Source organism: Schistocerca serialis, chromosome 11, assembly GCF_023864345.2.
Source record: "Schistocerca serialis cubense isolate TAMUIC-IGC-003099 chromosome 11, iqSchSeri2.2, whole genome shotgun sequence".
NCBI classification, from domain to species: Eukaryota; Metazoa; Arthropoda; class Insecta; order Orthoptera; family Acrididae; genus Schistocerca; species Schistocerca serialis.
Window position 1 is genome coordinate 199,414,209 of NC_064648.1, and position 72,089 is coordinate 199,486,297.

Genomic DNA, 72,089 nt, shown 5'->3' on the forward strand with positions numbered 1-72,089 from the left:
GTTAGCTGTTGGCTTTACAGCCATCAAACAAACATCATTTAAAGTTTTATATAGTTCGATCTGTGCAGTTAATAATAACAAATTTGATTAAATACTGTATATTTTAACATATTGTTATAAGTAAAGGTTTGAATTACATTTTTTTTGCGTAAGACACTGTGAGTTTGAATAGCAGCAAGTTTACAGTAGGTAGGTTGTCACAGACTTTTTAAAGTTTTGTAGATCAGTTGGCAATCTGTTGTGCAATTTTGTTATTACATGATGTACACAATTTTGGTCTTACAATTGCTAACATGTATGTCAGTGTCTGACCTGGTACCGTATTCTATGATTCTAATGGTTTCTTTTTGTATTGTGAAAACTTGTTCAGCTATGGGCAAATTATCCCAGAATATGACCCCATATTTAAGGTGAGAAAGTAATTAGGCACAGCAAGTATTCATTATTTTTTCACACGACATCTATATTTTCAAAAACATTGAAGCTGGTGCTCTTTACATTTTGCATCACAAACTCAGTGACGAAGTTAATAAGTATGCTCTTATCAGAGGGCTGGATCTCAAACTGACATGTTAGGCATGCATTCAGCAGTTATATAACATGCTATTAAAAATGGTTTTACCATTAACAAATTAGAAACAACTGTAAGTGAAAAACAGTTGCTTACATGTGTACATTTTCTTCTGTTAGAATTTTCTTCTTTGTATTAATTTCTGTGGAAATATACTGTAGACTAACAGTATTCTCATGGGAAAAGAGAACAATCAGAGCTATCAAAGAAATATTAAATACGTGACTGAATGATACAGGCCACCCTTCTCAGTGATTTACAACATTAATTGTATTACTATTGTATGCTAAAAAAAAGTCTTCTTCCAGAAACAAACGGAAGTTGAGTGAGTCGTTTCCACAAAGGTGTGATGTACATTGACATGACCCTACATATGGCAGTAATCTAGATTACGCTTTTAGACTGAATAAATCTCAGTATTTTTAACTTCACTGGTTGTGAGATATCAAAGAACTATCTTTGCCAGTTATACAGCTGCCTAGAAAAATATGATTGTTTCCTGTCATACATCAGGCACTAACAAAGAAATGTATATGAAATTTCAAGATTTTTACTTGTTTTAGACAAACAGCTATACAGTGTTAAGTGGCCGGCCGCGGTGGTCTAGTGGTTCTAGGCGCTCAGTCAGGAACCGCGTGACTGCTACGGTCGCAGGTTCGAATCCTGCCACAGGCATGGATGTGTGTGATGTCCTTAGGTTAGTTAGGTTTAAGTAGTTCTAAGTTCTAGGGGACTTATGACCACAGATGTTGAGTCCCATAGTGCTCAGAGCCATTTGAACAGTGTTAAGTAGTTTATTGGTATAGGTGATAATATCTCAATAACTCTATTTAAAGTAATTTCTAATGGGCCAGTAATGTACGGTATTAGCTTGTATTAATTTTGGGAGAAAAGCTTCAATACCATAATACACTTCTCAATGTTTAATGCACAATGATAGTTAACTTACCCATTTAGTTTGCAGCAGATGTTGCCTACTGTTTAACGTTGACTCTACTTCTACAACTGGGTCAGACACGTGTTACAAAAATAGCAATCATGCTCTTTCTTTCTTAAGCACTACTGAAATGTAATTAGTAGAGACTGGATTATATGCTTCTACACATTGCATACGCATTTGCATATTTGGCTATTTTTCACAGGTTATTGCGTATTTTAACTACAAACTAGTAACGGTGCATATTTTCGCTCCGTTTTAAACATTTAGATGGGCGGACTCTAGCTCGATCTAGTTTAGATATCTCACAAATTGACCGCGACCTAGAACTGCGTGCAATCGCTAACCGAGACCCCACTGCCTAGCGAAATCATTATGGAAAAGGAACAGGAACAGGCAGACAGAGTCAATGCTCGTGCCAAAGACCTTGTAAAAGATAACTAGACTCACTTATGGCGCTGCAGTCGCGGGATACCTTGAACCTTCGGCTGGGTGCCATTATAGTGGTTGTAGTCTGGTATGCTGTGTAGTATTGTTGTTTATGAAGACCCTGATTCAACGTTGTATATTTGTTGGGGCGTACATACAGTACTTGTTACTCGGAATTCTACTGTCTGTTCATTCCAATCAAAAGAAGTACAATGGTGAAGAGTTGTGCAGCGATTAATTGTACAAATAAATTCGAGAAAGGAACGAATATTACATTTCACATATATGTGGATATTTTAAGTTGTTTTGTATGTCAGTGCACTTGCTTAATAAATGTTTTTGTAACACGGTATTAGCATAATGTCCGTGCGTCTATTTGCAGGTTTCCTTTCTCAAAACCACAGCTGTTACAAGAATGGTTACACGCAGTCAGAAGGCAAGATTTACGACCGACAGAATACCATTTTATATGTTCCGATCATTTTGAAGAAAGTTGTTTCCTTGCAAATTACGTAAATTGTACTTGTGCAAATGTTTATTTATTTCACATGTTCCATTCTGTGGGGCTATGAAGTTGCTCAGAAACTGATGAAAAGACCACACATACAAACTGAGGTGTACATCTTCCAAAGTAAAAATTGTGACTAGTGCAATACTGGGTGCCAGCCTGAAGTCGTGTTTATTGTAGCTGGCTTATCGGTAGTGTTTCCATGGTCTATGTTAGGTTGAAACTCGATAATATGGTCGTGAGTTGACAAAGCAGTACGCCATATACACTCCTGGAAATGGAAAAAAAGAACACATTGACACCGGTGTGTCAGACCCACCATACTTGCTCCGGACACTGCAAGAGGGCTGTACAAGCAATGATCACACGCACGGCACAGCGGACACACCAGGAACCGCGGTGTTGGCCGTCGAATGGCGCTAGCTGCGCAGCATTTGTGCACCGCCGCCGTCAGTGTCAGCCAGTTTGCCGTGGCATACGGAGCTCCATCGCAGTCTTTAACACTGGTAGCATGCCGCGACAGCGTGGACGTGAACCGTATGTGCAGTTGACGGACTTTGAGCGAGGGCGTATAGTGGGCATGCGGGAGGCCGGGTGGACGTACCGCCGAATTGCTCAACACGTGGGGCGTGAGGTCTCATCAGTACATCGATGTTGTCGCCAGTGGTCGGCGGAAGGTGCACGTGCCCGTCGACCTGGGACCGGACCGCAGCGACGCACGGATGCACGCCAAGACCGTAGGATCCTACGCAGTGCCGTAGGGGACCGCACCGCCACTTCCCAGCAAATTAGGGACACTGTTGCTCCTGGGGTATCGGCGAGGACCATTCGCAACCGTCTCCATGAAGCTGAGCTACGGCCCCGCACACCGTTAGGCCGTCTTCCGCTCACGCCCCAACATCGTGCAGCCCGCCTCCAGTGGTGTCGCGACAGGCGTGAATGGAGGGACGAATGGAGACGTGTCGTCTTCAGCGATGAGAGTCGCTTCTGCCTTGGTGCCAATGATGGTCGTATGCGTGTTTGGCGCCGTGCAGGTGAGCGCCACAATCAGGACTGCATACGACCGAGGCACACAGGGCCAACACCAGGCATCATGGTGTGGGGAGCGATCTCCTACACTGGCCGTACACCACTGGTGATTGTCGAGGGGACACTGAATAGTGCACGGTACATCCAAACCGTCATCAAACCCATCGTTCTACCATTCCTAGACCGGCAAGGGAACTTGCTGTTCCAATGCACGTCCGCATGTATCCCGTGCCACCCAACGTGCTCTAGAAGGTGTAAGTCAACTACCCTGGCCAGCAAGATCTCTGGATCTGTCCCCCATTGAGCATGTTTGGGACTGGATGAAGCGTCGTCTCACGCGGTCTGCACGTCCAGCACGAACGCTGGTCCAACTGAGGCGTCAGGTGGAAATGGCATGGCAAGCCGTTCCACAGGACTACATCCAGCATCTCTACGATCGTCTCCATGGGAGAATAGCAGCCTGCATTGCTGCGAAAGGTGGATATACACTGTACTAGTGCCGACATTGTGCATGCTCTGTTGCCTGTGTCTATGTGCCTGTGGTTCTGTCAGTGTGATCATGTGATGTATCTGACCCCTGGAATGTGTCAATAAAGTTTCCCCTTCCCGGGACAATGAATTCACGGTGTTCTTATTTCAATTTCCAGGAGTGTATAACGCACTTCTCGTCATAAAGCAAGGTAGAGTCGGAAAATATCTATTAACATAGTGGGCAAACCTTCCAGTATTGTGATGCATTTTGTGTACATCCATCGTAAATGAACTACGAAAAATGCTAGGGGTCCAGTATATAACATTTAGCTACGGCAGACTCCATGTACGAGGTGCATTCAAGTTCTAAGGCCTCCGATTTTTTTTCTCCAGACTGGAAAGAGATAGAAACATGCGCATTTTTTAAAAAATAAGGCCGCGTTCATTGTCAATACGTCCCAGAGATGGCAGCACCGTATGGCAGATGCAATTTTACTGCCAGCGGCGAGAATGAGAACTGTTTTAAATACTTAAAATGGCGACGTTTTCCTTACTTGATCAGCGTGCAGTCATTCGTTTTCTGAATTTGCGTGGTGTGAAACCAATTGAAATTCATCGACAGTTGAAGGAGACATGTGGTGATGGAGTTATGGATGTGTCGAAAGTGCGTTCGTAGATGCGACAGTTTAATGAAGGCAGAACATCATGTGACAACAAACCGAAACAACCTCAGGCTCGCACAAGCCGGTCTGACGACAGGATCGGGAAAGTGGAGAGAATTGTTTTGCGGGATCGCCAAATGACTGTCGAACACATCGCCTCCAGAGTTGGCATTTCTGTGGGTTCTGTGCACACAATCCTGCATGACGACCTGAAAATGCGAAAAGTGTCATCCAGGTGGGTGCCACGAATGCTGACGGACGACCACACGGCTGCCCGTGTGGCACGTTGCCGAGCAATGTTGACGCGCAACGACAGCACGGATGGGACTTTCTTTTCATCGGTTGTGACAATGGATGAGACGTGGATGCCATTTTTCAATCCAGAAACAAAGCGCCAGTCAGCTCAATGGAAGCACACAGATTCATCGCCACCAAAAAAATTTCGGGTAACCGCCAGTGCTGAAAAAATGATGGTGTCCATGTTCTGGGACAGCGGGGGCGTAATCCTTACCCATTGCGCTCCAAAGGGCACTACGGTAACAGGTGCATCATACGAAAATGTTTTGAAGAACAAATTCCTTCCTGCACTGCAACAAAAACGTCCGGGAAGGGCTGCGCGTGTGCTGTTTCACCGAGACAACGCACCCGCACATCGAACTGACGTTACGCAACAGTTTCTTCGTGATAACAACTTTGAAGTGATTCCTCATGCTCCCTACTCACCTGACCTGGCTCCTAGTGACTTTTGGCTTTTTCCAACAACGAAAGACACTCTCCGTGGCCGCACATTCACCAGCTGTGGTGCTATTGCCTCAGCGATTTTCCAGTGGTCAAAACAGACTCCTAAAGATGCCTTCGCCGCTGCCATAGAATCATGGCGTCAGCGATTTGAAAAATGTGTACGTCTGCAGGGCGATTACGTCGAGAAGTAACGGCAGTTTCATCGATTTCGGGTGAGTAGTTAATTAGAAAAAAAATCGGAGGCCTTAGAACTTGAATGCACCTCGTAGTACGTAAGATAAATGCATAAACAGTAACTAGTTGCTGTTTGTTCATAAATTAAAAAGTATGTTGTAGTAACGTATTGAAATGAGGCATTATGTTTGTGGCCTACCTCATTTTATGACCAAAAGCGATATATAAATATTCGAACTCCGCGCGTCAGTTTACCACTCTAATGGCCGCCGGCCAGCTATTCAGTTTGTCCGCTCTTCACAGTCGACCACTCGTGCGGTAATGGGGGCCTGGGTCGTGGGCCCGCACCCCTAGTTAATCCCCTCCACTGTCACACCGTACGCGTCGGCAACAATTCAACTCAACTACGCAAGCCTTTATTCGCATGTCCATCCTTTCAGCTTAGCCTTCTGTTTACTTGTTCACAGTTGAACGTGTTTACGATGTATAGTGTGTAACGTGTTGTGCGCCATGCCGCCCGAAAAAAGAAACGTAGTTTCGTGGATAGCTGACCATCTTGAACATTTACACAAGACGGAATTGTTTTTTATTGTAGAGTTTGCGAGAAAAATGTTTCGTGCAAAAAATAAGTTTCAGATAGACCAACACGTCAAGGAATGCAGAAGAAAGGACCACGACAACGACTTCTGACAACAGCAAGTTGCAGCTGCAGCGATTCGTCCAAAGGTAACCAAAAAGATCGATTTAACGTGGACCTATGTGAAGGATTCATTGCCAGCAATATTCCTCTTCACAAACTTACAAACCTCATCCTCAAAGGCTTTCTGCGCAAATATTGCTTGAATCGAAACATACCAGATGCATTAACATTGCGTTAAAATTACATACCGACACTTTACGTAAATGTTTTGGAAGAAAGACGCAATGAACTCAAGGACAGCATTATCTGGAATTCAGTTGACGAAACTACAGGAACTTGTGGCCGTTACATTGCAAATTTAATTGTTGGTGCTTTAAAAGAAGAGCCTTCTTCTTCCTATTTAGATACCTGCAAAGAACTTGAAAAAGTAAATCATTCTAGGATCGCCAGATTTTTGAATATGGTATTAGAAAAATATTTCAAGAATCTTCTGCAGATGAAAGGATGTTTGTCTTTATTTCAGATGCTGCTCCCTATATGATCAAAGCAGGAAAAACCCTCAGAGTACTTTATCCCAATTTGATTCATGTGACGTGCTTTGCTCATGGAGTACATAACCTTGCTGAATAAGTACTGATTTCATCCAGAAAGAAAGTGTTTCTAAAGGCTCCTGCTCGCAACAAGACGTACAAAGAAGAAATACCAAACGTGCCTTTACCTCCCGAACCAGTGGGAACCCATTGGGGTACGTGGGTCGAAGCTGTGTTGTTTTACAATGAACATTCTGAGGCCATTAGTGGGGTAGTAGCCTAAACGACTTCGATAGTATGGAGGCTTTGATTGTTTGCCAATGCAAGGAAGCTTTTAATGAGTCCGATATTAAAAAAGACATTGCTGTGATCAGCTCTCATTTTTCCCACATACCTGCAAGTATTTAAAAAGCTTGAAACTCAAGGTTTGACGTTGAATGAATTAGTTCATTTAATGAATAAAATTATTCTAGTGACCTTCTCGTTGCCAGAGGTTTCCCAAGAAAACTTAAAGAAAAGCTTGAAAACATTTTAAACAATAACCCATGCTTTGAACTCTTGTGCCAAATTGGTAGTTTTATTAATGGGGTGGGTGAACGTTTACGCGAAACAATAAGCGCCAACATAGCACCCAAATTCAAACACTGTTCAGTTAACTCAGTTGACGTAGAATGTTCCTTTTCTGCTTATAAAAATGTTTTGAGTGATCGAAGACACAATTTTACTACTGAACATCGTTTATGTTTAGAGTAGTAGAAACGCCTAAAATAAATTGTAAATGATGCTTTGGTCCAATAGTATTAATTAAAAATTCATACTGTTCAAACAATTCTAGATTGTGTGTTGTTTTTTTTAAATAAAATATTGCGTAGTTTTTGAACGTGCCCTCTCTGCTTGTGATATATTTAGAAGTTGGTCTTGTACATATCGATTGTTTCACTGCGACTCATTCTCATCGCATCCACTTGTTACCGACAACAATGGCACAGAAGGAACAATTCTTGAGACACAGTATGCGTCCCCATTTTTGAAATTTTTAGAAAAGAATCCCTGAAAGGCCCCCTTCCTAACCTCTACCAGAAAGTATTCAGAAAATGATATCAGCGTTCTAAATGTACTGACCGGCGCTCTGCGTCGTAACTGAAATGCACAGGTTCGACTTTGAGATATAATGCACGCATTAACTACCATGTTTTTTTATTATTTGATCTTGCATATTTCGACACTTTCCACGCATTTTTCATGCATATTTTAAGGTTTTTATGACACATATAATCCGGTCTCTAGTAATTAGCATCATATTTTCCCTTTAAAAACCGTCAGCTATTTTAGTATACTTGCTAATTGTTTTAGTGCATATAGATAACTGAGGGATCAAAATGAAGAAAAGTAGCCACGAGTATACAATCATATTCCACTCGAGCATAGAGTTCCGCGTCAGCCATTCAACTGTCTTTGCAACCATGCGTATACAGCAGCTAGTCACAAGATGCCGGTTTCCGGTCTGAAACGTAATTGCAGCCGCTCGTTTTATTGGCGCGACGGGACACTCCCGTAGATGTAGATGTATTGACAATTTATCCTTGCCAGTCTCTCGCCTATTGTAGACTGTGGACGTAACTATGTTCGTTTTGTTGTGGCTTTGAAAACGAGTTCAAAACAATACAAAAGAGCGTTAATATTGGAATGCAGTGAAATGTATAAATAATTGCTGGAATAGTGGGACGTTAGCGCCGACGAGTACAAAAATAGAAGTGTTACGAATGAATAGTATGGTTCCTTGCTCGAAGACGTTTTAAAAAATTAGTTACCACAAAATTATGAATAAAAGTATTTATAGATATTTATGTGCGTGTATACATACTAACCCGAATATAATCGTTCAGTATATGTATTATTGCATGATGTTTCCATCACTATGTCTCAAGCATTATAACTCCAGATTACTAAACCCTCATAAAATTTACGATTCCAGTTGGTACCAATTTACAGTTCCCACTAACCTGGTATAGTCAGTTGTTGTTGTTGTTGTTGTTGTGGTCTTCAGTCCTGAGACTGGTTTGATGTAGCTCTCCATGCTACTCTATCCTGTACAAGCTTCTTCATCTCCCAGTACCTACTGCAACCTACATCCTTCTGAATCTGCTTATAGTGTATTCATATCTTGGTCTCCCTCTACGATTTTTACCCTCCACGCTGCCCTCCTTGATGTCTCAACACATGTCCTACCAACCGATCCATTCTCCTAGTCAAATTGTACAACAAGCTCCATACAAATACTTTCAGAAATGACTTCCTGACACTTAAATCTATACTCGATGTTAAATAATTTCTCTTCTTCAGAAACGCTTTCCTTGCCATTGCCAGTCTACATTTTATATCTTCTCTCCTTCGACCATCATCAGTTATTTTGCTCCCCAAATAGCAAAATTCCTTTACTACTTTAAGTGTCTCATTTCCTAATCTAATTCCCTCAGCATCACCCGACTTAATATAGTCAGTATATGATGTAAAATAGGACATTTTGTGATAGAAACAGAGACAGCCAAGAGCTGCAAATAAAATGGATGTTTATTTAATCGGTGACCGGTTCGGGCTACGCCCAGTTCTCAAAGCCTCCAATGTTGGGATGAAACACCCTCTCTTTCCTGCTATATTGACGGATATTTTGATTGGCAAACATTAGTCGATTTGAGAGTGGGTGTGGCCTGAGAACAGTCACTGACTAAATAAACATCCATTATAGTTACAACTCTGACTGTTTGTTTTTGCATCACAAGCTAAGAATAAGCTGCTACCCCATTATAGCCTCCATGCACGAGCTATACAAGAACATTTTGTACCCACACTTTATGATCACCTACCTAATAGCCAGAGTGTCCACCTTTGGCACGGATACAGTGGCAAAGCGTCGTGGCATAGAAGCACGGGGACATAGGAGACAGTTGGCAACATTTCTGCCCACACAAGTCGCCTAATCCCCGGAAGGGGGCGATGAGCTCTAATACCAGATCTGATCACATCCTGAATGTGTTCGATCAGGTTCAGATCTGGCGAGTTGGGGGCCAGCACATGAATTGGAGCTGGCCACCATGTTTCTCAAACCACTCCATCACACTCCCGGCCTTGGAACAAGACGCATTATCCTGCTGAAGAATGCCTCTGCAACTGGTGTATAATACTCGTTGGCTGTCACAGTGCCTTGCATAAGCTGCACTGGACCCGTGGACGCCCACATGAGTGATCCCCAAAGTACACTACTGGGCATTAAAATTGCTACACCACGAAGATGACGTGCTACAGACTCGAAATTTAACAGACAGGAAGAAGATGCAGTGAGACGCAAATGATTAGCTTTTCAGAGCATTCACACAAGGCTGGCGCCGGTGGCAACACCTACAACGTGCTGACATGAGGAAAGTTTACAACCGATTTCTCATACACAAACAGCAGTTGACCGGCGTTGCCTGGTGAAACGTTTTTGTGCTGCCTCGTGTAAGGAAGAGATATGCGCACCATCATGTTTCCGACTTTGATAAAGGTTGGATTGTAGTATATTGCAATTACAGTTTATCGTATCACGACATTGGTCGAGATCCAATGACTGTTAGCAGAATATGGAATCAGTGGGTTCAGGAGGGTAATACATAACGCCGTGCTGGATCCCAACGGCCTCGTATCACTAGCAGTCGAGATGACAGGCATCTTATCCGCATGGCTGTAACGGATCGTGCAGCCACGTCTCGATCCATGAGTCAACAGAGGCGGACGTTTGCAAGACAACAACCATCTACACGAACAGTTCGACGATGTTTGCAGCAGCACGGACTATCAGCTCGGAGACCGTGGCTGCGGTTACCCTTGACGCTGCATCACAGACAGGAGTGCCTGCAATGGTGTACTCGACGACGAACCTGGGTGCACGAATGGCATAACGTCATTTTCTCGGATGAATCCAGGTTCTGTTTACAGCATCATGATGGTCGCATCCGTGTTTGGCGACATCGCAGTGAACGCACATTGGAAGCATGTATTCGTCATCGCCATACTGGCGTATCACCCGGCGTGATGGTATGGGGTGCCATCGGTTACACGTCTCGGTCACCTCTTGTTCGCATTGACGGCAGTTTGAACAGTCGACGTTACATTTAAGATGTGTTACGAGCCGTGGTTCTACCCTTTCTTTTGATCCCTGTGAAACCCTAAGTTTCAGCAGAATAATGCTTGACTTCATGTTGTAGGTGTTGTATGGCCCTTTCTGGATACAGAAAATGTTCGACTGCTGCCCTGGCCAGCACATTTGTAAGTAGGCTGTTTAGGTTTTTTTATTGGTAACGCCACCTCTGTATGAAAATCACTGGCTGTGCTGTGTGCAGTCTGTCGCTGCTTTGCATTGTTGTAATACTCGCCATTGTAGTGTTAGGCAGCTGGCTGTGAACAGCGCGTAGCGTTGCGCAGTTGGAGGTGAGCCGCCAGCAGTGGTGGATGTGGGGAGAGAGATGGCGGAGTTTTGAAATTTGTCATGAACTGCTATATTTATATATGATGATATCAAGGTAAATACATTGTTTGTTCTCTATTAATATCTTTCATTTGCTAACTATCCCTATCAGTAGTTAGTGCCTTCCATAGTTTGAATCTTTTATTTAGCTGGCAGTAGTGGCGCTCGCTGTATTGCAGTAGCTTGAGCAGCGAAGATTTTTGTGAGGTAAGTGATTTGTGAAACGTATAGGTTAATGTTAGTCAGGGCCATTCTTTCGTAGGGATTTTTTTGAAAGTCAGATTGCGTTGCGCTAAAAAATATTGTGTGTCAGGTAAAGGACAGTCGTGTATTATTGTTTAAAGGGGACATTTCATATGGCGACCCTGCCAGGATTCTTAAATGTTTTGAATTTACGTGTAGTAATGAACAGCTTATAGTCAAAATCATCATGTCGTCGAGTCGCATATCGGTCATTGTTAGGTCGTGTCGGCCGTTCCATCTCAAAATTCGGTGTACCTTGCCAATTTCTTTCATAATTACCGAAATGCCCTGTGTTATTATTTTGTGGCTGTTCCGTATTTCTATGTCCCTCTTCCCTTATTGGGGCGCGAGTGTCCTCTGAAATACGTAATTCTTGTATTACCTGTGTCAGCTGATCTTGTACTTCCCGCATTTCTTTTGTATTGCGTATTAATTTGATTCTGATTTTGTTTGAATTTTCTTATTTGTTCATACTCTTCTGTGTCAGTGAAGGCTACGGGTCTTGTGTCATTCAGATCATCATCTACCTTTGTAGATAAGTTAGTGACCTGATCCGAAAGTTCGGCTACTTTCTCCGATAGTGAACACATTTCCTCAGTGTGTTTTTCTGAACCAAGTTTCAGAGTGTCCATTTGTGTTGAAATCGAATCTACTGTGTTCTTTAAGTTTTCGTGAGTTTTTGCCAGTTGCGTAACCGAATCGGTAGATGCAACTGAGTCAATTTTAGCCCACAAGGTTTCATGATTTTCATGAACAATGGTTTGCAGCTCTTTTATGGCTGCTTCGTGATTCTGTAATGCATTCTCATGACGCGAAAAAATAGGTTGGAAATGCTCACAAATTTGTGTTTTTACGTCATTACAGACTTTTTGACATTTCGATTCAATGTTATGTAACTCAGTAGTTAAATCTTCACGTGTTTGTTCAAGTGTGGTGTCTAACTTCCGAAGATTTTGTTCCATTGTGTCTAACTTCTGAAGCTTTTGCTGTGTTTGTCCCTGATTTTGTTCCATTGTGTCTAACTTTTGCAGCTTTTGCTGTGTTTGTCTCTGATTTTGTTCCATTTGTTGCATTAGTTGTAATAACAATGCATTAGTGTCTGGAATCTGTTCCTCTACTCTTTTCGGCAGTGCATTTGCACCGGCAACATTCACATTTTGACAAGCTGAAAATGTGTCTTGACTTATTTGAGAAAACGGTGAGGACGCAAAACCTGAATCTACAGTATTTGCAAAATTGTGTCCTATCATTTCGGCTTCCTGAGGCGAGCTATTGCCGACCGATCGATCGATAATGCTTCCCTCTTCACTAATTGTTTCACTGTCCACGCCATTGTTTGACGCCCGCTCCATTTCCCTATGCACAATTACCAAATTACTACTTTGAACATCAGTTAATTCATTACTCGATGGCGCTAACACACTGCTTTCATTTGCACTGTCATTTCTCAGTTTACTTTGGAGCCTAGTATTACGTTTTTCACACGCCATTATTGTCACAGTATTTCACACGACAACACAGAAAAACACAATTTGAAGATCAAAAATAAGAGAATACATTAACATAGCACTGAAAATAATATCTAGTTAATTGCAGCTGCGAAATACTTGGTGCAAATCTACATGCATGCCACAACTGTTTTACAGTACGACAATGAAAGACTGCAACTACAAAGGAGATTTTCTCTATGATTACGCGCTATCAATAAACAAAATCTACACTAAATACACAAACTACAAGAAAAAAAAATCAGAAGATTCCAGTGAGGTATCCTCGGCTAAGGGTCGACATATGAAACGTCCCCTTTAAACAATAATACACGACTGTCCTTTACCTGACACACAATATTTTTTAGCGCAACGCAATCTGACTTTCAAAAAAATCCCTACGAAAGAATGGCCCTGACTAACATTAACCTATACGTTTCACAAATCACTTACCTCACAAAAATCTTCGCTGCTCAAGCTACTGCAATACAGCGAGCGCCACTACTGCCAGCTAAATAAAAGATTCAAACTATGGAAGGCACTAACTACTGATAGGGATAGTTAGCAAATGAAAGATATTAATAGAGAACAAACAATGTATTTACCTTGATATCATCATATATAAATATAGCAGTTCATGACAAATTTCAAAACTCCGCCATCTCTCTCCCCACATCCACCACTGCTGGCGGCTCACCTCCAACTGCGCAACGCTACGCGCTGTTCACAGCCAGCTGCCTAACACTACAATGGCGAGTATTACAACAATGCAAAGCAGCGACAGACTGCACACAGCACAGCCAGTGATTTTCATACAGAGGTGGCGTTACCAATAAAAAAACCTAAACAGCCTACTTACACATTCTCCAGATCTGGTCAATGGTGGCCGAGCAACTGGCTCGTCACAATACGCCAGTCACTACTCTTGATGCACTGTGGTACCGTGTTGAAGCTGCATGGGCAGCTGTACCTGTACACGCCATCCAAGCTCTGTTTGACTCAATGGCCAGGCGTATCAAGGCCGTTACGGCCAGAGGTGGTTGTTCTGGGTACTGATTTCTCAGGATCTATGCACCCAAATTGCGTGAAAATGTAATCACATGTCAGTTCTAGTATAATATATTTGTCCAATGAATACCCGTTAATCATCTGCATTTCTTCTTGGTGTAGCAATTTTAATGGCCAGTAGTGTAATAAATCGGCGGGCCGGCCCGTGTGGCCGAGCGGTTCTAGGCGCTTCAGTCTGGAACCGCGCGACCGCCACGGTCGCAGGTTGTAATCCTGCCTCAGGCATGGGTGTGTGTGATGTCCTTAGGTTAGTTAGGTTTAAGTAATTCTAAGTTCTAGAGGACTGATGACCTCAGAAATTAAGTCCCATATGCTCAGAGCCATTAGAACCATTTGAATAAATCGGCTATAATCGTAAATAAAAATAAGTTAATGTGTTGTTAAGAGATGGATACTGTGTATGTTTCTTGTCACTTCTGGTAACTTTAAAATCATTTGTGCTCATAATTTGAATTATACCTTTGCCTGATAATAAGGCTTTCGACTGCTGTTTCCTTTGCAACTGATTCGTATCCTGTACTATGTAGATCAACTGAACTACCACCGAAAGCAAAAAAGCATGCATAACACTGGCATTTGTACTTCAGATCGTATCCTACGTATTCTTCAGTGACTTATATAGGTCAAGTGAAGTACAGGATACAAATTTTACGTATGTCGCTTTTTTCGTCTTCGCTAATACTAGTGTCCTATTCTTCAATTGAAATATGTACGTCAACTGAAGTATGGGATACAAATTTTACGTTTCTCGCTTTTTTTGGCTTCGCATCCTATTCTCCAGTTGATACCAGTACTAGCCAAAACATCGACATACATTAAAATTGTATCTTGTACTTCAGTTCACATATGAAGGGCTTATTTCAATAGTGGTACAAGTCCATTACCTCCACTTTTCGGTCTATAACGCTTCTGAAATTAATGAGCCAAACAAACAGAAAGGAAGGTTCATCTCCAGCAAGAAGCCATACGCTTGAATATTTCTGGTATCTCAACTGCAGATTTTTCAGCGCTCATTTAACTTTAGGGCTCTGTATCTCAATTTGAACAAAAATGGACTTGTACCACTATTGAAATAAGCCCTTCATATATAGGTCAACTGAAGTACAGGAAACAACGTATACATACAGGGTGATTCACGAATATATGCAAATATTTTAATACGTAATTCTACAAGTAAAATTAAAGAAAAAAGTTCATATAAACATAGGTCTGCAAACGTTTAGATACAGAGTTGGGCCAGTAAAAGATTTTTCCTGAAATTTAGGAACTTCGCTAATATGAAGCCATCGCAAAACAGTACGATGTTGAAGTAAAATACGATTTCTACTTAATTTGTTGTTATTGGTCTGGAGAATCTAATAAAACATATCCTAGACGTGTATCTGCAGTAGTTTCCAGAACGTCCAGAGAAGCAAGGATTATTATATAAGTACACTACCGGCCATTAAAATTGCTACGAAGATGACGTGCTACAGATGCGAAATTTAACTGACAGGAAGAAGATGCTGTGATATGCAAATGATTAGCTTTTCACAGCATTCACACAAGGTTGGCGCCGGTGGCGACACCTACAACGTGCTGACATGAGCAAAGTTTCCAACCGATTTCTCATACACAAACAGCAGTTGACCGGCGTTGCCTGGTGAAACGTTGTTGTGATGCCTCGTGTAAGGAGGACTTTGCTAAAGGTCGGATTGCAGCCTATCGCGATTGCGGTTTATCGAATCGCGACATTGCTGCTCGTGTTGGTCGAGATCCAATGACTGTTAGCAGAATATGGAATCGGTGGGTTCAGGAGGGTAATACGGAACGCCGTGCTGGATCCTAACGGCCTCGTGTCACTAGCAGTCGAGATGACATGCATCTTATCCGCACAGCTGTAACGGATCGTGCAGCCACGTCTCGATCCCTGAGTCAAGAGATGGGGACGTTTGCAAGACAACAACCATCTGCACGAACAGTTCGACGACGTTTGCAGCAGCGTAGACTATCAGCTCGTAGACCACGGCTGCGGTTAGCCTTGACGCTGCATCAGACAGGAGCGCCGGCGATAGTGTACTCGATGACGAACCTAGATGCACGAATGGCAAAACGTCATTTTTTCGGATGGATCCAGGTTCTGTTTACAGCATCACGATGGTCGCATCTATGATTGGCGACATCGCGGAGAACGCACATTGCAAGCCTGTATTCGTCATCGCCATACTGGCGTATCACCCGGCGTGATGGTATGGGGTGCCATCGGTTACACGTCTCGGTCACCTCTTGTTCGCATTGACGGCAATTTGAACAGTGGACGTTACATTTCAGATGTGTTACGACCCGTGGCTCTACCTTTCATTCGATCCCTGCGACACCCTACATTTCGGCAGGTTAATGCCCGACCGCGTGTTGCAGGTCCTGTACGGGCCTTTCTGGATACAGAAAATGTTCGACTGCTGCCCTGGCCAGCACATTCTCTAGATCTCTCACGAACTGAAAATGTCTGGTCAATGGTGGCCGCGCAACTGGCTCGTCACAATACGCCAGTCACTACTCTTGATGAACTGTGGTATCGTGTTGAAGCTGCATGGGCAGCTGTACCTGTACACGCCATCCAAGCTCTGTTTGACTCAATGCCCAGGCGTATCGAGGCCGTAATTACGGTCAGAGGTGGTTGTTCTGGGTACTGATTTCTCAGGATCTATGCACCCAAATTGTGTGAATATGTAATCATATGTCAGTTCAAGTATAAGATATTTGTCCAATGAATACCTGTTTATCATCTGCATGTCTTCTTGGTGTAGCAATTTTAATGGCCAGTAGTGTAAATTTGTTTACTTTCTATTAAGAACATAGAAATTTTATGTCATTAAATCTGTTTATACACGTGCAGCTAAATGCATTGAACTCGGTGGAGACATTTTTGAACATTTATTGTGAATGTATTGTGAAATTGTATGTACACTGTACAACTTCCTTAACCTTGAACTTTGTTTTCTCAGTTTAACATGTATTCACGTGAGCTATGGTATTAATAAAAGCAGATTATCTGACACAATAGTACAGTTTCAGTTAGCGTTATTACCATAATTTTTCCAAAATTAAATTCACTACAACTTCTATTGAAAACTTGTGTTTAGTGAAGCAGGGGATACAACCCGTCGGCTTTGACCAATTACGTCATAGATAATAAAACAGTTCTGTGTTCCGGATAAGCGCTATCATTGTACATTAAAATAATTGAATGTGATTTTAAAAGAGATCGCTACATGTTGCTGAAAATATTCTTCGTATGCAGTTATTAAATTTATTGGTTGTTTCCAATTCATTCGGTACTTAATAACATTCTTAACGATATTGAGGTAATCTGGACTATTAGTTTCTTATTTTAGAACAACTGTTAGTACCTCATTTTCGTTTGTAGGTATGGATTTATCTGTTCCGATGAACCTGTGGCGAAGACACGATTTGTTTTTTGCAAATGTGTGGTCTCGTTGCTAACTATGTTCGATGTCGTGAGTGCGGCGAAGATATGAGCCTCACAAGTGTATCTCGTCGCCGTACTCACGACTTATTCTTACGGCGCTGCAGCAAGAGATAGGTTGTGGCGACCCATTAGAAGAGGGACGTGGTTCGAAAAATCTAAGCTCGCCTTGAGAGACATTTAAAAATCACTTACTGTTGATGTTTGAGATATCCCGTCTGGCTGTGTGTGCATGAATGTCGTGTGAGTAAGCGTACAGTTGTGGATTGGTATTCTTTTTGTAAGGAAGTGTGTGAGGAGTACATGAAATATAGGGGGGAGGTGGAGGTGTTATGGTCGAAACTGATGGGTCGCATTTTGGCAAAAGGAAGTACAATAGGGAGTAACCTCCGGTGGGATTATGTGTAAAGGGGGGGGGGGGATTTGGTTTAAGGTCAAGAGTGTGAGGATGTAGTGTTTAAAGTAGTACCCAATCGAAAGACGGGAGTTTTGGTCAGCTTAACTGAAGATCGCGTTGCAGAGGGTTCCATTGTAATTTCAGACGGGTTTTCTTCATATAGGATTTAGGGGAAAGGGGTTATCAGCATCTCATAGTTAATCAAAATATTGAGTTCAGATCATTATCCACAAGCATAGGGGCTTGCACAAATAGCAAAGAGGATTACTGGTCAGCTGTGAAACCTCTTGTATGGAAGGGGAAACGCCGAATTTCCACACTTCAAAGTCACCTAGACGAATTTTCATGGAGACACAGTATTCCCCAAACATATTGCCCGTTTAAATGAGTTATTAAACATGCTGGTCAAATGTACCGTCTGAAATATGTTAGCTAATTTCACATTAGGATGGTGGGTGGGAGTGAATGTGTTGGCATGTATGCGTGTGTGTGTGTGTGTTTTCGTAATGTTGTGTTTGTTGTCTATGTGGGTATGTGATTTTTGTTGATGTCTTTCTAGGCGAGCTTCGGTTCTTTTAGGAAGTTCCTGTCTGGTAAGTTCACTTTTCCATTTTCTTCTTTTACTGCATTTGTCTATTTTTACATATTTCATTATTATATTACACCAATACGTATGTTTTCGTGTAGTCCAGTACGTAACAGAAATTTCGCAGCTGTCGTTCTTATTTCGTTTCTCAGCACTAGTATCAATACGATTTTTTCGTATCTGTACTAGCAATATTGAAGGCGAAACGGCCGACACAACTAAAATTTGTATCCCGTCCTTCAGCTGACCTTCACACTGACACTACGTATTCTAAAAGAACGACATATGTAAAATTGATGAGATATGTTTACCAATATATGTCAACTGGAGAGCAGGATACAAATGTTGTGTATGGCTATATAGCTCAGGTACAGAATGGGATACTATTAGCATCGAAGACAAAAAAAAAAAAAAGAAAAAGAAAATGTACCCCATAGTGCAGTACGGGATACAAATTGTATATGTGTCGTCTTATTGCCTCTTCGCGTAGTTCAACTGAGGTACAGGTTGCAAATGTAACGTACGTACCATTTCCACGTTTCCGTTAGCAGTGTACAAATATAAAGGTCAGCGGAAGTATGGGATACAAATATTATGTACGTAGCTCGTTCGTCCATCGATAGTACTAATATCTACGTAAGAACAGGGTTTAGTGAAGCACGGGATACATAGTGCAACTGAACAACAGGACACCAATGCTAGTGAAAACGAATAAATCGACGTACGCGAATCTTGTATCCCGTTGTACTTAAGTAATACAGTTCGAATGAATATATATGTGACGTGATGTACTCTATGCTACCAATATTTTCCATCAATTTTTCCCCTTTCATTTTCCAGAGAAATAATACGATACAACCACGCGATATCCTTAACGTGAAAATACTACTAGCCTTTATGTATGTCAACTATATTTTTCGTCTCTTGTATTCCTTTGTTTCTGAACATTCTTGTCAGCTCCTTCATCTGTGTAATAAATTCTCTCTGGCCAATTCTGACGTCATTGGTCAAAGCCGACGTGTTGTATCCCCCTGTATCACTAGACCCGAGAACTTTGTGCAATTGGCTGGAATTTAAAAAACAAATTGGGCCAAATAGTTAATAAATTAAAAATTTTACGAAATTATTTCTTTGCTTCTCTGGATGTTCTGGAAAACTACTGCATGTACATGTCTGGGACATGTTTTATTAGATTCACTAGATCAATAACAACAAAATAAATGGAAATCGTGCTTTGCTTTAACCTCGTATAGTTTTGCGATGGATTCACATTAGCTAAGTTGCTAAATTTCAGGCAAAATCTTTTATTAGCTGTAACTGTGTGTCTAAACATTTGCGGACCTATGTTTATAGGAACTGTTCTCCTTAGTCTTACTTGTAGAATAACATATTGAAATATTTGCATTTCTTCGTGAATCACCCAGTACATCACCTGAAGTATTCCCATGCCAATTTTACGTATGTTTTTTGCTACACTAATGTCCCATCCATCAGTTTACCTACTTTGACCAACTGAAAAATAGGGTACTAGGACTTTCTACTGCGAAAAAAGCATTCGAAAAATAGATATAGGTGGTGTATGTCCACGATCTGTTTTCTATGTGCTACATCACTTTTGTTTCTCAACTTTCGTCCATGTCTTTGAAATGCATCATCTGTTGCAGCTTTGACGTCATTTCGCAAAGCTGAGGGTTCGCATCCCATTATTCAGTATCCCATCATATATTTCTTTTCTTTTTTTTTTTTCGTTGAACCACAATATTATTGGGCGGTCTAGGGAGACCGTCCTGTATTATTGATCGTGTAAGGGCCGCTGAAGCTTTCGATGTCTGCCGCCGGGAAGCGCTAGGACCTGCAAACCCGAGATACGCAGAGCGCAACGTACCGGGAGGATTTGCTGTCTGTAGACATATGTTACTCTATGTATATGTACCCTAAAGTGCATGATTTTCAGTAAATGGGCACTGTCATTAAGTGTTTATCGGAAGGCATCACTCGTGAATTAGACGTAATCTAATGTTTATGAAGTGAAGCATTCGAAACAGAAATGTTTTGCAATCGTCTTGTGGTTGATAAAGTAAAGGTAGGGGAAGCAATGTACATTTCAAATATACTCTGCTAATAATGTTTGTCGTATCATTTGTAAGAGCCTTGTGATACAAACATTTTAAGATTGTTTGGGTTCTAAATGCTGATATTCCAGATTTCCGTGGACCTTACAGCAGAGGTAGTTGTTCATTGTGATGTTTCTGAGTTTCCGTTCCATCCTATGATAGAATATTAAATAAAATCCATATTCCCTATAGAGCCTAATGCAATCCGTAATTACTTTCACCTTTTACGAATGATTCATCCAGAAATCGTACATATGTTCATGGAATACGATATGGAAGTTAATCTTTGGCTCTCTCCTGAGAAACATTTGTTACCTTAATAAGATGAAAAATCTGTTTATTGCATGTAGCAGTTTGGTCGAGACTGGTTTTCTCCCCAGGAGCATATACGTTCGAATCTCCCACACAGATACAAGTTTTCTTTAATTAACGAATTTCCTTTCTGTTGGTTTCAAATTATCGTTTACCGTCGTATGCCAAATTGTTATAACATGCTCGGGTTGAAACTTAACTTCTTAGTCAGAATTTGTCTGTAAACTACCTTTAATGAATAATATTGCAAAAGTAGAGTCAGTAAGTAGAGACAGTAAAAAAAAAAAAAAAAAAAACTCTATTGCGCGGAGCAAATGTATACAGAAATGAAAATTGTGTAAATTGCAAGTATAGAGTACGTTCAGTGCCAGGAATTATTTTGCCCAAGGATCATTTTACAATATTACAGGATACGACAGCTTAATATAATAAAGTCAACCATATAAATACCGCAGGCGTTAGAGAACGTTACAGTTAATCCAACGCGATTTTAATGAGGAGAAGATAGTATAGGTGTGTGACCTTGTTGAAGGGTCCGTTCCGGCCTAATTAGATGGCGGAGTCGTCGTAACCACGATTAAATAATGTTTGAGAACTAACAGGCTTGCAATAAATTCACTGCATGGAAAATCCTCCTTGCATTAATAGAAAAACTTTTTATGCACATACATATTCAGGGAAACCTGAAATGACAGATGAACTAAATAATGTAAATAAAAATTTAAATACATTCACATTTGCTTTAAGAATCCTCATGCAATACCTTATTAAATTATTTGTCCATATAAATCTCTTTTTCAGTACATATATTGTACACAGTATGTTGGACAGAAAACCTTTTTTAGCTATTGGTTTTTCAAACGTTAAACATACATGATTAAAATTTTTATGACAAATTGGATCTATACAGTTAATAATTACAAATTTCTGAAATACCGTATATTTATAACTTTTTTCTACAATTAAAGATACAAATTACATTTTTTTCTTGCATAAGATACTGTGAGATTTAATAGTAGCAGTTTTTCAGAAGGTAGGCTGTCACAGACTTTTTAAAGCTTTGTAGTTCAGGAAGAAATTTTATATGGCTTGGTTATCAGTTGTAAAGTTTTGTTCCAGCATGATATACACCTTTTTGGCATAATGTGGTGTTACAATGATTAACATGTATGTCACTGTCTGACCTGGTACTGTAATCATGGACACTTTTGTTTTGAGGAAAAAGGTTTTCTTTTCTCAGTATGCGTTTTTTGACATGCATGACTACTTCCAGTATATAAATGGAGGGAAAGGGTAGGATCTTTAAAGAAAGGTTTGCATGGTTTTCTGCTGCTCACTCGTTTTATTATTCTTATAATAGCCTTTTGTTTCCTGAAAACTGTTATGGCCTGGTGTACATTTCCCCAGAAAATGATACCCTACTTCAGTATTGTTGCAGAGAATTCTTACTACATAGCTCATTTTTGCTAGTTTTGAATTTAGGGATGTGATATGAGTGCTCCATTTAAGATTCTCTTGGATATGAATCCCAAGAAATTTAGTTTCATTGACAGCACTAATGTTTTGGTTACCTATACATATTACAGGTTGTGCCGGATTTTTATTTTGATCAGTGTGGAAATTCATGAGTACCGTTTTTTGGGGATTAACTATTAGCCTGTTTCTGGTAAACTATTCAGACACACTTTTTGTAGTATCTTTTGCAGATGCGGTAAGATTTTCTTATTTATTCCCATCAATCAATTTACTGGTGTCATCTGCAAACAGTACTGGTTCAGAATCCCTAATGTGTGATGGGAAATCATTAATGTAGAACAAAAGAAGAAAGGGACCTAAAATGGAGCCCTGTGGAACAACATGACTTAGTCCACATGGTTCTGGAAGGTGTACCTGGAGTTCATTTCCTTCCATGTACTTAATTTCAGTTACCTGAGAGTGATATTCCAAATATGATTCAATCCACTGATTTGGCACACTCTTACACCATACCATTCAAGTTTCCTCAGGAGTATAGAATGATCAATCACATCAAAAGCTTTTGTTAGATCCAAGAATAAACCTGAGATATTTCTGTGGTGCATTTAAGACATGGTTTATCAGATTGAAAGTGTCTGTTTCAATTGATTGCTGTGGTCAGAAGCCATGTTGACATCCAGAAATAATATTATTCTTGTCGAAGAGTGTAATTAGTTTTGAAAGGAACACTGTTTCAATAATTTTCGAAAACCCTGGCGATAGAGACACAGGCCTATAGTTACCCATACATTGATGACCACCTTTTTATATAGGGGTATTACTTTTGCCATTTTCAGTTGCTGAGGGAAGACACCACAAGATTGTTCACTGATTAGGTACTGGAAGTATTCAATATTTTCCCTACTATAAATTCTTTTATGGGTGACGTTTTCTATACTGGTCGAAATGTGTTTTGCAGGTACAGTCAGTAATGAACAAAGTAAGAGCGTATGGACTATCAGACCAATTGTGTGATTGGATTGAGGAGTTCCTAGGTAACAGAACGCAGCATGTCATTCTCAATGGAGAGAAGTCTTCCGAAGTAAGAGTGATTTCTGGTGTGCCACAGGGGAGTGTCATGGGACCGTTGCTGTTCACAATATACATAAATGACCTGGTGGCTGACATCGGAAGTTCACTGAGGCTTTTTGCAGATGATGCTGTGCTATATTGAGAGGTTGTAACAATGGAAAATTGTACTGAAATGCAGGAGTATCTGCACCGAATTGACGCATGGTGCAGGGAATGGCAATTGAATCTCAATGTAGACAAGTGTAATGTGCTGCGAATACATAGGAAGATAGATCCCTTATCATTTAGCTACAAAATAGCAGGTCAGCAACTGGAAGCAGTTAATTCCATAAATTATCTGGGAGTAGGCATTAGGAGTGATTTAAAATGGAATTATCATATAAAGTTAATCGTTGGTAAAGCAGATGCCACACTGAGATTCATTGGAAGAATCCTAAGGAAATGCAGTCCGAAAACAAAGGAAGTAGTTTACAGCACACTCGTTCGCCCACTGCTCGAATACTGCTCAGCGGTGTGGGATCCGTACCAGATAGGGTTGATAGAAGAGATAGAGAAGATCCAACGCAGGGCAGCACTCTTTGTTACAGGATTATTTAGTAATCGCGAAAGCATTACGGAGATGATAGATAAACTCCAGTGGAAGACTTTGCAGGGGAGATGCTCAGTAGCTCGGTACGGGCTTTTGTTAAAGTTTCGAGAACATACCTTCACCGAAGAGTCCAGCAGTATATTGCTCCCTCCTACATGTATCTCGCGAAGAGACCGTGAGGATGAAATCAAGAGAGATTAGAGCCCACACAGAAGCATACAGACAATCCTTCTTTCCACGAACAATATGAGACTGGAATAGAAGGCAGAACCGATAGAGGTACTCAGGGTACCCTCCGCCACACACCGTCAGGTGGCTTGCAGAGTATGGATGTAGATAAGGATGAATTGCATATGTCCAATAAAGGCGAATGTATTTGTCGGGCTGTTATTTTTATAATATAATCTGGAATATCATCAGTACCAGCTGAATACTTACTCTTCAGTGAATTAATGGTATTTAGGAGCTCTGTTGGGCTTATTGGACTGAGGAACATGGATATATTATTTATTTGTATAGATGAAAGTTCTTTACATGTTGTATTAGGTGGATTTCCAAATTTTTCCTTCACTAATTTTCCAGCAACAGTTGCATAATAAGAATTGAAACTGTTTGCAACTGCCCTAGGGTTAGTGACATTCTTGCCATCATATATCACAATATTTTTGTGAGCTGTCTTCTTCCCTGTAAGATCCTGCACAGCTTTCCACATGGACTTAGTTTTATTGGATGACTTCATAATATATTTGTCATTTTCCTGAATTTTTGCCTTTTTTATGACCCGTTTAAAAACTAACTTTTATTTTTTGAAATAATTAATAAATTCTGGATTGCTGTGAGTTTTTGACTGCAGAAATAGTTCCCGCTTCCTTTTACGAGGTGCTCTAATGCCTGATGTAATCCAGTTTTTGAATCTGTCTGTGCTTTTGGAAATCACTTTCCTTTGTGGAAAGGCTATGTCAAAGTTATACTTGAAAATGTTCAAAAAATTTTCCATCTTTTCGTTGGTACTACAGGTATCATATACTTCTCTCCAAGATTGTTCGCTGATTAGGTACTGGAAGTGTTCAATATTTTCCCTACTATAAATTCTTTTATGGGTGACGTTTTCTATACTGGTCGAAATGTGATTTACAGGTATGATTAGTAATTGCGAAAGGTGGTCACTATAGCCGGTATCAAAGTTTTCTGATGTACACTTGTCCATGTTTACACATACCTGATCAAGGAGAGTGAGAAAAATAATTATGCACTGCCCATTTAGTATTTTCACTGCACAGAACTTCGAATGGGAAAAGAGAGGGAAGGAAAAAGATCTGGTCAAGGATAAGGACCCTAGAACTAATGGAAAGGGGCAGAGCAGTACGAATGGAATATGAAGGCTATCGGAAACAGAGTACTTCTGTCACTTGATTGTGTTTGTATCTGCATGCGGTTTCTTATTAGAAACATTGTCGTTCACGGAAATGTTATGAAAAGGATAGATTGCTACTTTCCATATAGCGAAGATGCTGATTCGCAGAGTGGCACAAGAAGTAGACTGTCAAACAAGTAAGCTTTTTTTTTTTAAAAAAGCTTTCATCAGTTTCGGTTATTAACCATTATCCTGGATGTATGGCACAACAGACTAGTTGAAAGCTTCCCATATTTCTTTCAAGTTAAACGGTATCAACATTATCAAGTGAAATTGTACAAACACCTGACATAATTTGTCCTACAATACTGACAGTCATATCTCATATCAGACAGACAGGCATCACAGGTTTTTTCCTAATAAACAGCTGATGGTTAAAATCCACTGTATAAAACACTTACGGCTGTTGTACCTCACATTACGGAACCTTTACGATGGCCTTTTTGGTCGAAAGCTTACTTTCTGACAGTCGTTTTGTTGTGCCTGTCTGCAATTCATCATCTCTGCTGTATGGTTAGTAGCAATCTATCCATTTCATAATATTGTCATTATTCCATGTTGGATTTTCCATTGTTTGTTGTAAACATTTTCATTAATTTTATATGTATTCTTTGAAAATTTCAGTGTTGCGCACTGTAACTCTAACAGGTGCCACAAATTTACACCATTTCAGTGACACCCGATGTGCACATCTCGCGCATTAATTTGATTCTTGTAAGGTGACACAAAGACGAGTGGGAGAATTTCTCCATGCAGCTTGTGTAAATTCTGTGTACAGAATGGGCTTTTGGGTGAGTAATTCCAGCTTATGCTTGAAAGACTTGAGGAATGTTCTTCTGTACAGTCCATATTTGAAGAATGAATTCAGAAAGGAGTATTTGCACAAGTAACTTTTCACATTAGGTCATCAGTGAGTAATCTTTAAAACTGCAGTGTATAATTTTCAGGGGTGGCTTTTGACAAAGTTCGATGCACTGAAGGAGAAATTTCATTTCATTCCTCCTTGGGCATGGAGAATAGTTCTTAACTGTCATTTAGCATATTGGTCTTCAATTTTTGAAACAGCTCTTATTTTGGGGAGGAAACGTTGTGGACATATTGAAGAAATGGTGATTGATGTGGTAACACAATTGAGATAGCAATAAAGGTTTTTTGTATTTGACTCCTTTTGATAATGTAATGGATGTTACATGTTGCCTTCAGTGATTACTGTAGCAGAATATTGTCAAATGATCTTTCACAGAACCCAAAAAATTCTGGCCATAAGTTACTGCTGTTAGTGGCACCAAAGTTAGTGTCCAGTCCATAGTGAGTGAGACAGAAACTGAAATTGAGGATAACAAAACAAAAGCTGAATTGCTTAACTACATTTTCAAATGTTCCTTTACAAAGGAAACACAAGTGAATTTCCCTGAATTTAATCCTCGTACCACTGAAAACGTGAATGAAATAAGTATTAGTGTCAGGGATGTTGAGAAATAGCTGAAATTGTTAAAATTGAACAAAGGTGCAGGCCCCAATGGAATCGCTGTCTGATTCTACACTGAATTTGGGGCTGAGTAGGCCCCCCTTCTAACTATAATCTATCGTCAATCTCTCGAATAAAAAACTGGAAAAAAGCTCAGATCGAGCCTGTCTACAAGAAGGGTGGTAGAAGTGACACACAAAACTACTGTCAAATGTCCTTGACATTGATTTGTTACAGAATCTCAGAACGTATTATGAGCTCAAACATAATGAGGTATCTTGAACAGAATGACCACCTCAATGCTAAGCAGTATGGATTTTGAAAATATTGACCACATGAAAGCCAGTTCACACTTTCTCACACGACATATTGAAAGCCTTAGATCAAAGCAACCAGGCAGATGAAATGCTGCTTGATTTCCAAAAAGCATTTGACTCAGTGCCGAACCTGCACTTATTGTCAAAAGTACAATCATATGAGGTATCAAGTGACATTTGTGACTGGATTGAGGACTTTTGGTAGGGAGAACACAGCATGTTATCTTGGATGGAGAGTAATCATCAGATGTAGAAGTAACTTTTGGTGTGTCCCAGGCAAGTGTGTTAGGACCCTTGCCGTTCACATTGTATATTAATGACCTCGCAGATGATACTATTAGTAACCTCAGATTTGCTTGCAGATGATGCAAGTACTTTCCGAAAGAAGCTGCATAAATGTTCAGTCAGATCTTGGTAAGATTTCAAAGTGGTGCAAAGATTTGGCAGTTTTCTTTTATGATCAAAAATATAAAATTGTGTACTTCACAAAACAAAAACTATACTATAAGTGAGTGGAATTGGCCAACTCGTACAAAACACCTGGGTGCAACACTTTGTAGGGATATGAAATGGAATGATCACATAGGATCAGTTGTGGGCAAAGCAGGTGGGAGACTTTGGTTTATTGGTAAAATATGGGTAAATGTAATCAGTCTGCAAAGGAGATTGCTTAAAAGATAACTTGTGTGACCAGTTCTAGAATACTGCTCAAGTGTGTAGGATCCATACCAGATAGGACTAACTGGGGATATTGAACGTATACAGAGAAAGGCAACACGAATTGTCACAGGTTTGTTTAATCCATGGAACAGTGTCACAGAGATACTGTAGGAACTGAACTCGAAGGCTCTTGAAGACAGACATAAACTATCCTGAGAAACCAAAATATCCACGGGTGTACTGCCGGTCTACAGTGTCCAACGGGCACAATATTTCGGCGATCATACATGTCGCCATCATCAGGTGAACTGACGGACTGAGCTCCTGTGAACGTGCCGGCACGGAGAGCCGTACACTATGGCGGCTCTGGGGGAGATTTCACAATTGGTAGGCCTGCGTATTCTTTTTATCTCGATTTCATTTACTGCTTCCCTAGGCTCCATGTTTCACACCCAAAATGTTCTGTGCCCCGGATGAAGTTTTTTAATAAGTTAATCACTTTAATAACTGTTCCCCCTGAGCAGCCATAGTGTACGGATCTCCGTGCCGGCACGTTCACAGGAGCTCAGTCCGTCAGTTCACCTGATGATGGCGACATGTATGATCGCCGAAATATTGTGCCCATTGGACACTGTAGACCGGCAGTACACCCGTGGATATTTTGACTATCAAATACGCCGGGAGAAACTCGAGAATCATATCCCGAGAAAGTCCGTTAACAAACTTTCCTACGTATCACTCACATTGCGATCGGGAAGATAAGATTAGAATGATTACTGCATGCACAGAGGCATTCAAATCATTCTTTCTTCCTGCCCTCTGTATGTGAATGGAACAGCAAGAAACACTAAAACTGGCACAATGGTGATGTACTTACCCCTGCCATGCACCTCTCTGTGGTTTGCAGAGTATAGATGGAGATGTAGATTATTAATAAATAGCAGAAAGTCTTTGCTTGTTAATTTGTGTATTTTCTATTTGTAACCTCAAAATTAAAAAAATATTACAATCTTTTGAAACTCACTGTACTAAATGTGCGTGCCAAAGTATGTGCACTTTTTCCATTTGTGATGAACAGTATGGCTGCAAATGCCAGGAAACTTTTCCCGTAGAGAAGCTCTGCTTGCACTGCACTCGGACAGGGACACACCCGCCAGGGGGCAGATGTCGTTTCCACCACTCTCCTTGCTTGTGGCTGAGCTAATTAACTGCAATATCCCTTCTGCCAGGAGTGCTAATGCCCAAGGTATTTTGGAGGTAGGAGATAAGGTACTGTCAGGAAAAAAGCTGTGAGGGCAGATCGTGAGTCATGCTCAGATAGCTTAGTCGGTGGCGCAAAAGGCAAAAGCTCTGGGTTCGAGTCCATGTCTGGCACACAGTTTTAATCAAAATGGTTCAAATGGCTCTAAGCACTATGGGACTTAACATCTGAGGTCATCAGCCCCATAGACTTAGAACTACTTGAACCTAACTTAACCTAAGGACATCACACAAATCCACCCACGAGGCAGGATTCGAACCTGCGACCGCAGCAGCAGCGCGGTTCCCGACTGAAGCGCCTAGAACCACTCGGCCACTATGGCCGGCTGTTTTAATCCTCCAGGAAGTTTCATATTGGAACTCGCTCTTTGCTGTACTGAGAGATTTATTCGGGACAATACCTTCTTCCTCTTTTAATATACGTATGAAGGTAAGTGGTATTGCTACTTCCGTTCTTCCAGTTTCTAGGCTGGTTGCTTTCAGTCGTGTTAGCAGATCTCAATCTAGACTTGTTACAAGCCGACTCCATTTCAGCATACTTACTGACTCCTGTATCATATCGCAGTATACCACCCTAGACCGGAACAAATCAACCACATCCTTCGCCAGGGCTTCAAATACATGTCATCATGTCCTCACTGAGGAACAACTGGGCCAAATTCTTCCCACCCTCCTAAAATGATGTTCTGTCACCAATCTGACCTCCACAACATCCTAGTTCATCACTTTGCCGCTCCACACGTCACTTCCTACTCCAATCCTGTCACAGGTTTATTGTACCCCATCAGGGGCTGTGCCACCTATGAAAGCAGCCACGTCATTTGCCAGCTCTGCTTTTTATATCGGTACGGCTACGACCAGCTGTACACCGTGATGAACAGCCACTGCCAATCTGTGGCAGAGATGAAAGCTGACACCCTGTGGACAACAAGCATCTGCACATAACATCCTCAATTTCAGTGGCTGCTTCATTACCCGAGCCTTGTGGATTCTCCCTTCAGACATCAGCTCACCTGAACTGCGCAGATGGAAGTTATTCTTGCAGCACATTCTCCGCTCCCGTAATTATCCCGGCCTCAACCTACAGTAACCTACTGTCTCCACACACTCCGTCCAACAGTTTCCATCCCCCCTAATCTCTCATCTCCTCCCCATTCTTGTCTCTCGCCCTGTCGGTGTGCTGCCCTCTGTGAATACACCCACCCATCTTCTGCCACTCCTCTCCTCTTTCACATTTTTTTCCTCACATTCCTGCTTCAGAACTTCCTGACACTGCACCTGTTCCTCTGTCCTCACACCCATGCACAACTATAACTTCACCTTCCCCGCCCCCTCCAGGCTGCTGTTTCCACCCCACGTGATAGTTGCATTCAGGTCCGAGCTGACAGAATTGGCAGTCGTGGGTGCGTGAGGTGTGCTTGCTTATGAAAATGAATGGTGTGTGTTTCTATTTTGCTTATGAACACTGTGGCCATAAGCTTTTCTAAGTGTCTTATAATTGTGCCTGTCTGAAACTTATCATGTCATATTTACAGTAAGTAACAGTGTATATTTCCCTACATTGTTAATAATCCTACAGAGAGTTTCTATTCTTTTATTTATGGTCTGTTTTAAAAATGCTGATTGGAGTCTTGCTTGCCATTTCTGTGTCTTTTTTTGGCTCCTTTTAGAATGTTTGTGACATGTTACGTGACAGCTACCCTTATGTCATTTTTTTCTCTGTTGTTTTCCACAGTGTTGTCTCATCGCCACTTCTTTGGGAGATTTCACGATTGGTAGGCCTGTGTATTCTTTTTATCTTGATTTCATTTACTTCTTCCCTAGGCTCCATGTTTCACACCCAAAATGTTCTGTGCCCCGGATGAAGTTTTTTAATAAGTTAATCACTTTAATAATTGTTTTTTTTAGGGGGGGGGGCATTTTCCTTATATACATAATCGTACAGACACAAATGATATGCTACAGTCATTAACTGTGAGACTAAATCTCAGTGTGATTAAAGTTGCAATAAATTAATTTAGCCTAAATTTAAATTAAATTATTGCTTGTATGACTGTTTTGCATAATAAGGATCAAAGCTGAACAATTCATTACAGTTAAACATTTGATAAATACCTCATACAAATTTCTAAGTTGTTCTCATGTTGTGTTCTCAAATATCCCCGCTATAAAATAATGATATTATGCTACCCACGTGTGTGCTTTTAAAGTATAATGACACTGGTAGACTTCTGTTTATTACAGTTAAGAATGGTGAAGTTAATAGTAATTAAAAAACATTTGTTGTTTCACTGCCTGTGGAAAGCCATCGTTTCTGATGTCGATCACATCAATGTAGTGTTTCTTGGTCTGCCACATTACAGTATATGGTTTGAATATAAACAACCAGGAATTTTATGCTGCTCCCAACACTAAAACACTTTGCTGAAATATTAGATACTCCATTGATAGTGTATTTTCTTTATGAATTTATTTTACCTGGCAAGATTAGGATATACTTTTACAGAGTTTGGGAAATGGTTTCTTACACCAAGACAAAATTTTTTGTATAAACATATGTCCAAAAATCCTTTATTTTCAAGTTATTAATGAAAGTTATTTGACCCAAATCTATTTGTGAAATTAATTTGAAAACATAAATTTTTCAGTGAAGGCGCTACGAGGATGAAAGTGTCGATACATATGGCACTAGCAATTTGGAATAAAAAGTCGACAGAAAAGTGCGAAATGTGAGCACGTCAAACCAGAATTCTTGCGGAATTTAACTGTGTCTCTTAATACTTTCTGGAAACATGGCATCAGGTAAGTTTAATCGCAAATATTAATTTCTTATGATTTATTTCTGGAGGGTCATCACTAATTGACCCTTCCATTCACTCTTTCATCTGTATCTACATTTTCCACTAGCCATTGTATGGTGCACTGCGTTTCCGTAATACTCGTGTGTGGATTGAACCTACCTGCAAAGAATATAGCAGTACGTGTCCACATCTTCTTTTGACCCGTTAACTTAACAGTTGTTTCCTCAAATCATGTTCCAGAAAATATTTTTTAATTAATGAAAAACCTCCTATAATGAATGATATTGCATATAAACATTTAAAGACAGGTTTTAAAGCTCAAAATATTGAGTTACAAAATTTTGAACATCACCAATAATAAAATCCCAAGTATACTCGTGCACTGGGCTTTGAGCAAAATATCAGGTAACTTGAAGTCATTTTTAGTTTCTGTGTAGCTATGAAGTCCAATCATGTATTTCAAAATTGTTTCCTATGAACATAAATCTCGGAAGAGATAGCTGTAGTTCAGTGGAAGTATTTATCTCATACAGCTGGCGAGTACTTATCACTCGACTGACGAACTGTCATCAGTTACAGTCTCCGATGAAGTGACATGACATTCTTATTCGTTTTCTGAGCTGTTAAATTCATTATCAACTCAGGATCACTATTGTGATTCTTTTCTGAAAGCACTGTGTAAACAATAATACAGGAGAGAGGTTGAAAGGATATGTTTTGTTTTCGAGTATCCACAGCTGCATGCAGTAAAGACGACATCTAGCGGTGAGCACCTCAACTGAAACGCGACGGCCGGGCTACAAATGCAGGACCGGATGCTCTCTAGTGGCCAAACACTTAACTATCAGTGCTGAAATGGATACTAGCAGGATTTTATGTTTTCAGAGGTCTACTCTTAAGTTTCCCGAGTATACTCCGAATTGTAAGTTTCTGTCAAAATAATGAAAACAAGATAACTCGGAATTTTATGGTAAGGCATTAATATGAACTGCTGCTACTGATCCCAAACACTTGAGCAGTACTGGAGAATGAGTCCCACAATTGTTCTCTACACGGTCTCTTTTATACACGAGCTACACTTTCCCAGAATTATTTCCATAAATCCAAGTCGACCATACACCAGAACCACAACCGAGCTTATGCGCCCATTCCACTTCGTGTCCCTTTGCAGTGTTACGGATTGATAGTTGATGTGATTGTGGCAAGCAGAACAACAACAGACCTCAAAATGCTTTTTTCAACTGCCAGTAGTAGATCTATCTATCCGTCTATATACGAATCCCGCTCCAGTTACTGCCGGGTCTGGGTGCTGATGAGTCCTCTCCATTTGGCTCGGTCCTCCCACCACTTTTCTTCCTCCTCTTGCTGCCAGGTCACACCTCTCCTTTCTACAGATATTCTCACTCCCATTTTCCACCGTGTTCTTGGGCACCCTCTAGGTCTTTTCCCATCCATCTTTAGTTCTTCCATAATTTTGGGGAGAGTCTGCCCATGCATCCTTTTAACATGCCCATACCATCTTAATCTCTTTTTTTCAATTTCTTCTCTCATACTTTCTTGTTTAAGGTCCTTTCTAATCTCTGCATTCCTTACTCTGTCCATTTTTGTTTTTCCCTTAACTGCTCTAAGAAATTTCATTTCCCCTGCCTGCTGTCTGCTCCAGTTCCTTTCTGTCATTGTCCATGTTTCCCCACCATAGGTGACAATAGGGAAGTAATAATTCTTATACATAAGGAGTTTTGCTTTTTCTGAAACTTCCGTATTCCAAATCAGGTGTTTTATTGTTTGGTAGAAATTGCCTCCCTTCTGTAACCTCCTATTAATTTCGTTAGTTATTCTTCCATCCCTGGATATTTCACTCCTTATATAAGTGAAACTTTCTACCACTTTGAGGGGTTCTCCATTCAAGGTAATATTTCCGTTGATCCCTTTCTCTCTTCCAAATACCATTATTTCACTCTTATCTTTATTTATTTTTAATCCATACCTTTTCATTATTTCCTTCCACGCATCAAGCTGTAACTGTACATCTACCTCTTTATCACCCCATATACCATATCATCTGCAAAAATCATCTTTTTGTCTTTTTCTTTTACTATATCTTTAACTGCCCTGTTCATTCCCTCCATCACAACATTAAAAAATGCAGGAGATAGAATACTTCATTGCTTAAGTCCTTGTCTTATTTCAAAGCATTCAGAGTTCCCCGTAGTGTCCTAATTCTACAATTATGTCCTCCATACATTGTCTTTATTACATTAATGTAACCATCTTCTATATCTATCTTCTTCGTTTCTTCCCCCGAGTCTTTCCCTGTTAACTGAGTCATATGCCTTTTCTATGTCTATAAAAACCATTATCACCCTTTTGTTACACTCCCAACTTTTTTCCATCAGTTGACGGATAGAAAATATCAGGTCGATCGTGCTTCTTCCTTTCCTAAACCCATGCTGTTCTTCACTCTGCTCCTTTTCTATCTTTTCACTTATTCGATTCAGTAAAATTCTTTCAAAAATCTTGGCTGTATGACTCATAAGGGTTATTGCTCTGTAGTTTTTACAAAGTCTTTTTTTGCTTTTCTTGAAGATGGGAACAATGTCTCCTGTTCTGCAATCGTAGAAGATCACCTTAAAAAATGACTGTTTGCAGTTGGTTTGTAGAGTTTTCTTCACAGTCGTGCTTCCACCAGTAATAATATTTTGAATGTCAGTGAAAATTGGTAGTTACTACAAAAGGGTGGATGCTGTCAATAAAAAAATTTACGGGAATTGCCGAGTGGTAAGCATCCTTAAGCATATCAGAGACTGAAATACCTTTTGCGTGGACAATTAGGTGAGAAAAAGATTTGTTCCATATTGCAAGATACTCAAAAACTTGGAGTAAGAAAATGCTCCAAACGTGTGGCGGAGAAAATGCAAACTCGATACGGAACTGCTAAACGGGAGACAAAATGTGAGTCAGAGATTGAGCACCGATTGTGATTGAAGAACAGTGCCAAAAGGTACACAACAGTTTGTTTGCCACAGGCCAGCAATGAAATCAGGTGAAACAGCTGACACGTTGCATCATTCTTGACAATGAGAGTGCCAGCTGTCCCACAGCATGTCAAACGGCTGACTATATGGCAGAGGGAAATATCGAATTACTGTCCCGTTGCCACGATTTATCACCTAACGGCTTTGTGTTGCCCTCCTATTAAATGAGGAATGCACACGGATGGAGATTTTCGTCATTAAAAGAACACTGTTGCACCCTTCTGAAAGCACATTTTTGAGGTATCAGCATCAGAGTGAACAAAACATTTCCTTTGCTAATTTGGACGCATACAGAAGAGTGTAACTTTGAAAAGCAAATATTTTGAGAAATGATGATATGCATAAAATTTTTTGATTTTTTTTTTTCTGTGAAAACTTTTAAAAATTGGCTTCTGACTGATAAATGGAGGCAAGGAAAAAAATGAAAAAAAAAATTGCACTCCCCCCGTGCCCCTCCATCAAAAACACAAACAAAACTGCATGTATACATGCAGTAAAATGCTGTGCTTGGATCTCCAGAAATTTTATTTGTGTACTATGGCCATGCTTGGAACAGTAACATTCCTACGGAATGCAGGTTGCACTAATTCTCTTGGTTTGAAATAATTAAAAAAATATATTACATCAACTACTTTTGCAGTATAATTACATCATTTGCAGAATAAAGAGGATCCAGTTCTGTCTTATTGATTTTATTTTACTCTTTGATAATGTGTTTTTACAATTTTGCAGGGATTGTCCTTGAGACTTTTATACATTGGTTCTGAAAGTTTTCTTTTTAATGTAATTTACCATCACTCTTTTGTTTCTCCTAAGGTTTGAAACATTCCTTTCATTCATTCTTCGGAGTTTGCACGCTGCTGCACAAAAAACACATTAGTTGTGGAGGCTGAAATCGACATGCGATGTGCTTTGTGAGAGACAAAATATGTGTGGTGCTACTATGTGGACTTAGTCAAAAACATTCATAGTAACACCCAATTAATTCCCTGCATTGCTACACATGTAAAAATAAAGATTGCTAGCCTTGCTTTGCCCAACATTACGGGATTAAAATTCCGGCAACTCAAAAGTCAATAATTAAAAGCCCTGTAGCTGTCTGACTACTTTCAAGAAAGATACTCAGGTCCTATCAATGTAGTGGGATACGTACACTGTTACAGTTCAACACATCACCTCCGACTGGACACTAGCAAACTCCCACCATTAATCCCCACAATGACCAAAAAGGAATACACTTCAAAGAGTCAATAGGGAAAGAGTCACACAAAGACTCCGCTCTCAAATATATAGGAAAGGCGATGAAATTTATTGCAGTGAATTAACACTAGCCAACACCATTTTGTCCACTGAAATAGTACTACCCAGCTAGTTACTGGCTCCATGCTATTCTCCGAGGTCTTCCTTTCTGCCAGTGAATCCACACTCACCAACATTGAACACTCACTGAGAAAAACAGGATACCCGTACCCAGGAACATACAGGGTGTTACAAAAAGGTACAGCCAAACTTTCAGGAAACATTCCTCACACACAAATAAAGAAAAGATGTTATGTGGACATGTGTCCGGAAACGCTTGATTTCCATGTTAGAGCTCATTATAGTTTCGTCAGTATGTACTGTACTTCCTCGATTCACCGCCAGTTGGCCCCATTGAAGGAAGGTTATGTTGACTTCGGTGCGTGTGTTGACATGCGACTCATTGCTCTACAGTACTAGCATCGAGCACATCTGTACGTAGCATCAACAGGTTAGTGTACATCACGAATGTGGTTTTGCAGTCAGTGCAATGTTTACAAATGCGGAGTTGGCAGATGCCCATTTGACGTACGGATTAGCACGGGGCAATAGCTGTGGCGCGGTACAATTGTATCGAGACAGATTTCCAGAACGAAGGTGTCCCGACAGGAAGACGTTCGAAGCAATCGATCGGCGTCTTAGGGAGCACGGAACATTCCAGCCTATGACTCGCGACTGGGGAAGACCTAGAACGACGAGGACACCTGCAATGGACGAGGCAATTCTTCGTGCAGTTGGCGATAACCCTAATGTCGGCGTCAGAGAAGTTGCTGCTGTACAAGGTAACGTTGACCACGTCACTGTATGGAGAGTGCTACGGGAGAACCAGTTGTTTCCGTACCGCTTACAACGTGTGCAGGCACTATCGGCAGCTGATTGGCCTCCACGGGTACACTTCTGCGAACGGTTCATCCGACAATGTGTCAATCCTCATTTCAGTGCAAATGTTCTCTTTACGGATGAGGCTTCATTCCGACGTGATCAAATTGTAAATTTTCACAATCAACATGTGTGGGCTGACGTGAATCCGCACGCAATCGTGCAATCACGTCATCGACACAGATTTTCTGTAAACGTTTGGGCAAGCATTGTTGGTGATGTCTCGATTGGGCCCAACGTTCTTCCACCTACGCTCAATGGAGCACGTTATCACGATTTCTTACGGGATACTCTACCTGTGCTGCTTGAACATGTGCCTTTACAAGTACGACACAACATGTGGTTCGTGCACGATGGAGCTCCTGCACATGTCAGTCGAAGTGTTCGTACACTTCTCAACAACAGATTTGGTGACAGACGGATTGGTAGAGGCGGACCAATTCCGTGGCCTCCACGCTCTCCTGACCTCAACCCTCTTGACTTTCATTTATGGGGTCATTTGAAAGCTCTCGTCTACGCAACCCCGGTACCAAATGTAGAGACTCTTCGTGCTCGTATTGTGGACGGCTGTGATACAATACGCCATTCTCCAGGGCTGCATCAGCGCATCAGGGATTCCAGGCGACGGAGGGCGGATGCACGTATCCTCGCTAACGGAGGACATTTTGAACATTTCCTGTAACAAAGTGTTTGAAGTCACGCTGGTACGTTCTGTTGCTGTGTGTTTCCATTCCACGATTAATGTTATTTGAAGATAAGTAATAAAATGAGCCCTAACATGGAAAGTAAGCGTTTCCGGACACATGTCCACATAACATATTTTCTTTCTTTGTGTGTGAGGAATGTTTCCTGAAAGTTTGGCCGTACCTTTTTGTAACACCCTGTGTATTCGGTTATTACAGTTTTTTGTACGGCAATCATACACTTGGTCGATCACAAATGACTTCCTCTTTGTGACTTCCGAAATACTCTCCGTGAACACTTGTGTTATACCAGACTGTTGAATGCGGACATGCATTAACTGTGGTGTACAGTTACCGGATATCAGTTTGTGGGATGGCGGTCCGTGACTGTCGCACTCGATCGGTCAATACAGGGACGGTTAATGCTGTTTGTGGATGCAGCTGGAGTTTTTTCTTTTCTGTTGCCCTTGTTCACTTTCACTGCAAACTTTCTTCTTGCAGTGAGTGTGGTGGGGCCTAATGCAGGACCAGATTATGATCCCAATTCCTAACTTAAGACACTGTTGTTGTTGTTGTTGTTGTTGTTGTTGTCTTCAGTCCTGAGACTGGTTTGATGCAGCTCTCCATGCTACTCTATCCTGTGCAAGCTTCTTCATCTCCCAGTACCTACTGCAGCCTACATCCTTCTGAATCTGCTTAGTGTATTCATCTCTTGGTCTCCCTCTACGATTTTTACCCTCCACTCTGCCCTCCAATACTAAACTGGTGATCCCTCGATGCCTCAGAACATGTCCTACCAACCGATCCCTTCTTCTAGTCAAGTTGTGCCACAAACTCCTTTTCTCCCCAATTCTGTTCAGTACCACCTCATTATTTATGTGATCTACCCATCTAATCTTCAGCATTGTTCTGTAGCACCACATTTCGAAAGCTTCTATTCTCTTCTTGTCTAAACTATTTATCGTCCATGTTTCACTTCCATACATGGCTACACTCCATACAAATACTTTCAGAAACGACTTCCTGACCCTTAAATCTATACTCGATGTTAACAAATTTCTCTTCTTCAGAAATCCTTTCCTTGCCATTGCCAGTCTATATTTTATATCCTCTCTACTTAGACCATCATCAGTTATTTTGCTCCCCAAATAGCAAAACTCCTTTACTACTTTAGGAAATGAGAAACTTAATCTAATTCCCTCAGCATCACCCGACTTAATTCGACTACATTCCATTATCCTCGTTTTGCTTTTGTTGATGTTCATCTTATATCCTCCTTTCGAGACACTGTCCATTCCGTTCAACTGCTCTTCCTAGTCCTTTGCCGTCTCTGACAGAATTACAATGTCATCGGTGAACCTTAAAGTTTTTATTTCTTCTCATGGATTTTAATACCTACTCCGAATTTTTCTTTTGTTTCTTTTACTGCTTGCTCAATATACAGATTGAATATCAGGGACAGGCTACAACCCTGTCTCACTCCCTTCCCAACCACTGCTTCCCTTTCATGTCCCTCGACTCTTATAACTGCCATCTGGTTTCTGTACAAATTGTAAATAGCGTTTTGCTCCCTGTATTTTACCCCTGCCACCTTTAGGATTTGAAACAGAGTATTGCAGTCAACATTGTCAAAAGATTTCTCTAAGTCTACAAATGCTAGAAATGTAGGTTTGCCTTTCCTTAATCTTTCTTCTAAAATAAGTCGTAAGGTCAGTATTGCCTCACGTGTTCCAGTGTTTCTACGGAATCCAAACTGATCTTTCCCGAGGTCCGCTTCTACCAGTTTTTCCATTTGTCTGTAAAGAATTCGCGTTAGTATTTTGCAGCTGTGACTTATTAAACTGATAGTTCGGTAATTTTCACATCTGTCAACGCCTGCTTTCTTTGAGATTGGAATTATTATATTCTTCTTGAAGTCTGAGGGTATTTCGCCTGTCTCATAAATTTTGCTCACCAGATGGTAGAGTTTTGTCAGGACTGGCTCTCCCAAGGCCGTCAGTAGTTCTAATGGAATGTTGTCTACTCCCGGGGCCTTGTTTCGACTTAGGTCTTTCAGTGCCCTGTCAAACTCTTCACACAGTATGATATCTCCCATTTTATCTTCATCTACATCCTCTTCCATTTCTATAACATTGCCCTCAAGTACATCGCCCTTGTATAGACCCTCTATATACTCCTTCCACCTTTCTGCTTTCCCTTGTTTGCTTAGAACTGGGTTTCCATCTGAGCTCTTGATATTCATACACTACTGTTATGCAACAGACACCACCTGTGGAACATCACTCATAATTTTGTATTTACGTAGTCAGTCATTCTTCCGCACCTATCAGCTGTTTAAAGTTATCTGTCATATGAGAAGCATTTGTCTTTATTTTGAGATAGTCAAACATCTCTCTGCTCATCTACCTATATTCGAAGAATTTGTCTGGTGATATTTGTAGTTGATGATATAAATTATGAAATTCTCCATGAACATTTCTTCCTTCATAAATTTCATGAACAGTTCTCCTTTATCACCTTATTTTCCTAAGTGAAGCTAATTTAGTTGCCTTACTCTTGAGCTACAATATTCTGTGGTGCCTTTTTGTAGAAACAGCTGGTCAGCTCTAGTAGCAGTCTTGTAACGAGAGGTGGTTGCTCGCACGCAGGGGACCAGAGTGGATCACCCGATGCTGCCGCTTGTTGCCTGAATGTCGCATATCCGGAAGTCACTCACTGTCAGACACTTCTGACCGCTACTGCCTTAATGTGACAGGTGCGAACTTTTGAACAGGCGTCATCTTTCAGATGTTGAAACACACTCGTGTGAGCTTCCATTTATGTTGCACAACTCTTTCTTGGTGTTGAGATTTTTTTTTTTTCCATCAGTGTCTATTGCATTACCACTAACTCCTCTCGCCTGTAATTGCTTAGATGAGAAGTACAGCAGTGTGCAAGCTTCATTGTCTTGCCACCGTAGATCACGACACAGACCTTTGTATGTACAATGTGTAACAGAAGATATGCTGTGTAATAATGGGAGTTGTCAGCTACTCAAATGATGATGTAAGTGACAGCTAGGTTGCTACAAGAATATGAAAGGACGTTTTAATTCTCCTCTGTTACAATGCTACGCGAGCAAATGTTTTCTGTGGCTAGAAGAAAGATTAAGGAAAGGCAAACCTACGTTCCTAGCATTTGTAGACTTAGAGAAAGCTTTTGACAAAGTTGACTGGAATACTCTCTTTCAAATTCTAAAGGTGGCAGGGGTAAAATACAGGGAGTGAGACTGGGTTGTAGCCTATCCCCAATGTTATTCAATCTGTATATTGAGCAAGCAGTAAAGGAAACAAGAGAAAAATTCGGAGTAGGTATTAAAATCCATGGAGAAGAAATAAAAACTTTGGGGTTCACCGATGACATTGTAATTCTGTCAGAGACAGCAAAGGACTTGGAAGAGCAGTTGAACAGAATGGACAGTGTCTTGAAAGGAGGATATGAGATGAACATCAACTAAAGCCAAACGAGGATAATGGAATGTAGTCGAATTAAATCGGGTGATGCTGAGGGAATTAGATTAGGAAATGAGACACTTAAAGTAGTAAAGGAGTTTTGCTATTTGGGGAGCAAAATAACTGATGATGGTCAAAGTAGAGAGGATATAAAATGTAGACTGGCAATGGCAAGGAAAGTGTTTCTGAACAAGAGAAATTTGTTAACATCGAGTATAGATTTAAGTGTCAGGAAGTCTTTTCTGAAAGTATTTGTATGGAGTGTAGCCATGTATGGAAGTGAAATGTGGATGATAAATAGTTTAGACAAGAAGAGGATAGAAGATTTCGAAATGTGGTGCTACAGAACAATGCTGAAGATTAGATGGGTAGATCACATAACTAATGAGGAGGTATTGAATAGAATTGGGGAGAATAGGAGTTTGTGGCACAACTTGATTAGAAGAAGGGACCGGTTGATAGGACATGTTCTGAGGCATCAGGGGATCACAAATTTAGCCTTGGAGGGCAGTGTGGATGGTAAAAATCATAGAGGGAGACCAAGAGATGAATACACTAAGCAGATTCAGAAGGATGTAGGTTGCAGTAGGTACTGGGAGATGAAGAAACTTGCACAGGATAGAGTAGCATGGAGGGCTGCATCAAACCAGTCTCAGGACTGAAGACCACAACAACATGTGTTCTCTGTAATTGTGGAGGTGTCTTTTACTGATTCAGTTGCAAATAAGGAGACAGGTAGTGCTATTTTTATTTGTAAGATGGTGACCCCAGCCAATATTTTATTTTTCAGTTAAGCAGAAAGGATTCTGAATGTGCAGCAACATTTTCAGGGATGTGATTAATGGTTTTTGATTGTTGAATTGGATTAATTTATTCCTAGCAGTGAAAGAACTACACAGCTCTTAGTTCTACAGGAAAAGCATTTTCCACAAAAGTATGGTGGACTAAATGAACAACTTTTATGTTGTAGAAACACTGGGTCCTATTGTATGGTGGATGAATTGGTTTCTGCAGAAGTGGCACTGTTTGGTGACTACCGTATTTACTCGAATGTAAGCCGCACTCTAATCTAAGCCGCACCTGAAAAATGAGAGTCTAAATGAAGGAAAAAAAAATTTCCCGATTCTAAGCCGCACCTGGAATTTGAGACTCGAAATTCAAGGGGAGAGAACAGTTTTAGACCACACCTCCAAATCGGAACAAAGATGTCCATTGTAACACGAGACACAATTTAGGTTGAATGGATGAAGATACAGCTACAGTAGTTTGGTTCGAGTCGTAAGCTTAACAGTTAAGATTTACCAAGTAGCCATTGCTATGTGTCAGGCGCTCCGTCCGTATTTATACGGGTACCCTTCTTTTGCATTCTGATAATGAGTGTTTACGACCTGTAGCCACTCGCGGCATAGCTCGCTTTTGTGCGCGCTACCGCCGTTTACAATATAAAAAAAAAAAAGAGAGGAATTGTCTTACAAGTGAAACAATGGCAAGAGACTGCTATTTGTTGTTACTTACACTGCTGCTTTCTTTGATAATGATCAACAAGAACCAAATAATAGACTGCGTATGATAGATGATGTTCTGAACGAGAGTTTAGCGAAAAATTTTCTCTGTTTCAAAATCTTTGCAGATGTCTCTTTAGTACATTACATTATGCACAGAAATTAGTCATAGTAGATATAAAAATCTAGTCAGTTGCCGTGCTTCATTTCTGACTGTATCACTGTTCAGCATAAGAATAATACAAATATAAACATGACATATGATGTATATTCTTCCGTGGTTGCTGTTGTCTCACTCTAGCTTCGTAGTTTATTACGCAGACAGGATTTAAATGAGATAGCAGCAAACACGAAAGAATACATGGCATAATGTTTACATTCTTCTACCTTTTCTTTTAATTTATTTGCTGACACAGAGGTTTTGCTGCCAGTATTTATCTTTGTGCCTGCAAAGCATGCCTGTGTAGCGCTACATATATTCGACGGCAGAAGTTAGTGTGGCGGCACCTACCAACATTTTTCAGAACTTCTGCTTCCTTCTCACTCGATTCTAATCCGCAGGCGGTTTTTTGGATTACAAAAACCGGAAAAAAAGTGCGGCTTATATTCTAGTAAATACAGAAGGTACCCGCTCTCACTTCGTGCGGTTAGCTATAATTATCTATTGTTGGATAACTTATACAGAGGAGCGAGGTAATGCATGATGCTCTCAATCAGTTACAACACACTTCGCTTTCAGGACGAGTTTCCAAAGAATGAGTTAAAGCCTGGTGTTCTCAAGCTGCAACATGACATGCCACATGATCTTCATCAGATTCTTGGTCTCCAAGCCATTCTAGGTTACTAAGAAAGATTCAACCGTTTGCTGGATGTTCTATTTGGAAACAAAACAGTCAAAACGTAATAAGTAGGCACACAAATGATGCAGCAAACTCAATAAATTCATTTTCCTAGTCAAGAAGTCAAATATAAATAAACCTGTTGCAAAGATCAACTCTATTTCATTAAGTTCTTAACATGCAAAGTGAAATCAGAAGATTAGTATATTCTTACAAAGTAAATTCAATGTTAGTGTGTATTTGTAGAGATAAGATTGCAGATCTTAATTCTGTCTCTGATGTAAACCTCTGAAAAATGGTTATTTTGTGTACCATGCCGTGATGATCGTGTCACTTAGGTAAGCATCTGAACTACTAAACTGAACAGGCTCCCTTCTTTTTCCCATGGTAGGATTTTGATGAAATAAAGCCAAAATTTTGCCCCAACCTATGCTCAAGTTACCTGTGAAAATTTGTATCATATCAGTAAACTCTTCCAGGCTAAGTTGCCGTGGTCGATCTGTAGAACTTCTTCTCCCTGACGTTTCGTTCTCAACTACGGAGAACATCTTTCGACTCACCTCGGAAGATGTTCTCCGTAGTTGAGAACGAAACGTCAGGGAGAAGAAGTTCTACAGATCGACCACGGCAACTTAGCCCGGAAGAGTTTACTGATAAAGACGCCGGCCGTGAAAGCCTACATGGAATGATTTGTATCATAGTTTTTGGGTTTAGCATGTTTAAAAATAGTCTTATCGTATTCTGTTAAACCCCACACCTCACATGCAACCAGGTTTTGGGAAATATTTTCAGTATACAGACACACCACTTTTTCAGTTTTATTATAAGTATATTCGATAATGAAGTTGCCAGTTGGTTTAATTTTTACATGAAATACACAAAGTATGTTTGCCGTCGGTTGTAATTTTCGTATGGGCCATAGGACGTGGTCCAAGCTACAATTCTCTGCCTAAGTTTTCATCTATCAGTGCTGGTGATTTCTCCAGAGTCTTTATTGACTCTGAGTGCAGTTACAATCAAACAATTCCAACAGATAAGCTATCAGAATTCAGACGATTCTGGAGGGAGTCGCATTTCCAGTGGTTGTCGAGAAAGCACCAGTTGCTAGAAATGTGTAGAGTACATGTGGCAAATCAGTGCTTCTCACTCGGCTGGCTGGACGGAGTCAGTTCACGGGTCGGACAACCTGTATCCACCAGACGAAAAAACAAAAAATAATGCATATCCAAAAGCACTTCAACAAACTGAATTCAAACAAAAACACTTTTTCTCCTTTAAGTGGCACTGAAATGCAAGTGAGGTACTTGCTAGATATTAAATGGAAAAAAACTGTCTGTAATAATACTACCTTTAATACTCTGTGTGTATGAATAAACACTAAAGATAATGAGGTGTTTTATTTTATAAATGAAATTGTCGTGCAGCCACAAGTCATAACTTTCCTTTATTACTAGTTTTGCTCGTCATAGCAGGGGGTGTCTTACGAATTTGTTAGAGATATTCCAGTAAACTGTGACACTCATCTAGTGCTCCCGTGACCTTGTCGAACTACAGTATGTAACACTGTTATGTACCCATTCTATTTAAATAGGTCGACTGGAGTTTTCATTAACAAATATCTTTGTTTACGGACACTGTCACATAACATCACATAACAGACAATGCCCTTGTGATACTCTGATAAGAGAACTAGAGAACTCTAGCCAGAGACTTCAGACAAGAGACTGCTTAAAAAATACACCCCAGCTCAATGTTTTCTTCTTCGGCATTGTTGATTAGGGTTCGAGGAATCTTCTGACTGGCATATTCCTTGGGGCTGCAGTTGACAGTGAGATAGCCCTGCACCCCTACGCCACCACCAGCCCAAAGAGCACCTAAGGTAGAATGTGGTCAAAAATGAACAGACACAAGTATCTGCAATTCGTAAGTGAAATGTGAATACACTGAATAACATCACATTACATAAATCAGTGCCAGAAATAATGCTATAACTCTACCCATTTACTCATTAATATATTTTCTCAAGGAAGCAGAAATTTTTGTGTGATAAATTCACACATATTTTAGGAGTTTAAGCTTCAAAATTTCTATTCCCGTCCATTGTATGTGAGCACGTTCAGAAATTTTTTTGATCTAATGTTAGTGCTGTTCCCCCCCGCCCCTGCTCTCACTAAATTTAATTTTGTCATTCTGTATTTGTTATTGGTATTTGCATCTGATTAGAAATACAGAGTTAAAGTAGGGGTTAAATACAGTTGCTCATAACAAGGATCAAATATGCATATTGTAACAAACAAGCCCTCGGTCACAAATATTAAGTCAAAATTGTCCTGGTTTCGACACTACTATGAGCGTAGTCTTCAGAATTAGACTAACTGTACTAAAACATTAGGTATATAGTACATTAATAAAATTAAAGTTTGTACTGACTCGAAAAGATGCAGTACTTACAAGTCACATATTAAAAAAGACCTAAGCCGGAAAGGCGGTGTCACGAACACTTGTGAGATGGCGAGCCGCTAAGGGCTGCTCGTACTGTGAACAAGGGTTGCAACGAGACTGAGGTGCCCACATTAGAAAGTGTGGGCAAGTAAACACGGCGCGGCTACGAGCGCCATCTAGTAGCCGCAGAAACAACTAGGCTACTGTGCATTCAAAATTAGACACATGAAATTGTGATGCAGCTGAGTCAGACATAACGTAAGCTTTAATAATAACAGGATGAAGTTACATATTTATCTGCTTTAAATAGAGATACATTTTGTAACGTAAAAACGTTTGTTATGACATACAAGAAAACAGCAAATATGTGACAGGAAAACAACATTTCGGTAAACTGCATGAGGAAATCTGAATCAAAGATCTGAAACGGTCACTGAACCTTAGCAGCTATGATCAAATATGCAGTTGCACGAGTCTAAGGCTAGAATGCTATGCACGCAGACACTGATAGATCTCTTAGAAAAAAAACTTGAAGTGGTTTACATTTTATGCACTTCAGCACACTGGCATTTTTAACTAATTTTTTTCTGAAAGTTACGAGAATTGTGTAGTAGTGGTTTAGAAAATTGACGTCCGGGCTCTAACCTCCAACTTCTAAAAGTACGAACGGAATCGAAGAGGACAGAGTGGTGCAGAGCCTAACCTGCCACGTTCGACGTAGAGGTACCGATCGCTCGTTTATTTTTTCAGGCGGCACGGCACCGGGAACGAAAAGAGCTGCCAGAATTTACGACCTGCCGGACGAGATCTTACTGGAAATCTTTTCTTACCTGTCGCCGGACGACATGGCGCGGAGCACGCAGGTGTGCGTGAAGTGGCACGGCATACTGAAACAGGAGGAGCAGCTGTGGAGGCGTAAGGTGTGGAGTAGCAACAGCGTGGACGCGATGCAAGAGTTCCTGGCGGCCGGCAGCGGCATTCCCCGCCTGCGGACCCTCCGGCTGCTCTACGACAGCGAATACAGGATCCGGGTCGCCTGGCCAGAAGTGACGCTCCACCTCTGTGTTGCCACTCCCTTCCTGCTGGAGCCTTACTTGCGTTCCTTCGACACCGAAAGTCTGGTGGTGAGTGGCGAGCCGGATCACAGCGGAGAGTAGTTCGGAGTACCCGAACGAGATCCGTGGGAGTCGGTGACGGGGGACCTTACGGCAGACCTGCCCCACCTTCGCACACTTTCGCTGCTCTTTTCTAGTTGACAACTTCCCGCTGTGCTCCCGTTCCTTCCCTCAGAGCTCTGCTCCTAAAATGTAGCTAACAATAATTAATTGAATACGTTTTTAGCATCGTACTGTTCCACATTTTTGATGACCCTTTTGCTATGTAAGATTACAAAGTTAGATCTCTCAAAATTGGTGTTGGTGCTTTTTGCAACATTTATAAAGTAGTATTTGTGCTGCTTCCATCCCTCAAAAGGCATTCCATATTTTAAAATAGATTCATAGTAGGCCTAGTTGTGGTAATCAATTTTTATGATGTCTATCTGAATGCTATATGTGCAGTTCAGTCCTCTCTACTGGAAGCTGTGGACATTAATGTAGTCTTACACTGCATATAATTTTCCAATACTAATAGATGTAATAATTGTAGTTTATTAAGAACAACTAAAGTGAGCATTCATCACTAGTCTTAGAATGTAAGAAAAAATAAAGAGTTCGGTGGAGATGGTACACGTGCTGCTTGTGGCTTTTACTCTGCAAGCAATCGTGGAATTAGTTGTGATGGAAATAAAGTAAAGTGTTAGTTTTAATTCTGCTTTTCTTGTTGTGCATCTGACTGTATAGATTATGGATGTATAATATTTAATGCTTGTGTAAAAACGCTGTAGTTCTTATTACTTAACTGTGAAAAAATGGAAAGTCTCGTAAGGAAAGTATTATCAAAATGGTAGATCACTGCTCACCGTAAGGAAGAAACGTCGAGTTGCAGACAGGCGTGACGAAAAGACTGTTCACGAGAGCTATTGGGCGTAGCCTTCTTTGGAATACTTCCACCCTCACCCACAACCCCTTCCCGTCTCCCGATGCTGCTCGTGGCAGCCTCCTCTACTCCCAGAACACTCCACCAGACAGCGCAGAGTCCCCAGCTGCACCCTGCTATCCCTAAACCTTCCGTGCCCCACTCCATATTATTGCTCCCGTTTGATGCATTTCTACATCCCCATCTACACTGATACTCCACAATCCCCTTACGACGCACATAAGAGGGTATCCCGTTCCACTACTAGATATTTCCATTTTTTTCCACTCGCAAATAGAACAATGTAAAAACTGTCTTCATGCCTCCACATGAACCCTAATTTCTCGTATCTTATCTTCGTGATCCTTATGCGCAGTATATGTTGGAGGCAACAGAATTTTTCTGCAGTCGGCTCCAAATGAAAATTCTCTAAATGTTCTCAATAGTGTTTCTCGAAAACAATGTCTCCTTCCCTCCAGGGATTCTCATTCGAGTTCCCGAAGCATCTCTAACACTTGCACATTGTTCAAACCTACCAGTAAGGAGTCTAGCAGCCCGCCACTGAAATGTTTCAATGTCTTACTTTAATTCGATGTGGTAGGGATCCCAAACAGTCGAGCAGTATTCTAGAATAGATTGTACTACAACCTATACGCAGTCGTCTTTACTGATGTACCACACTTTCCTAGAATTTGACCAAGAAACTTAAGTTGACCTTTCATCTTTCCTGCCACAATTCTCACTATTTCATATTGCTTTGCAATGTTAGGTGCAGGCATTTAAATGGCGTGACTGTCACGCAGGATGCTACTAATACTTATCGAAACATTACAGGTTTGTTTTTCTTTCTTGTCCGCATTAACTTACATTTTTCTACATTCACCACACAAGTAGAAGTTTTGTCTTCATCGTCTTGTATCCTCCTACAGTGACTCAGCTTTGAAAGCTCACCCTACACCCAAGCATCATCAGCAAACAGCCACATATTACTCCCCACCCTGTCCACCACATCATTTATGTATAAAGAGAATAATAGCAGTCCTATCACACATCCCAGGGGCACTTCTGTCCCGGGTTCGATTCCCGGCGGGGTCAGGGATTTTCTCTGCCTCGTGATGACTGGGTGTTGTGTGTCCATCATCATTTCATCGCCATTGACTCGCAAGTCGCCGAAGTGGCGTCAGCTAAAAAGGACTTGCAATATGGCAGCCGAACTTCCCCACATGGGGCTTCCCGGCCAACAATGCCGTACGATCATTTCATTTCCTGACAATACCCTCATCTCTGATGGACACTTGCCGTCGAGGGCAACCTACTGGGTTCTGTAGCTTAAGAAGTCTTCGAGCCATTTGCGTGTCTGTGAACCTATTCCTTGTTTAACAGCCTGCAATGTATTGTGTCCAGTTCGGCCGTGTGTGTGTGTGTGTGTGTGTGTGTGTGTGTGTGTGTGTGTGAGATTTTCTTTTCTGAAGAAGGCTCTGGCTGAAAGGTCTCACATAACAGGCTTTTCAATTTTGTTGTTTTTATGGTGAGCAGCAATCTGCCCTCATCATAATATTATTTAACCAACGGTTTTTTTGGCTGTTACTCTGGCATCATTTACAAAGATAAATGTGTGCAGTTTTGAATTTTGTGATGTCAAAGGTTTTAAACTCTTTGCATCCAAACAGTGTCAACAGGCTGTCATAGATGACAATTACTAACATTCCATGTAAGACTAAACTGAGAAGAATTATTTCATTAAAATTTGAATTAAAAGCTGTTTAAACTGTACAAAATATGAGACATTGGGTTTGTGAACTGCATGTCACAAATTTTTCAGAGAAGAAAAATAAATTGGGCAAAATACTGTATATTTTGGTGCCATATTTCAAGGGCATGGCTGAATGAGCTAACATTCTCTTGTGTTGTGAGACAAATGCTAAGACAAAAGTGGTAAATGAGAAAAATTGTATTGTACAAAGAGAGAGAATTGGGCAAGTGAAACTGTATTAAATGAAATAAAGTATGATATGGTGCACATAATTAGGATGGTAATTTATAAACTAGCCTGGATGAGTTTATCTGCAATATCTGCTGTTATGAATGGTAAGGGAACTGTGTCTGACCATTAAGTACCAAGTCTGTGCAAATAGTGGCATCTTTATCACGTCCTATTACTTTGAGACAGTTCATTTCCTTTCCTTTCTGGATGCAGCTACCGTGTACTTCACACTTTTATAAAAAGTCTAATGTGATAATTGGCACTCAGCATGAGACGGTCTGTTGAATTGTGTTAATTTGTGCCAGTGGACTGTAACCTTTTCCTTTTAGTTGAACATTTGATAGACAGCAGTTGGCTCTATGAGATAATTAACTTGTATATGTGAAACTTATTTGTCAGCACTTGTGGTTTTTTAGTTAGTATGTGATCAGCTTCACCTGCAGAAAAATGAAAACCCATCTATTTCAATACCAAAACACACTTTAAGTAATACATCTACTCAGCCAGAAAGTACCAAGGCCAGAACTGTTTGAAATTCAAGTATACGGGTAGAAAGTGTATTTAAAGTGCTACATCTAAACGACAGCAAGTATGTATTTTATATAAGTATTATGTATATGATTGAAGCAAGTGTCTTCAAATGGGTGTATGCCTTATTCTGAACAGTTTCAGAGGCAGAACGCATTTAATGTACATTGTTACTTATTGTCTTAATCGCATTGTAAGGTTACACTCACCTCTGAAGCATTATCATACATATCACATTACAGCTATTGTACAGCTCACAATGTATGTATGAATATCTCACTGAACTTCAGTGTGTTTATCCACTCTTTGGAGAACATGTTGTGCTGTTTGTCTGAGTGATTCTGCATATTCCCTAAAGAGGGCAGCATGTCCACGATGTGACTGATTCATCTCACGTATTGAATGAGTGGTTCATCCCATTTATTCACATTTCTTTTGTACACCTGAGACCTCATCCAGACAAATAAAAATCTAATGGCACAAGGTCTGCATCTTTGGTGGCCACTTAATTGTGCTTCACGATCCGTCCAGAGATTATGGTAGTGCGGTAGAGGTGTCCCCTCACGTGTGGTAAAATGTGGTCATCCATCATGCTGGAAGTACATTGCAGTCCGCGTGGTGACCAGATTTTCCAAGAAATGCGAGTAATTCTGTACTGTCATTCACTTTTCTAAAATGATTGGACCTGTCGACGTATTCCTGATTATGCCACATCAGAGACTGATTGAAAAATGAATTGGAAATCTATTTCCACTGTGGCGTATGGATTTTGTGATCCTGGATGATTGTTCTGTGCTTTGTCGATTCTATTTTGTGTTTGGCACCGTCCGTGATTACCTTTAATGGAAGCAAATGACGTGTGGCATTATCGCTAATTGGATATTGTGAACACACTGTACGTGAAGTGGGCAAAAGTTTGCCACATGTAACTATTGCTGGAGGGGCTATTGATATGTGCAGAAAGCCACTGTGTGGATAGGACTACACTGAATTACAGGTTCTGAACTGCACAATCAGAAAGAAATGGGAATTTGGAAGAATACCTGTTTTGCACAAAGTCCTGAAAACTATGGTACACACACTATACGATCAGGAATTTGAAGTGCCAGAAAGCCATAACTGTATCCTTCGACTGCAGCAGGGGCACTACAATCACAGAAGCTGTAAATCTACACTGCATCTGCACATTCGTCTGTGTAGATATGTTGCATTTCAGCCAGCACATGACCGATAATTGTCCTTAACGCTACTTCACTCAACACACCGTGGATAATTGCATTGTTAGACAGTTTGTTTCGTGGCAGAAAGACATCTCGAGCAAAGAGGTTGAAAGCAATGAGGTATGTTGGGCTAGAATGTAATGTCAAAGAGGTTGGATGGGTAAGGCATATATGTGAACACAACTAGCATATAAACAAAGGTACATTAAATGTGCTACTCTGAGGAGAGAAAATGTCTGCATGAGGGTTTTTAGTTCCAATAAGCATTGCTGTCATATCCCTGAAAACACTTTTCCTCATGGGATACTCTGTATATATTAGGGTACTGAAGATGTTTCAAGAAATTGATGCTAAAATCCTATAGCATTGCAGGTGTTTTCAATGTAACTGTTTCTGCAAACTTGGGGTTATATGTGTATAGCAGCAAACTGACCATGTACTTTCTATGTTAATCTTCCAGACGTCATCACCAAATCTCTTAAATCCAAAAATTATAGCTTTGTATATCCATAATTAAAACTGACAACTTGGGACATCAGCTGGTATAATATATGTTAAAAAATGACAATTCCTCCAGCTGTATTGTGGTGGTTTTATTGGCAACTAGTTTCGATGTTGTTAAATCTTCAGGCTTATACTTGTTGCAGTAACCGTATGTGTAACACTAGTAGTCAGTTGTGAGATATGCGTGTTCCATCACAGCCAGATACTGAGTTGCACACAGGCCCAACAAAAGACTGCTATACATGTGAGTGCTTTTGGACAAAAGTTCATGGCCAGACAGTGCTCATTTGTGAGACAGTTGTGGTTGCATGAATGTGTGTATTTTATACATTCAAAGAAGACCCTTTGGCCAAAAAACCCATGTATAGCAGCCTTTTTGTTATGCCTAGCTGGGACTCAACAGCTCATGTATATAGTACCACTATCGTTTTCTTAATATAACTATTATTCCATCTTGGATTATCCATTGTTTGGTTTCAATTTAGTGTGTGCTTTCACACTGCAGAGAATTTTTGACGAACCAGAAAGAATCCTTGTGATGAAATCATCTTGGGTGTTCAGTGTAGAACTACACATTAAGAACTATGTACAGCATAGACCTCATGACAACACCAGTTCAGAACTCTGGCAGCCACTGGTACTGAGGATACAGGCAGCACATTATAAAAGTCGGATTTTTGCGATGGGTGAGAGCTGGGACCATGCACTGTGCACTTTTACTGACAAGCAATGCAACACCATTTGTAACATGTATAGCTCTGCTAGGATGACCAGTTCATTAACAATTACTTATCAAGTGATCAGCTTTCAATGGTACCCCTTCATGTTTCCAATGGGTAATTTTAGTTATGTAAAATGGGCAGGGTAGTCAATAAGAAGCAAATTCTGTACAGATATACTTTTATTAACTCAGTAAAATTCTTATAACTATTACAGACATCTGAATAAAACAAATGTGGGAATAAGTTGTAAGTGACTATCATATCTGTAGTTCAAATAATGCTTACTAAATAAAATATTAAACTCCGAAAATTGCTTCAAGAAAACAATAACATTTTTCTCAGTGAATCCAAAATTTAAATCTTTCTCTAGAGCTTTGAACCAAATAAGACAATTCAGTATGTTTACAGTTTCAGGGAACCGAGTTAGTTTATGAAACACAGATAGTGTGGTTGAAATATATTACAACATTTGTGGCTAAAATGATCTAAAACTTGAAAACAGCATTTGCTTAGCTTAGTAAAGGTCACACAAAACAACACAGTATCTGGTAAACGCAAAAAATTAAAAAGGAATGTACTGTGTACATTAAATTATGCCCTACACTGGGTGTCAAAATGTAATAAATTAGTACAGTGATATGACATCACGTGGGCATTATGTAAATTAAATCAAAATATTGTACACCAAAAATAAAACGAAGCATGAGATGTGAGTTGTTATATAAACATTCAATCATTTGCACTGAAACACATACACATACAAGCTCTAAGCTCTCACAGTGATCAGAGTAGGTACATCGTTTTAGTTCCATATACAAGGTGCGTTCCATAAGTAATGCGACCAGATGCATAAAAAATCATTTACTGAATATATTCATTCAAAAATTTTCAAAATAGCACCCTCCTGTGTCAATACACTTCTGGAGGTGGTGTTTCCATGCCTGGAAGGCATCCTGGAATGCCTTTTCCGGAATATCCTTTAGAGCTGATGTAACATGTGCCTGGATCCTTTCAATCGTGTCACAATGTTTTCCTTTCAGGACTGCTTTTAACCGTTGTGCCAGAAAAAAATTGGTCACATTACTTATGGAACACATGCTGTATTTACATATAGTGAGCAGAAACTCAGATGTAGGTAACTGCAGATAACAAATACATAGATAATTTCTTTTGTACTGTCACAGCAGCCTCAATAAATCTGAAGGAGGGCATTATTCCGCATGCTGTATTGCAAATTACATTGAAGAATAGTGCAACTCCTGCAAATTTATTTCAGTTTAACAGCATCACCTCTTCAGTGCAAAGAAAATAAACAGCAGTATTAATAATTTTGTAGTGCTAAGCTACTCAAACTTGGAAAAAAATTTCCTGACAATTCCAGGTTTGAGGATGATGAATGCGTCAATACATTGCTGACAAAGTAATGCTAAGAGGGAAAGGTGGGTGTGGGTGGGAGGAGGGGGGGGGGGGGGGGGGGGGGGGGGGGGGGGGGGGGACAGCATCAGCATGGGCGGAGTACCACAATAATGACTTTTCCTTTATCTCAGCTGTACTATATACCAGCCATAAGCAGTGGTTTTACTAATTTTTAACAACCACAAATTTATGTGGAATAATATCAATGTAAGTAACACTCTTTCAAATATTAGGTATTTTACAATTTGCAAAACTCAATTTCAATGCTACAATAGATCACAGAATTCCTTGGAATTTTATAACATTCCTGAAATTCCCCGAGTTTTTTCCTGGTAAAATGCTATTCTACATCTACATAGGTAGTCTGCAAGCCAGCGTACGGTACATGGAGAGGGTACTCTCCACCAGTACTTGCTGTTTCCTTTCCTGTTCCACTCAGAAATAGAGCCACTGCCATCTTGTACTTCTTAGCAGTGTGTGTGTGTGTGTGTGTGTGTGTGTGTGTGTGTGTGTGTGTGTGTGTGTGTGTGTAATTAAAACATTTAAAAAAGAGTGCTTTTAAGTGTGAAGTTCGTGGAAACAAATACAATTATCGGAAGACTGAGACGGCATATTTCCAGAGCATACCCACAGCAGTTGAACAATATCGTTCCTCATGTTACAAATAATGAACCTTCACATTCCTATCAGTGCTAGATATGCGAAAGAGTTTTACTTGTAAAAGACGTTTAAAACTCGACCAACAAGACATTCGTGGCATAATGAAGCTGCATAAGAGGTTGAAGTGTATGACATGCACATTTGAAGCAGAGTCAAAAAAGTGTTGGATTGATCATTTGCAAGCCACTCATCAAATACGTGTGAAATCTGAAGTTCACTAGTGAAGGTGAATTTTTGAAGTGGAAAGAGGAAATTGAACATACTACACAATCCAGATTCATCAAACACCGTTACAAAGCCTGTCGACAATTGCTCAACCTGTAAGTATGTTTGCCATTATTCAGGTCAGTTTGTTTCCAAAGGTGAAGGGATGAAACACCTCAAAATGGCAGGTAGTAACATTTAATGGAAAGTGCCCTGCAGAGATGAAAGTCCTCTATAAGGAAAGAAAGTGACTTGTCAAATTTGTGTCCACATGTGTTGGACACAATCTAGACTTAAGTCATCTGAATCTGACACCATAAGAGCATAGCTGCAGACATTGCTGTAGCAATCCTGTTCCCCATTGTTCTTGACCAAATTTGATCGACAGTGCAGCGTTCAAATTCGAAGAGAGTACATCTCACAAAATTGCAGGACTTGCATAACCTTGCAGCTTCTTATAATTTGGCTTCAAAGGCAGCCGGACATCAAAATAATGCCATCAGTGTTTAAGCTTGGGTGCAAGAAGTTAAGGAAAGTGATAATCCGTGTGCATTGTCTTATAAGCTTCAAGAAATAATCACTGACTAACATCCAGAATTGACAAGCGAGGATTTCATGTTAGTAATAATGAACACAGCACAAAGTGAATTATTGGCAAAATATGGAAATGATTGTATGTGTGTCAATGGGACAGATGGTATAAATGGCTACGATTTAGAACTTACCACAATACTAGTACTGGATGATATGAGGCAAGGATTTCCATGTACATTCCTCATTTCTAACAGAAATGATTGAGGTATTAAATATATTTTTCAACTATGTAAAGACTCAGATTGGACAGATCTGCCCAAAGTATTCATGTCAGATCTGGCAGAATCACTTGGAACAGAGCAATGGGGCATCCTAAAAAGATACTCGAACGGCACCTGGCATGTGGATAGAGCACGGAGGAACAACATTAACAATAAAGCTCTGCATAAGGACAAGAGAACTGGGGTGTACAAGCTCATCAAGACATTAATGCAGGTAAGAGACATTGCCATATCTGAAAAATCACTGCAAAAAGCACTCCAGAAGCTCTATAGTGATCCAGATACATCCGAATTTCATCATTATTACACGACCTACTATGAAAATCTATCGGGAAAGATCAGTTTGGATTCCGTAGAAACACTGGAACACGTGAGGCAATACTGACCTTACGACTTATTTTAGAAGAAAGATTAAGGAAAGGCAAACCTACATTTCTAGCATTTGTAGACTTAGAGAAATCTTTTGACAATGTTGACTGCAATACTCTGTTTCAAATCCTAAAGGTGGCAGGGGTAAAATACAGGGAGCAAAACGCTATTTACAATTTGTACAGAAACCAGATGGCAGTTATAAGAGTCGAGGGACATGAAAGGGAAGCAGTGGTTGGGAAGGGAGTAAGACAGGGTTGTAGCCTCTCCCCGATGTTCAATCTGTATATTGAGCAAGCAGTAAAGGAAACAAAAGAAAAATTTGGAGTAGGTATTAAAATCAATGGAGAAGAAATAAAAACTTTGAGGTTCGCCGATGACATTGTAATTCTGTCAGAGACAGCAAAGGACTTGGAAGAGCAGTTGAATGGAATGGACAGTGTCTTTAAAGGAGGATAGAAGATGAACATCAACAAAAGCCAAACGAGGATAATGGAATGTAGTCGAATTAAATCGGGTGATGCTGAGGGAATTAGATTAGGAAATGAGACACTTAAAGTAGTAAAGGAGTTTTGCTTTTTGGGGAGCAAAATAACTGATGATGGTCAAAGTAGAGAGGATATAAAATGTAGACTGGCAATGGCAAGGAAAACGTTACTGAAGAAGAGAAATTTGTTAACATCGAGTATAGATTTAAGTGTCAGGAAGTCATTTCTGAAGGTATTTGTATGGAGTGTAGCCATGTACGGAAGTGAAACATGAACGATAAATAGTTTGGACAAGAAGAGAATAGAAGCTTTTGAAATGTGGTGCTACAGAAGAATGCTGAAGATTAGATGGGTAGATCACATAACTAATGAGGAAGTATTGAATAGGATTGGGGAGAAGAGAAGTTTGTGGCACAACTTGACCAGAAGAAGGGATCGGTTGGTAGGACATGTTCTGAGGCATCAAGGGATCACCAATTTAGCATTGGAGAGCAGCGTGGAGGGTAAAAATCGTAGAGGGAGACCAAGAGATGAATACACTAAGCAGATTGAGAAGGATGTAGGTTGCAGTAGGTACTGAGAGATGAAGCTTGCACAGGATAGAGTAGCATGGAGAGCTGCATCAAACCAGTCTCAGGACTGAAGACAACAACAACAACAACAACAACAACTACTACTATGAAAAAAATGCCAACTGTTGGGCATATTGTCACAGGATGCAAGCTGGACTCAATACCAACATGCACCTGGAGAGTATGCACAAGGCTTTGAAATATGTACGTGCTAATGTGAACGAAGTGAAACGGCTCAAAAAAGGTATATCAGCACCGACATTGTAACTGCAAAGCTGTTTGATAGGCTTACTGTGATAGTGAAGGGAAAGGCAACTAGTACAATAAAAGACATTCGTACTAGGCACAAGTCTGTTTTAATGGATGACTTCATTACACAGGTAGACAGTGGTTGGGAAGAACATCCTTCAAAATCTAATGATGTCTGCTCTGTGAAGGACAATGACGTTAAACAGAAAAGAAGAGCAGAGGTGACGTGATTGATGATATGAGATTAATGATGATTGATGAGAGGGAAGCAGTTTTTGCACAAGTAAGCACAAATGCTACTTGCAAGAACCAAGAAGCAGTGTCAATTGAAAAGAAAAAGGTTGTCTCAATGCTTTCAGAACTCACAGCTGAAATTAAGCTAGCAAAAACAAAAACTGTGACAATGTTGAAGGTGAATGTAGGCGCTGTTACAACCCATAGTGGTGGCTCTCTTACCAGCCCAGAATAATAAGAGAATTTGAGTGTCAAGAGGCTGAAAACGTATATTAGAGTGAGTCAGACGAAGATGTGAGTGAACCTGAAGACGGTAGTATCAGACGACCAGGAGGATGACGAATTCGATGTACCGCCATTTGAGGTCGATTCATCAGGCGAAGGAGATAGCCATGTAAGGAAAATTTTATATGGCAGAAATGGGTATTGTTGGAACGCGCATCCCTTCCACAAAAAGTGTGAGAGTGCTAGCAAAGAATATAGTGGTACATGCACTTGGTGCACTAGACAAGGCAATAAACGAAACTTCTCCCCTGAAATTATTTGAAATGATGTTTACTAGCGACACGGTTTCACCAACAGTTACATACACAAACCAAAAAATTGCTAATTCAAGGGAAAAATTCATGTCACCCCAACGGTTAATTGGAGATACCAACCAAAACAATATAAAAGCTGTATTTGGTATACTTATGAGTGGAGCTCTAAAAAATGTGCATCTGAATTTTAAGGATGCATGGTCTGTAGTATACAGGTCCCCATTCTTCCGAGGAGTTATGCGGAAAACCGATTAGAGTTTTTGATAGATAATCTAAGATTTGATGACCAACATACCAGATTGCAAAGAAGAACGGCAGACAAGTTTGCTGCATTTTGTGATTTATGGTGTATGTTTGTCAAATGTAGTCAAGAATTTTACACTCCCTCTGCCCTCCTAACCATTGACAAGGCACGCCTTAACTTCAGAGGCAGGTGCCCATTCAAAATGTACCTGCCAAGCAAGCCGGACAAATACGGGCTGAAGATAATTTCATTATGTGACGTGAAGACTTATTTTTATGCAGGAATTCCATATTTGGGAAAAGAGACTAGGGACAAATGTGTTTCATTTCCTACATATGTGATGAAATTATGTGAACCTGTATACGGAACGAACCGGAACATTACAATGGATAACTGGTTTGCATCTTGTGAAGTAGCCGACAAACTGGCTGACAAAAAGTTGACAATGGTTGCCACCTTACGCAAGAATAAACCAGAAATACCTGAATCCCTGCTTCAAACCAAGAGTAGGCCAGTGTCTTCATCTGTATTCATATACAGGAGAGAAAAAATGTTTGAGTCATACAATCCGAAGAAAAATAAAAACATTCTTATGTCAACGATGCACGACATAGGTGAAATAGGTGAGAAGACGAAGAAATCTAACATAATACTTTGCTACAATGATAAAGGGGGAGTTCATGTATTTGATTTACTATGCCACAAAAAGACCACAGCATGAAAAACCAGGCGCTGGACAATGCGATACACGTAAGGGCTTTTAGATGCATCGGGAATAAATACCCACGTCTTTAAGGATAATGGCGGCACAAACAGCCTAAGCAATTTTCTCAAGTCATTGGCATTCGGGCTGATTGAAGCAAAAATGGAGGACAGAATCACGAGAAGAAATTTACCCAAAGAACTTCGCATAACAGTGGAACAGATTTTGACACATATTGGGAGCGATATTCCAAGATCAGCAGCACAACCAGAAACAATCTAAAAAGTGGACAATGCTTTCTTTGCAGTCGAAAAGAACACTGGAAAAGTTCCTTTGAATGAAGTGTGTGTTCGAAACCAGTGTGCAAGGACCAGCAGAAAAATATTTGTCAAAGTTGCCATAATAGTTCAGTTTGAAAATATTTGGTATATTCAAAGTTTGGTATATTCAAAGTATCATCAAATTTTGAAAATAATTTATGAAATCTGTGTTTCCTTTCACATGAGGAACTATTTTTTGTAGTTGTTTGCTTTATACTTTTTACCAATTTATGTTATTTCCTTCAATGATTCTTATGCGTTTTGATTTATTCTATTGTTTTGCAATTTCATAACTAAGAGTAACTGAATGCAAAAAATAAGTGCAGTGTCATATTTCTGCATATGACAACCATGATACAATAAAATGCATTGATATTATAGTTATGATTTGCTTTGTCAAATTATGAAACATAACTATACTTTGTAATAAATGTTTCATATTGTGTGATTATCACCTAATGTTCCTCCAGAACCTCTTTTGTGAAAAAATATATCCGAAAAACGTTGGGTAAATTTTTACCACACCTCGTTATTTATGTCTTGGGATTAGCACCTTGTTTCTCTAGGGTTAAATGTTTTAGTTACACAAACTGCTAAGAAGTACTTCTAACAACACAACACTGCTTCTACAATCGACCATGGTAAAACACGTGGGCTACAAAAAAGAGGAAACAAGCAAATTATCACTCTACAAAAAGCAACAAACACATCAATGGACTACACGTGACGACGTCCAAAGATCATTACTCGGCACAGACAAAGCCTTTACACGTGCACTCGGTTGGCACGGAGGGGGGTCAATGGGCAGGGCTTGTGCTGCAAAGTCCAGGGCTTTCGCTAAAACGTTTCCTGTCTGCTCTGCACCCCGCACTTGCCCTTTGTCGGCACCTGTCAGTACTACGTGGGGACACGGTGCTCGCCACTGTTGGCAGCTGCTGCCCTCTTGCGTCACCCCTCTGCACTACATGGAGGGTCCACTACCATTTCACCCCCTGCACTGTTTTTCGGGCCTGGACCTTAACTACTAAATGTGACAGACGCACTGCCTTGACTGAATAATTCGTTTGAGCAGTTGCCAGAGAGCAGTTTGCCAGCATGAGAAAAAAGGTGCTACTACGCATACATGGCTACGATGATCTAGAACTTTTGCGCTTGCTACTTGCAGTGCTCCTACATTTCTCGGCCCATTTCTGGTTGTAGTCACATGTGAGGTAGCTGATCTTCAGTTGCTACCGTTACCGTTGAACGTCGACCGTGTGCAGTAGCAACAGCAACCACTTTTATGGGGACGAGGTGATGCAAAGTAAGATTATTTGTTAATTGTAAAACTGTACTGTGAATATTAATTATGTTTAAGAATATGGAAATTCCATTATAATATGTTGTTTTCAGACCACGAGGTAATGGAAGAGTTCTTTGTTTTCCATTCACCTCGCACCCAAGAACCCTTTCGTTAATGCCCCACACCTGAACCATTGTAGGACAGGGAAGGTACCTAGGAAGTTATTGAATTCTATAGAATTCATAACGAATGGTTCGGTAAGAGCCAAGACCTGAAGCGGAAGCAGCAATTCTGGGACACGATGTCCATTTTTATCAGGGAAGCTTCGGGAAAGACGTTTTCGCCAGCGCAGTGTGAGAACAAATGGTGATGTTTGCTATGTACTCATAAGGGCATAGTGGACAACAGTAAGAAATTGGGGAGAGGTTGAGAAGATTTCGTGTACCTGAAAGAAATGGACGAGATATTTCAGAAGAGCAATATTTACCCTGAGGTCTTGCTTGATGGTGCAAGGAAGTTACATTCAATACTTTGTACATTCATCACGTCAGCTACTTTAAAAGACTTCTAGTTCATAACGGTTTTTGATGTACATTCTTTAAACGTTGCGGCGGAGGCAACGTCCAGCAAACAACCAAGTGACCAGGTTGTTCCCGGGCTATCAGGATACTTGAAGGTTAGTTTTTTCTAATTCTCACTCTGATTCTGGAAAGTTTAATTCTTTGATTGAAATGCTTGCTGAGGGTGCATTTTATGACATTCATACAAAGCTACTGAAGTATGTTGAAGTGCATTTTAAGGAGCATTTTCCAAGCAAATGATTTCTGATTGTTTCATTTGTGCTGTACTAACTTAATTACTAAATGCTAACAGTCCATGTGAGTGTGAGCATTGTAGTTTCATAGCTTTTTGTTGTGTATGTCCTTTTTTCTGTATCCTTTAATTTATGGTTTGTGTGTGGATACGAAATGGGCAAAACTCATGGGTGCAATTTACAACTCATCAGTATTGGCCTATGGAATAAAAGGAAAAATAAGTAAGGACTGGTATGAGCAAAATTTGGAAGAAATGGAACCAGTCACTGAGGCTAAACAGAAAGCCATGCTTGCTTACAAAAGAAACCCAAATGAAAGACCTCGAAATGATCTACGAAAAGCAAAGAACAGGGCACAGCAAACATCCAGGAGATGCGCAAATAACTACTGCCTGAATTTATGTGCAGGTATACAGAAAGCGGGCGATTCTGGGGATGCTAAGGCAATGTACAATGATATTAAGAAAGCAGTTGGACCAACTGTCAGAAAAAGAGCTCCTCTGAAGTCAAAGACGGGTGAAGTCATTACTGATAAAGGAAAACAAATGGAACGCTGGGTTGAACACTACCAAGTTGTATGCAGCCGAGAATGAAGTTAGCAAGGATGCATGTAATGCCATCAAACGAATGCCAGTTATGGAAGAACTAGATGAAATGCCGACTATGGAAGAACTCAGTAGAAAAATAGATTCTCTTGCTAACGGAAAGCCCCAGGTGAAGATGGGATCCCTGCAGAGGTTATTAAGTATAAGAAGCCTGTTCTTCTCAAACATTTATATTCACTTATCGCAACCAGCTGGGAAGAAGATTATGTCCCGGTGAGTATGCAGAATTTGAGGATAGTTACTCTATATAAACAGAAAGGGAGCAGAAGTGACTGCAACAATTACCAAGGCATTTCATTACTAAGTGTAGCCTGAAAAGCTTATGCAAGAGCCATCCTAATATGATTACAAATCTCAGCTTCCAGAATCTCAGTGTGGCTGCAGGCCTGGCCAATCAACCATAGTAATTATCTTCTCCTTAAGACAGCTACAAGAGAAATGTCGTGAGCAGCAGAGGCCACTTTATATTGCTTGCATTGACCTTGTTAAAGCGTTAGATTTAGTGAGCAGAAATAGGCTTTTCAAACTGTTGCAGAAGATTGTATGCCCACCTAAACCACTAGAAGTAATTCTCTCTTTCCATGAGAAAACACAAGCAACAATCTGCTTCAATGGTAAAACAACAGAAGCATTCCCTATTAATAGTGGTGTGAAACATGGGCAAAGCCTTTACACTCGCTCGGTTGGCGTGGAGGGGGGGTAAATGGGCGGGGCTTGTGCAATTTCCGGGGCTTTCGCTAAAACATTTCCTGCCCCCCTCTGCACCTCGCACTATCCCTCTGTCGGTACTACACGGGGGCACAGTGCTCACCCCTGTTGGCAGCTGCTGCCCTCTCGCGTCACTTCTTTTCACTAGGTGGAGGGTCCACCACCATTTCACCCCCTGCACTGTTTTTTGGGCCTGGACCTTCACTACTAAATGAAGCAGACGCACTGCCACGACTGAATAATTCATTTGAGCAGTTGCCAGTGAGCAGTTTTCCAGTGCAAGAAATAAGGCGCTACTGCACATGCGCAGCTACGATGACTTAGAACTTCCGCACATGCTTCTTGTGCTGCTCGTACACTTCTCGGCCAATTTCTGGTTGGAGTCACGTGTGAGGTAGCTGATCTTCAATTGTTACTGTAAAACGTCGACTCTGCAGTAGCAACAGCAACGACTTTTATGGGGACACGGTGATGCAAAGTAAGATTATTTGTTAATTGTGAAAGTGTCCTGTGAATATTAATTATGTTTGAGAATATGGAATTCCATTATATATATCTTATTTTCAGACTATGAGGTAATGGGATTGTTCTTTGTTTTCCATTCACCTCGCACACAAGAACCCTATCATTAATGCCCCACACCGGAACCGTTGCAGGACAGGGAAGCTACCTTGAAAGTTGTTGAATTCTATAGAATTCATAATGAACGGTTCGTTAAGAACCGAGACCTGAAGCGGAAGCAGCAATTCTGGGACGCAATGTCCGTTTCTACCACAGAAGCTTTGGGAAAGATGTTTTCACCAGCGCAGTGTGAGAACAAATGGCTATGTTTGCTACATACTTATAAGGGTGTAGTGGACAACAACAAGAAATCAGGTGGAGGTCGAAAACATTTCGTGTACATGAGAGAAATGGACGAGATCTTTCAGAAGAAGAGCAACATTTACCCTGAGGGCTGGGTTGATGGTGCAACTAAGCTACATTCAATACTTCATACATTCATCACATGAACTACTTTAAAAGACTTCTAGTTTACAACGGTTTTTGATGTACATTTCTTTAGACGTGGTGGAAGCAGCAACCAACGATCAACCTAGCGACCAGGCTGCTCCAGGGAAAGTTTACTTCTTTGATTGAAATATGCCTACATGCTTGCTGACTGCGCCTTTTATGACATTCATACAAAGCTACAGAAGTATGTTTAAGTGCTTTGTATGGAGTATTTTCCGAGCAAATGATTTCTGATAGTTTCATTTGTACTGTCTGACCTAGGTGTTAACTAGTAAATGCTAAGAGTCCATGTGGGTGTGAGCATTGTAGTTTCATAGACTTCTTGTATATGTCCTTCCTATTTCTGTATCCTTTAATTTATGGTTTAAGTGCATAGGTTATTTTTACATTCATCCTCTAAGGTAGCTGGATGTATCACAATTTTGTTTTACCACTATGTGTAAATATAAAAAATCTTTTTTCGATTCATATTTGCAAGATCTCGGTCGAAAGTTTTGTAGGTCGCCAGGGTTTAACAAGGATGTTACGGAGGTTAGGGGGGCGACGAAAGGCAACTCTGGGTGGTGTGGGGAGAATTTTGTCACAGGATGATCTCATTTCAGGGGTTGACTTGATAAAGTCATATCCCTGGCGGAGGCCAGGATAATATTGGGTGACAAGGGGGATGCTTCTGTGTGGTCTGGGGGTAGGAATATTGTTGGACGGGGAGGAATGTATTGCTCGGGTAGTCTGTGTGGACAAGGTCTGCAGGATAGTTGCGGGAGAGGAAAGCACTGGTAAGGTTATTGGTGTAATTGTTGCCTTTCGTCGCTCCCCTAACCTCCGTAACATCCTTGTTAAACCCTACAATATTCCCAGACTACCTTCTCTACCCAGCGGTTCCTACCCCTGTAACCGACCCCACTGCAAAACCTGCCCTGTGCATCCCCCCCACAACCACCTACTCCAGCCCCGCTACTGGTAAAACGCACACAATTCGAGGCAGGGCTACTTGTGAAACTACACATCTCATTTATCAACTGACATCCCTGCACTGCACAGCCTTTTACATCGGCATGACAACAACTAAACTGGCTGAGCGCATGAACGGACACAGACGAACTGTCCGCCTAGGAGATGTCCAATACCCAGTAGTGGAGCATGCCCTCCAGCATAATTCTAGGGCCCTAGGAACCTGCTACACCGTATGTGCCATTTGGCTTCTCCCACCCAACACCAGTCCCTCTGAACTGCGGAGATGGGAACTTGCACTCCAACACATCCTTTCATCCCGCCATCCCCCTGGACTGAACCTACGTTAAACAACCTCACTCCCATTTACTCTTCAGTCTTCTACTCTTTCCCTTTCCTCTTTAGCCATTCACGCATCTTTTCATCCAACATAGTTGCGTTTATCTTTATACTATATACCTCTTTACTTCTGTATGCATCCTCTTTGGTTTGAAGCTGGCACAGTACTTACAGTAGAATATCTTTGGCTTCCCTCTGACAACCATGCCTCCATCCTTGCTACCCTCCCTATTTTCCTTTCCCTGTTGCTTCATAACCTAGGTTGTGAGTAACAATCTCCTTTCCCTTCTTCCCTTTCTTTCCCCTCTCCCCTCCACGATGAAGGAACATTTCTTCCAAAAGCTAGGAACGTAAATTTTTGGTTCTGTTTTTTGTGTACCTATCGGCTGTACTGAGCTGAGGTAAGTACTGGCCAGCCCCTCTATCTCTTTGTTAGTATATATCCTCCGAAATTTCATTTCTAATTTTTCCTTCATATTGTGCCCTTTCTATTTTTATAATTTAAATATGGCCAATTTTGCTAATTACCTCGAACTCTCTGCTAGATACCACATTAGCGCAGGTATACGGATTAGAGTGCAGGCCGCAGGGCCTCAGCGTGCAAAGCGGATCGTGCGCCTCCAGCAGTCAAAGGGTTAATTACACAAACCGCTAAGAAGTACTAACAACACAACACTGCTACTATAATCAACAGCGGTAAAACACGTGGACTACAAAAAAAGAGGGAACAAGCAAATTCTCACTCTACAAAAAGCGACAAACATATTGATGCGCTACAAGTGACAACGTGCAAAGATCATTACTCGACACAGGCAAAGCCTTTACACTCACTCGGTTGGCGTGGAGGGGGGGGGGGTAAATGGGCGGGGCTTGTGCAACTTCCCGGGCTTTCGCTAAAACATTTCCTGCCCGCTCTGCATCTCGCTCTTTTCCTCCTTCGGCACCTGTCAGTACTACGTGGGAAACGGTGCTCGCCACTGTTGGCAGCTGCTGCCCTCTCGCGTCACCCCTCTTCACTACATGGAGGGTCCACCACCATTTCACCCCCTGCACTGTTTTTCGGGCCTGGACCTTCACTACTAAATGCGACAGACGCACTGCCTTGACTGAATAATTCGTTTGAGCAGTTGCCAGAGAGCAGTTTGCCAGCGCGAGAAACAAAGTGCTACTGTGCATACATGGCTACGATGATGTAGAACTTATGCGCTTGCTACTTGCGCTGCTCCTACATTTCTCGGCCCATTTCTGGTTGTAGTAACATGTGAGGTAACTGATCTTCAGTTGTTACCGTTAACGCTGACCGTCGACTGTGTGCAGTAGCAACAGCAAAAACTTTTATGGGGACGAGGTGATGCAAAGTAAGATTATTTGTTAATTGTGAAAGTGTTCTGTGGATATTAATTATGTTTTAGAATATGGAAATTCCATTATAATATGTTGTTTTCAGACCACAAGGTAATGGAAGAGTTCTTTGTTTTCCATTCACCTCGCACCCAAGAACCCCTTTGTTAATGCCCCACACCTGAACCATTGTAGGACAGGTAAGTTCCCTAGGAAGTTATTGAATTCTATAGAATTCATAAAGAATGGTTCGGTAAGAGCCAAGACCTGAAGCGGAAGCAGCAATTCTGGGACGTGATATCCATTTTTATCAGGGAAGCTTCGGGAAAGACGTTTTCGCCAGCGCAGTGTGAGAACAAATGGTGATGTTTGCTATGTACTCATAAGGGCATAGTGGACAACAGTAAGAAATTGGGGAGAGGTTGAGAAGATTTCGTGTACCTGAAAGAAATGGACGAGATATTTCAGAAGAAGAGCAATATTTACCCTGAGGTCTTGCTTGATGGTGCAAGGAAGTTACATTCAATACTTTGTACATTCATCACGTCAGCTACTTTAAAAGACTTCTAGTTCATAACAGTTTTTGATGTACATTCTTTAAACGTTGCGGCGGAGGCAACGTCCAGCAAACAACCAAGTGACCAGGTTGTTCCCGGGCTATCAGGATACTTGAAGGTTAGTTTTTTCTAATTCTCACTGATTCTGGAAAGTTTAATTCTTTGATTGAAATGCTTGCTGAGGGTGCATTTTATGACATTCATACAAAGCTACTGAAGTATGTTGAAGTGCATTTTAAGGAGCATTTTCCAAGCAAATGATTTCTGATTGTTTCATTTGTGCTGTACTAACTTAATTACTAAATGCTAACAGTCCATGTGAGTGTGAGCATTGTAGTTTCATAGCTTTTTGTTGTGTATGTCCTTTTTTCTGTATCCTTTAATTTATGGTTTGTGTGTGGATACGAAATGGGCAAAACTCATGGGTGCAATTTACAACTCATCAGTATTGGCCTATGGAATAAAAGGAAAAATAAGTAAGGACTGGTATGAGCAAAATTTGGAAGAAATGGAACCAGTCACTGAGGCTAAACAGAAAGCCATGCTTGCTTACAAAAGAAACCCAAATGAAAGACCTCGAAATGATCTACGAAAAGCAAAGAACAGGGCACAGCAAACATCCAGGAGATGCGCAAATAACTACTGCCTGAATTTATGTGCAGGTATACAGAAAGCGGGCGATTCTGGGGATGCTAAGGCAATGTACAATGATATTAAGAAAGCAGTTGGACCAACTGTCAGAAAAAGAGCTCCTCTGAAGTCAAAGACGGGTGAAGTCATTACTGATAAAGGCAAACAAATGGAACGCTGGGTTGAACACTACCAAGTTGTATGCAGCCGAGAATGAAGTTAGCAAGGATGCATGTAATGCCATCAAACGAATGCCAGTTATGGAAGAACTAGATGAAATGCCGACTATGGAAGAACTCAGTAGAAAAATAGATTCTCTTGCTAACGGAAAGCCCCAGGTGAAGATGGGATCCCTGCAGAGGTTATTAAGTATAAGAAGCCTGTTCTTCTCAAACATTTATATTCACTTATCGCAACCAGCTGGGAAGAAGATTATGTCCCGGTGAGTATGCAGAATTTGAGGATAGTTACTCTATATAAACAGAAAGGGAGCAGAAGTGACTGCAACAATTACCAAGGCATTTCATTACTAAGTGTAGCCTGAAAAGCTTATGCAAGAGCCATCCTAATACGATTACAAATCTCAGCTTCCAGAATCTCAGTGTGGCTGCAGGCCTGGCCAATCAACCATAGTAATTATCTTCTCCTTAAGACAGCTACAAGAGAAATGTCGTGAGCAGCAGAGGCCACTTTATATTGCTTGCATTGACCTTGTTAAAGCGTTAGATTTAGTGAGCAGAAATAGGCTTTTCAAACTGTTGCAGAAGATTGTATGCCCACCTAAACCACTAGAAGTAATTCTCTCTTTCCATGAGAAAACACAAGCAACAATCTGCTTCAATGGTAAAACAACAGAAGCATTCCCTATTAATAGTGGTGTGAAACATGGGCAAAGCCTTTACACTCGCTCGGTTGGCGTGGAGGGGGGGTAAATGGGCGGGGCTTGTGCAATTTCCGGGGCTTTCGCTAAAACATTTCCTGCCCCTCTCTGCGCCTCGCACTATCCCTCTGTCGGTACTACACGGGGGCACAGTGCTCACCCCTGTTGGCAGCTGCTGCCCTCTCGCGTCACTTCTTTTCACTAGGTGGAGGGTCCACCACCATTTCACCCCCTGCACTGTTTTTTGGGCCTGGACCTTCACTACTAAATGAAGCAGACGCACTGCCACGACTGAATAATTCATTTGAGCAGTAGCCAGAGAGCAGTTTTCCAGTGCAAGAAATAAGGCGCTACTGCACATGCGCAGCTACGATGACCTAGAACTTCCGCACTTGCTATTTGTGCTGCTCTTACACTTCTCGGCCCATTTCTGGTTGTAGTCACGTGTGAGGTAGTTGATCTTCAGTTGTTACCGTTACCGTAAAACATCTACCGTGTGCAGTAGCAACAGCAACGACTTATGGGGACGAGGTGATGCAAAGCAAGATTCGTTAATTGTGAAAGTGTCCTGTGAATATTAATTATGTTTGAGAATATGGAAATTCTATTATATGTATGTTATTTTTAGACTATGAAGCAATGGAAGAGTTCTTTGTTTTTCATTCACCTCGCACCCAAGAACCCTATCGTTAATGCCCCACACCGGAACTGTTGCAGGACAGGGAAGCTACCTTGAAAGTAGTTGAATTCTATAGAATTCATAATGAACGGTTCGTTAAGAGCCGAGACCTGAAGCGGAAGCAGCAATTCTGGGACACAATGTCCGTTTCTACCATGGAAGCTTTGGGAAAGATGTTTTCGCCAGCGCAGTGTGAGAACAAATGGCTATGTTTGCTACATACTTATAAGGGTGTAGTGGACAACAAGAGATTGGGTAGAGGTCGAAAACATTTCGTGTACATGAGAGAAATGGACGAGATCTTTCAGAAGAAGAGCAACATTTACCCTGAGGGCTGGGTTCATGGTGCAAATAAGCTACATTCAATACTTCATACATTCATCACATGAACTACTTTAAAAGACTTCTAGTTTACAACGGTTTTTGATGTACATTTCTTTAGACGTGGTGGAAGCAGCAACCAACGATCAACCTAGCGACCAGGCTGCTCCAGGGAAAGTTTAATTCTTTGATTGAAATATGCCTACATGCCTGCTAAGTGTGCAGTTTATGACATTCATACAAAGCTACTAAAGTATGTCGAAGTGCATTGTATGGAGTATTTACCAAGCAGATGATGTGATAGTTTCATTTGTACTGTCCTAGCTGTTGATTTCTAAATGCTTAGAGTCCGTGTGGGTGTGAGCATTGTAGTTTCATAGCTTTTTGTTGTATATGTCCTTCCTAATTTCTGTATCCTTTAACCTTTTGACTGCTGTTGACAAGTTTACCCATTACACTGCGTGCCGCTCCATGGGTGCTAATGACAAGTATAGTCGCGGCCGCCGGTTTTCACCTGAGCACTGTTGACGAGTTAAGTCGCGCCCGCTTGCCGGTCCCTGAGCGCTGATCAAGAGTATAGGCGCACCACTACCCGAGTGCTGATGACGAGATAACTGACAGCGGACTTCCCGTCCCATGTCTCAGTAGCCTTTCACAATTCTGGCCGCTAGCTTGTCTGTTGTGAGCCTCGGCTTTGCACTACAGTTCACTGTTCATCGGAATTTACATCAGTGTTCTTCAAGTCCTGTATTTTACAAAGAAAATGGCGAGACATCGTGGTTGCACTGAGGAAGAAATCACGGACATTCTTAACATTCTTACGAGGAGCGACAGTGAGGTTGAACTAATTGATTTTGACAAAAGTGATAGCTCTTCCAGAGTCCGAAAGCTCTATTCATAAACTGTCCAGGTCAGCAGAGGTGTCAAAACAGTCATGTTTCAACAAGAGATGTTAGTTGTTGATCTGAAGAATCAGAAAGTAATAGTGAAACACCTATGAAGAAAGCACGTCTTAGTGATATATTTGACTGGAAAAAATGTCTTTCAGCCAGTTAATCACGCATTTGATGATACGCTGTCAGGACATTTGTGTCAAATAGGGAATGAGTCAAGTATTCTGTCAGTTTTCATGTTCTTTACACAAGAACTGATGAAATATATGGCTGACGAAGCAAATCTGTTTTATATATTCACCAAGGAGAATACTCCCGAATCAGTGCATTCTCGAATCTCAAAGTGGAAAGATGCTAGATATGAAGAAATGTATTGTTTCATAGCTGTTTGTCTTCTGATGGCTCACGTGAAAAAACTGAAAATTAGTGAATACTGGACCAGAAATGATGTTCTAACTATGCCAATTTTTAGTGAACTCATGTCAAGAGAGTGCTTTTTGTTACTTATTAGAATGTTACATTTCAGTGACAACTCTGCGAATACTGGAGGAGACAGATTATTCAAAATTAGGAACACTGTCAATAAAATTCGTGCAGCTTTCCGTTGTGCATTTAATCCACATTAGAAACTCTGCATTGATGAAAGTTTGTTATTATTCGAAGGATGCTTATCTTTCAGACAATTCATTTCATCGAAACGGAGTAGATTCGGTATAAAAACATTTGTGTTATGTGATTGTAAGACTGGCTATGTCTTTGATTTCATTGTTTATACAGGGGCATCAACAGAAACAGAGTTCCATAATTTAGGAGAAGTGGTGACATAGTGGCTACACTTATGAAGCCCTATTTAGAACGTGGACATACCCTCTACGTCGATAACTGGTACGCAAGCCCAGACTTGTTAGCGTGGCTTCACAGTCATGGGACAAACACATGTGGTACCATCTGTAAGAACAGACGCAACATGCCGAAACTTCAGAAGAAACTGGAACGTGGAGATATTCAATTTATGTGTACTGATAAAATGCTTGCTATAAAGTGGTGTGACCAAAGGGAAGTGTGGATGTTGGCCACATGTAACACCACAGAAATGCTTGACACAGGAAAGATTGACAGGAATACTGGAGAAAAAAATTAAGAAACCACAAAGCATTGCAGATTAGAACTGTAATATGGGAGCAGTTGACCGTTCTGAT

The 72,089-nt window shown here is 40.7% G+C and overlaps 1 protein-coding gene across 2 annotated transcripts; it reads left to right on the top strand.

Annotated features, from left to right (window-relative positions):
* Positions 1 to 20,306: 20,306 nt before the first annotated feature.
* Positions 20,307 to 50,133, top strand: LOC126426793 (uncharacterized). Of its 2 annotated transcripts, none has more exons than XM_050088790.1 (3): positions 20,307 to 20,523; positions 31,770 to 31,923; positions 46,843 to 50,133. In XM_050088790.1, exons 2-3 carry the CDS (start codon positions 31,914 to 31,916, stop codon positions 47,247 to 47,249), a joined length of 417 nt encoding a protein of 138 aa, XP_049944747.1. In that variant the 5' UTR covers positions 20,307 to 20,523; positions 31,770 to 31,913; the 3' UTR covers positions 47,250 to 50,133. The 2 variants fall into 2 exon arrangements, with proteins under 2 accessions (XP_049944747.1, XP_049944748.1); XM_050088791.1 differs by lacking the exon at positions 20,307 to 20,523 and adding an exon at positions 26,071 to 26,207.
* The last annotated feature ends 21,956 nt before the right edge of the window (positions 50,134 to 72,089 follow it).